Source organism: Mustela nivalis (genome assembly GCF_964662115.1).
Source record: "Mustela nivalis genome assembly, chromosome: 5".
Taxonomy (NCBI): domain Eukaryota; kingdom Metazoa; phylum Chordata; class Mammalia; order Carnivora; family Mustelidae; genus Mustela; species Mustela nivalis.
Window position 1 is genome coordinate 94,625,767 of NC_139024.1, and position 72,089 is coordinate 94,697,855.

Below are 72,089 nucleotides of genomic sequence, written 5' to 3' on the forward strand. Positions count from 1 at the left end.
GGCCCAAGAAGTGAACATGTTCTCTTTTAGCCCTGTGTGCGCACACATATGCACACACAAATATACACACATGCACCTGTTAAAAATACTCAAATTATTTAATGAAAATAAAGAACTTGACAGAGGAAGTGTATCCATATAGAGAAAGGATACCTTCAGCATTCTTTAGTACACATCTTCTTTCCACTCTTGGTTCCATATGGAGTGCAGAGTTCCTGTTGATGTCTCTTCAGAAAGTGTTCTATCATACACGTGTTGGACTCTCCTGGTTCTTCAACTAAACTTGACCTCCATAAAGCCATATTTACATTAGGAATAAGGGTGGGTGGTAGGATAGATGAGAGCATAAGGTATGCACAGGTGACTAAAATTATACCTCAGCTGCCAATTTCCTGTTGTGCGGAAAATCCATTGCAAGAATATGCCTCAATCTGCCCTTTTTCTCTGCGCCTCTCCCCATCTATTACTCAAACAAATACCTTTTTTTATGCCTTTAGCTCCTTTATATTCTCTTCCAGATCAAAATGCATGTGTGTCAATCCTGACATGGATTGTCACTACTTCTCCCACAGTTATTTGCAGTTTACTCTCAGACCTAACTGGAATTAAAGAAACAGTCTACTGTTAAAGGAATTTCTAGTACAAGCATGCAGGAAAGTATATTTTGGGGCAACATCTTTGGAATCATAGTAGTTATGGATAGCAACTTTGAACACAGTCAGAAGTTTTGAATGTGTAAAATGCCATCTTTTATCAAATAAATCATGGTAATCCGAATTAGCCACAACCTCGGGAAAAATACCTCACTGAAAAATTGTTACGCAAGTGAGGAGTGATTCATACTCACAAATTCGTAAAGTACACTTTAAAGAACTCTTAGCTGAGTTCTTAGCAAATGTAAGTCTAAAATTATCTCAAATGTCTTCTATAATAAGCATTTTGGAGGGCAAAAATGATACTTGAAATCCCAAGACCAAAAAAAGCCTTTCTATTCCAGGTTCTTTGCCTCATAATCAAAATAAATATTGTAGTCAAAAAGCCTGGGGTTTTTTAGGGGTGGGGTGGGGTGGGAAGAGCTGTCTTTCTGTTTGGGCAAGCCAAAATAAGGAGTGATTAACTCCTCTCACCTAAAAAGGCACGGAACACAGCTTGTCTTCACTTTTTGGCCTGTTGCAGACACCATCTCTCTGAAGCATTATATTTAAATGATGCTGCCAACATACTTATATATAACATCACATATCTGAAAGTTTTGCTTTCTCCCCCAAGCTATGGAATGATTCACTGGTGATGCCAGATTCCTTTGTGACACATATTTACTACAATGATCCTGGATGAATTGAATTCATTTAATCCATGAATGAATTGAAACTAAGGGGTCTATTGTGACCTAAACTGCATTTTTAGTGAGAAATCATTAAGGATTCCAAAACAAGAAATATCTCCCTAATCCCCACTGCCTTGGCCAATCCTAAGCAAAAAGGGAAATGCAAAATGTCTCCTGGCCTCCTATCTCATTGGCATTTGAAAAAGGTATTATCTATCACAAAGGCCTTAGTTATAGAAAAGGATGTGAGAAAAAAATCATATAGCTCAGATAAGAAGAAAAAAAAGAAATATATAATTGTGTGGCTGCTTCAATAATATACAAATTCATCTTCTACTAAATCAGTGAGCTACCTGGAGGAAATCAATTTTTTAGAAAGATTTCACGGTAAGATGTTAATAAATGATAAAATCCATATCCTATTTTCAACCTTATCATGAATTAAATGCTTTAAGCACATTGTCCTAATTTCCCTGAATAAGATCTGTTTCCACCCACCTCTTTTACATACTCACACTTCTGCCCACTTAACCTCTCTTATTGTTTTAGGCTCCTGGTGTTGTCTCCTCTTTGAAGCTTTCATTTCCCCCACAGGAGAACATTGGCGACTCCTTTTGTGTTGTCACAGCACTACGTGGAGACCTCCTTTACAACACATAGTCACAGTCTCCTTAGGAGCTCATCTGCTGCAAACTGGCTAACAGCCCCTTCAGAATAAGAAGCATGTAAAATGCATATATTAGTTTTATTTCCAAGGGCTAGACGTGAGGCTAGCATAAAATGTAACAATAATAATTACTATAGAAAGCATTTATTGGTCTTTGTCTGCTGCAGAGTTCAAAGCAGGTTTCATGCATTATCTCATTAAATCCTTAAGACAAACATTTGATGTGGGCTCTATCATCATCCCTTTTCGGAGACAGAAAATCGCAGCAGAATCTTTGCAGTCCTTGTAGGACTGACAACCTGAGACTACACAGTAAATGGCTCCCCCTGGAGTTCGGTAGTGAGCCCAAGCTACGCACAAATAGCAATGGTCTCTCAGTGTTTTTAGAATCAAATTTAAATGTTTAATTTAATATTAGGCTTTTACCAGATGAACCTGTAATTAAAAAATATATATATCTTTAGAGGCCTTGGATGCCTTAAACGGAAGAACATGGTAGAGGCAAAGAGGATCATCTGTCTAGTGTCCTTTTAAACTTACTGTCTAGATAACCATTTATTCTGACAGAAAATTGTCACTAAATTGCTCGGATGACCATATGGTCTAATAAAATGACAAAACTAAAGGAGACAAAAAGATAGACTCTTTGAAGCCAAGTAAAAACAGTCCAGAAAGCCTGAGAATGTCATCAGTGTTACTCTATTCTTCTTCTTCTTCTTTTTTTTTTTTTTAAAGATTTTATTTATTTACTTGACAGACAGAGATCACAAGTAGGCAGAGAGGCAGGCAGAGAGAGGAGGAAACAGGCTCCCTGCTGAGCCTGATTTGGGGGTTAATCCCTGGACCCTGGGATCATGACCTGAGCTGAAGGCAGAGGCTTAAACCCACTGAGCCCCACTCTGTTCTTTTACATCAACCTCCACCCCAAGCAAGCTCTATTCATTCACAGAAAGAATTAAACAGCAAAACTGTCTTTTTGCTATAGACGTATGTAATGCTTACTATCCCTATGCAGCATTGCTAAAACACAAGGAAATCTCATATGTTTAGAATCTAACAAATGGTAACCACCCAATAAAAGTACAAAATTACATAAATTCATAACATTTATCTTATATTTTCCCCATGACCTCAGAACCAAAAGGATATTAAAAGAATAACCCTGAAAGAAGTTATTGAATTCTGCATGGCTCTTTTTTAAGGGGATTTAGGGAAATTTGTGTTTTGTGTTGTGTGTAAAATACTCTTAATATCATGCCCTGATCTCATGTTAAGTGGTAAGAGGAGTTCAGTATAACAAGAGGTTTGAATGCAGAGGGAGGAAATAGGCCATGAAGAATTAGTAACTTAAAATGAGTTAATGTGAATTAACAGACAAATTTACTAAATAGAATAATAATCTCATATCCAAAGTCACATTCTAGCTTCACTGCTAATGAATGAATCATCTTAGCACAAATGCAGTACAGTTCATGGACAATTATCAGCATGTAGTTGTACTGATTACAAATCACAATCACAAAGGATGACATTAGGTACATCTGGGCAGACTATTAAAGAGATGTGCTTTTCTGAACAGTGTTTATGAAACCTATGGGTCTCTAAGATGGGCATCTTTTTAAATGTTTTTTCAAGGAAATAGAATAATCCTGAACTTAGGGAGACACCTACAGGTACAGCAGAAAAAAATAAAAGGAAGATCAGGGAAACAAAACAATAGTATTATGTTTATTCAGGAAAACCAAAATGATTTTTCTCTGAAAACTTTTTTGAATGCTGAGAACTTTTCATCATGTTAGTCACAAATTTTGTCTAATGGCCTAAAGGATGGTTCATAATTCTTTGGAATTGGAGTCAGGATTTGCCTATGGGTAGAAATAACATTAGCTGTTACCATCATCAGCATCATTTTTACTATGTCTTCCAGAGAGTAATAAGCATATTTACATATTCATCACTTTGATTTTTTTCCCCCTCATTTAAAATAAAAATATCTGTAAAAAAACATCTTCTACATTAGCAGTGCCTTAACATAAATAGTTTTATTAGATCTTTTTTTTTTTTTTTTTTTTGTAAAGGAAAAGTTTTTGAATAGTATGACGTGGATAGGAATTTAAAGATGCTAGTGGAGGGTGGCAGGGACCCATGGCATAACCTTGTCTGTGGGTAGATAAGCTAGAGCTATTTAACTACCTCCTCAGCTCTCGCCTCCATTGTATGAATCCTCACTCCCTGAAGTGGAAATCAGAGGAAGAAATCATCCCTGTTTCTTTTGTTGCTTTAACTCTTCTACTACTGAACAGCTTTTGTTCAGAAAGAATGTCTCTTCAAAGCTCTCCTTAACTTCCTATACTATGATCATATTAATATAACACTGACATTTTCATTAAGTTGCAGGGAAAGGATTTTGATGTCTTCATAGTACCCTACAGACATCATACTAGTGTGCTTCTAAAGCCAGAAAAACTCTAGTGCTGACAGAAGGATCACTGGAAAACAAATCCCATGATTTTCCTTTCCTCATTTTGAGATTATGCCGGTATAACCAGTCTCAAAATCATTGCACATCAAAAACAGCCCACAAAAGAATAACCAAAATAGGTGAAGAGATATAGCAGATTCTACACAGTGAATACCCAAGGATCAGGAGTGAGGTTTTTTTTTTTTTTTTTTTTAAGATAAAAGACAGATTCTGACAATTCAATCTACCCAAAATAAGATCTTACCTCTCCATGTTTGTCATTTTTGAGCAGTACCTGAGCAGATAAGCTTAGATACTGAGAATATCTCTAATACATTATTCGAATGGTCTTCTCTCAGACTCTTGCCCCATTAAAAGGCATCTTCCACACAGCTGTTGTGCTAAACACAAATCTTTTCAGATTATTTCCATAGTGAAAACCCTTTATGATTCTGTCTTTATCTTTAGGATGAAGTCCAAATTCCTTAACTTGCCTCTAAACATAATCTGGCTCCTGCCTGCCTTCCCAGTTTCCTGCCTTAACACTCATTCTTTTTCAACAACAGTAATACAATAACAACATTATTAACATTTATAAAATAAATGGTACATGTCAAGACTGTCTACTGTGGTGAAAATCATGTAACATAAAATTTACCTTACTTACCATTTTTAAGTGTGCAGTTCTGTGGCTCAAAGTTCATTCATACTGCTGTACAACTATTACTACCATCCATCTCCAGAACTTTTCATCCTCCCCAACTGAAATTCTATAACCATTCAGTTCCTTAATTTCCCATTCCCTCTCCTCAGACCATGGCAACCACCATTCTACTTTTCTGTCTCTTTGAATTTGACTATGCTAGGAATCTCATATAAATGAAATATTTTGTGACTGGCTGATTTCACTTAGCATATTGTCTTCAAGTTTTACCTATGTTGTTGCATGTATCAGAATTTCCTTCTTTTTAAAGGCTGATTAATATTCTAAGTATAAACCACATTTCACCTATCCATTCATCTATCAAAGGAAACTTGGGTTGCTTCTATCTCTTGACTATTGTGAATAAAGCTGCTATGAACATGGGTGCACAAATATCTATGTGAGATCCCACTTTCAGCTCTTTTGGATATATACCTAGGAGTGGAATTATTGGGCCATTTGGTAACTATTCAGTTTTTTTTAGGAATCGTATCATTTTCCCCAATGGTAGCAGCATTGTACATTTCTCCCAGCAACGTACAAGGGCTCTATGATAATTTTAAGTAATAGGTACCTATAATAGGTAGTCCACTTGACTGGCCATGGGATGTCTTGATTACATATTATTTTGGTGTGTGTATGTTCTGGTGTTTCTGGATGAGATTAGCATTTGAATCAGTGGATTTAGTAAATTGCCCGCTCTAGTGATGTGAGCATCACCCTATCTGTTGAGGGTCTCAGGGAAGTGAAAGGCAGAGGAGAGAGGAATCCACCCCTCCGATTTACACTACAGGCTCTTTTGATTCTCAGACTTTCAGAGTTGGATTGAGTTATACCACTAGCTTTTCCAGACATCATAGCCCTTCTACACTCCCAGCTTACATCATTATTCTGGAGAAAGCTATATTATTAACCTACACACTTTCATTTTAGGGACTATTCATAAACATTCAGTCTCCTGGGTCTTGGGATAAGCCCAGAAATAACAAAGGCATATGTTCATGCCCAGGAAGAAGGTAAAGTCAGATTTAAAGAAATATTCTACCATTTCATCCTTATCTGATTTAATATTCTTAATTGAAGTGATTGTAGTAGAATTTGGTTGAAGATTACAACCATAATATATTTCTCTACGTAAATACTCTTCCTTATTTTTTCCAAGATAGGTGTAATTATTTTGTTCTTTTATGGATTTTGTTTTTGGTGTTCAAGTCAATATAATACTAACTTGAAGAATGGGACTAGTTAGATTTTTTTTAGGTAAGATTTAATTTTTAAAATAGAAAGAAATAGTTTTATAAGAAATACTTCAAATAAATACCATGACTTTTTAAAATCATACCTTTGTCTAGAGTTTCTTTTTTTTTTTTTTTTTTAAAGATTTTATTTATTTGACAGAGAGAAATCACAAGTAGGCAGAGAGGCAGGCAGAGAGAGAGAGAGAGAGGAGGAAGCAGGCTCCCTGCTGAGCAGAGAGCCCGATGCGGGACTCGATCCCAGGACCCTGAGATCATGACCTGAGCCGAAGGCAGCGGCTTAACCACTGAGCCACCCAGGCGCCCAGTCTAGAGTTTCTGATGAAGTATTAAACATGTAGAGCTTTTAAGGGTATATATATATATTTTTTTTTAATTTTTAAAGTGAAACTGTATATACACAATTAGAACATCACAAAATTTTTATAAATCAGGTATTTTAATGTAAAGCTTTCAAGACAGCACAAATCAAGTGTTGAATTAAACTGAAGACATGGTTTTACTCTCTGATCATCATTGAAAGACTATTTTAGAAAAAAGCTAACACAAAAACAGGATATTACATAGATTGCTGCTTCTTTTCTAAACACTTCTCAATATCATCAAGCACTTGAACGGCAGCCTTTGGAATTCGAGTCCCAGGACCAAATACATTGGAAACTCCAACTTCAAACAGAAATTCATAATCCTGTTGAAAGAATTTGTTTAATTAATAGAAGAGACAATATTTTTAATTTCAAGGAAATGACACCAGGACAATGAAAGCTGTCCTTTCTTCTTTGTCGCCAATGCCCCCAGCTTTCTCAACTGGTATACCATTTGCATTTGGAGCTGAAAAATTCTTGCTTCCCCAGGACTGCTAATAATAACCCATCTATCACACATTTTCCAAATTACCCCAGTGTGTGACATGTAGTACAAAGCAGTATGACCCACTGACCAAGAACTTCTAAGACCAAAACGATGTAATTTTCTCTTGCCTAAATTTTCACTACTTGTGACTATTTGTGTTAAATTTAGTATCACATTATAGGCTTGAGTTTACTAGGCTATTTATGACCTCTAAGATGTTTTGTCTGTGGTTGGTGAATGGTGATACTTTGAGGGGAGGGGTGTTGTGTTAAATTTTTTAATTTGAATATAGTTGACACAAGGTTACATGGTTTCAGGTTACAACACAGTGCTTCAAGTTTATATATTATGCTGTGTGTATGCATTAAGTGTTGACTGCAACAATTATAAAGGATACTCATATTAATACACATGTGTGTCATTACAGAAAATAATCTTTAGTCTTTAAACTCATAGGGAAAAAGGTATGGAAGACATCAAGGATGTTTTGAGTAATTCAAATATCCAGAGGGTTAATACAACTTTTGTGAAATATATTTCTTAAAAATGTGAGCTTACTTAGATAACAGGCCTGTGTTTTTTCTCAACTCATATTTCAATTCTGATATTTTGTGAAGCCTAATTATTTTGGCTCTTAAATTTAACATCACATCTAAGAGCTTATATATTACAGACTCTAAAACTGCAATACAGATAAAAGTTTCCAAGACAGACAATAAAGAATAAACACCCTTTATATTCCCATATAGTAAACTGTATTTGCAAAAATAATAGGCAAGTATGTTAACAAAAGCAGTTTTGTGTTGACTATAACACCTTAAGTACTGTGTTGTTAGAAAGAATAAATAATATATAGTTTGCTTGCTAGATCTGCATGATTATCAACCTCACAATTTCATATATATATATATATATATATATATATATATATATATGTAGCATATATATATATATATTTGTAGCATCTATCAATTATTTACTTAGAACAATCTCATATACACTTCTATTTTTTTCCCATTCTCAATAAAAAAAGAAAACTTGATATAATTAAAAACTGGATTGGAGAGGGTGGTTGGCTTATGGACATTAGGGAGGGTATGTGCTATGGTGAGTGCTGTTAAGTGTGTAAGCCTGACGATTCAAAGACCTGTACCCCTGGGGCAAATATACATTATATGTTAATTAAAAAAAAACTGGATTGGAAGCAAACCAAATTTATATTTTAACTAATTATTTTAACTGATAGGTAAGATAATACGTGGAAGGTATCCTCCCACCCCATTAATAAATTAACTGACATCACTGATTGTTACCTAGCATTTATTTCTCCTTTTCTAAGATGATCCATATTTTTGTTCAAGAATCCAACTGTTCCCCAATCAGGGGAAATTCAAATTATTGAATTTCCAGAACAAGCTGATTCCATTTATTTCTGATTTAGGATATTTTTGGCTCTAAGAAAACTATGCCCCAATAAAATTAGCTTTAATGAAAAAGAGGTTTTACAAGACCATGTAACTGATACAACTCTGAGTTAAGACAACATCCACGGATGGAAACAAGAACTGAACAAGGTAGTTACTCTGAAACAACAAAAACAAGTGATGCTGACTGGTTATCAAAGGACTCACTTCACTACCATGACAAACAGTGGACACTGTCTGTGTCTAGGGGTTAATAGATGCAACATGTTCACCATTCTTCTCTAGTCTAGCTGTGAGATTTTATTACTTTTATCCTGTTCCTTTTCCATCATTCTTTACTGACTATGAATAAAGTAGATCTCTATCTAGGTTATTAGTTTGCAAGGAGGTAATTCCCTCACAGAAGCTTTGTAAATTGTTAAATCACACAAAGTGAATTACAATATAGCTTGAATAGAAAACAACACTGCCCACTTTTTAAGTAAGATTTACTTAGTAAAATCACCAGGAAATAATTTAGATCAACATCTAAACCAAATTTTTTCTTTAGTAAATGTATACAGTAAGTGGGAACTACATATAAACTAACATTACTCAGGATTCCCATCATAGTACTAGAAAAATACAGGAAATGAACAATACCTGTGGTGGTATCACCCCTCCACACATGACAAGAATATCTGGCCGTCCCAGGGAGTTGAGCTCTTTGATGAGCTCAGGAACTAGGGTTTTATGACCAGCAGCAAGTGTGCTCACACCCACAGCGTGCACATCTGCATCCACAGCCTGCTGGGCCACTTCACGGGGAGTCTAAGCAATCAGAAAGTGAAGAAACAAATCATTATATATTCCAAAGAGTATTTTAAAACTGTTATCTACTTAACTGGCATTCCATGGTTTTTCTCATTAAAAATCTTGAAGTGAGTAAAACTTCATTATTTCATCATTCTCAAATCATAAATCTCAACTCATCCTTGATAAAAAAGACACCATTACTGTCTTTGCTTCTAGCCCTAGAATTTATCGATTAGATTTAAGTTACACCAAATATAGCTCCCCCAAAAAACCTTTAGGATAAGGAATTATCCTTAGGCAAAATATATTATCTCTTCACATTACAGTTTTTGTAAAATACATCTGTTGTCTTATCAACATTTATTGAGTGGTTGAGCAGTACAAGACAACATATCATAGTATCTATGACGAATTAAAAGACTAAACATAAAATTCAATGTGAAAAGTGAATTTTAGGTTTTAAAATAAAATGGGTGGGAAAGAGCGATGTTAGTAAGACAGTACACTAGGAAGCTCAGGACCTCAGTCTCCCATGAAGACATTGAATTGACAGCAACATATGAATCAAAATAACATGAGACTCTAGAAACCAGTTAAGGGGCTAGCTACAAAACCCTGGCAAATACATAAACAAGAGAAGGGATGGTACCAAGAAGGCTGTTCTTCATTATTAACTGGATTTAACCAGTATGCTATACAGAATTATAAAGGATATTTTCAAGTATTCAATTATGAATTGAGTTACCCAAGATCATATTCATTTTCTGCAATGAGTGACATTTGCTTTGATAATTGTCATGTATTTAAATAACTTCATATAAAGGATATCTACAAGCTTCTCATTGTAAATATAATGCAAATTGAGAAATTTGGGGAGGATAAAGTTATCTCAGAAACTGCTGAACAATTATAAGCTCAAAAAAACTATTATCTGAAAATTTCCTAGTTCGGCAATACTTTAGGGCTCATTTCAGTGTGAAAACAAAAGATCCTACGCATCTTGGGAATGAAGCCAAGTTCAAGAAGATCTCTAAGTAAATCACACAGCATACTGCTAAAAAAAAATCAGTCTGTGAAAAATATAACTGATGAGATTAAAACATTTAAGAAAATGTGCATATTCTTGGTATTGATGCATTGACAAATTTAATTGACTTATGCCTGACTGGTCATTCATATCATCCTTGTTACCAAAATTCATTAGATTAAAATTCCATTTAAACAATTCAATTCCATGCTTTATGTTTACACACAAAAAATTGTATTTTATGTTATCAAATACTGAGCATTCTAAAACTTCAAATCTAATTTTTCCTAAATCAAGACACAGAACTGAAGGAAAGTACCTTCATCTACAGGTAAGTGTTTTTTTTTTTTTTTTAATGACAAAGTATTATGTTAACAAAGTTGGTGATATTAAAAGGTATACTATATTTTTATAGACGGCATGTAAAGGAGAAATAAACTTGCAGTTCATTGAAAAATTCTTTTAAGTGCCAAAGAATGACACCAATTGTTTTTAATTACTTTCATTTTATAAAAAAAATATTTCCTGAAAGCTAATTACTAAATATCAGGAATGTATTATATTTGGTCATTATTTAAAACAAACAAAGGGGCACCTGAGAGGCCCAGTCAGTTAAATGTTGGACTCTTGATTTCAGCTCAGATCATGATCTCAGGGTCCTGGGATCAAGGCCCGCATCAGGCTCCCCGCTTAGCAGGACATCTGCTTGGCTCTCTCTCCACCTGTCCCTCCCTCCTTTCTCTTTCTCCCGCTCTTGAAAACAAACAAACAAAAATCTAAAGTAAAAGCATAGTAGAATGTAAGTAAAAAACTAGAATGGGAAAGTATTCAACTCAAAGGATGAAAGCAATCTAAATATATGTATTTATTTAATCTAAAATATATTTGAGGTTCTTAACAAAACCTAGCTTAAATGTATTTATGAATTTACCTACCAACACAGTTCAAAGATGTTATCTCCAGAAGTTCAGGCTAGTGCTTCATAGTGAAAACTTCTTCTAGACTTTCTATAGTAATATTTAAAAATTCATCATTGAACACTACATCAAAAACTAATGATTTTTTTTTTTTTATGTTTGCTAACATAAATAAATAAATAAATAAATTCAAAAAGGGAAGATCTTACAGATTCTACAGAGTATGGGCCTCTTCAGAAAGGCTTACCTCTTTGCTGGTAAAAACGCAATGAATACTCTTCAGGCTTCACCTTAGTTGACCCATCCACAGTGTGGAGCAACAGTACTTCCTTTTCCCTGAAACTCTCCTTCTTCCTCAGTTTTTATCTCACTCCACACCCCATTCCCTTTCCCTCCTCTGCTACGTCCTCCCCTTTTCCCTTTTGGTGTTCAAGTTCTCATCTTGTGATATACATTTCTGATGGGAAGTTACACCAGTTTTCATGGTTTTAAGTACCATTTACACATTGTAAGTCTCAAAATCTTATTTATAATGGAGACCTCTCTTCTATGCTCCAGACATGCATATCCAACCTATATGGTCATCTTTATCTGAATGTTCCATAAGCTGGTTCTCTCCTGCCTGCCTCCTTATCTGTAAATAGCCCCTTCTTTAAATTTTCTTCACAATCCTAGCTAACTTCCACTAAGACCCTGATACTGCCTTGGTTAAGGCCTGCCTTGCTTCTCACTCCGATTTACTGAATATCTTAACTGGGCTCCTTGCATTTAGTCACGGCTCCTCTCAATCCACTTCAGAAAGTGATTTTCCTGGAAAGTGAGCTTTCTAAAGTATACATTTGATTGTCACTCTGCCTAAACACCTTTGGGATATGTTCTAACTTCTTAGAATGGCACATATAAAGCTATTCATCATAATCTACATACCATCCCATGCTCTGTATTCTAATTGCACTGAACTTCTTACAGTCACTTGAAGGCATCATGTCTTCATGACTCTGTACCACTGTACCTCTGTCCCTCTGCCCAAGCCAACCTTTCTTAGCATGCCCTTCCCTGCCTTGCTTTCCAGGCTTCCAGAAGGCACAGCTCAACCATAAGTTCCTAGAATATTTGGACAAGTTCCTTGTTCAAACCTTAATTACATTATTATTCTGCTGTGATTACTGGTAAGTAAATCTTTCTGTTAGGAGTCTGCAACCTCCCTGAAGACAAAAATTATATCTTACTCAACTGAAAACATAGCATTTGGTAGATGATCAAGAAGTATATAGTAGATAAAGCTTTTAATATGAAACTTATTACAATGTACTCAACCAAAGATATTTTGTAGGGAATGATTATTATACCACTCTATAGAGAATTTCAGTTTCATTTACTTCCAACAAATTATTACTCTGCTGGACTAAATATTCTGTGATTAAGTAAAATACTACTAGAGAGTAATAAGAAGAGAAAATCTAATTATGAACTGACCCTCTCACTCTAATGCTTGATTTCTCTTTCAAAACACTTCCCACCAATCCATTGTGGGTTATGTTTCCCTCAAATTATTAGTCAAATCTCAAAAGAATAAGATTTTTCAAAGTAACCTTCAGTCTCAGACACCTAACAATTTTAGTTACTAATTTTTACAAAGTCAAGTCTGAGATACAAGTACATTAACATAAATTACATTACTTTCCTATTTCTGTCATAATTAACTGGATTATATGCATTCAAAAATAAATCTGGGAATCTGCTGAACTCATTTTCTTCTTTAACAACTTAAAAAACATCATCATGGTCTATCATCTTATCATTATTTTTTCTAAATATAAGTGATTTATGACATTCTTTTGAAATTCTCCCAGCAATTTTCAGTACCTGAAAAAGAGGACCTATGTCCACATCAAAACCAAGATCAGCAAATCCTGTAGCGATAACTTTTGCTCCTCTGTCATGTCCATCTTGTCCCATTTTAGCCACAAGAAGACGAGGTCTGCGACCTTCACGATCCTTGAATTTATTTACCCTAAGAACATTTCAAAATACAGCAGTTATTAAAAGTAATAATAAAATAAATTTATATATTGTTAATTGTCCAAAGATAAGATATAAGAACTATAATTTATTCACAGCAAATCCTTCAAGTTTATTTAAAAATTTTTTTTGAATCTGTTTACTCATATTTTGTGAAGATCTCTATTTTAAATTGAGAATTCCATTAAAGCTTGGGTATGCTTAACACATTTCCCTTAGAGGAAAATCTGCAAGATGGCACAACCAATAAGCCCGTAACACCTGAGAACATCACAGTGAAGCAAGATGAGGAAACGACAACTTTTCACCTTCGTAAGCCAGTCTCCAGAGTATAATATGCATAAATATTTAAATATAACCTAAAAGGTAGCTTTCAGAGATTTTTATACAAATGTGAATCACTGGTTGCTTTGAACTGTCTGTATCTCACCTACTCATCACAAGTGTGAACTTCTCCAAGTTGACTGCAATGTGGTACTTTCAAATGACATATAGTCAAAATATCTGTCTGCTTAAATCAATAAATTCATACCCCATATGAAAAAGTACTACATTTGTTTTTATTAAAAGAAAAAAAGTTTCATTTTGATGACTTTCACCTTAGATGTTTTGATATTTATCTCATAACTAGTAATACAAAAAGAGGGAAATTACAAAGGTTGAGAAAAAAATTAGGAAGCTACATTTACACCTTGAAACTATGACCAATTTCTATTAATTTATATTTCCTAATCATGTTTGACAGTACTATTTACTGTCAGTTCAGAGAGTTTGATTTTAATTTATGCATAGATGGCAACCAAATACTTATTTTCAAATAGGAAATTATTTTATAATAATTTAAACAATTAAACAGTTTGAATAAACTTAGGAAAATATGAAAGTATACTATAATAAGGAGACTGAAATATAACCACCAGGGGATATGAAGCAGTATCAATGCTAGTTAAAAAAAACATTTGATTTAAACGAGAAACTCCTAATGGGAACTATGATGAAAATTTAAAATATTATATTAGTAAAACTACAGACTAATAGGAAAGTCAGTTCAAATATTTTCCAAATGGTATGTGACAAAAATAGGTCCAAATTTGATTCATAAGGATTATGTTAACAGAAAAGACATTCTGGTGAAAGAAATCTCACATATTACCTCTTGACAGCATATGATATCTCTTTACTTTCTCCAAATTCCTGGCGATAGGCTCCACTCACCATACGATCATTAGCTTTATGTTCACCAAACACCTTTTTCATAGCATCTGTGATTTCTCCAACTGTACATCTAAAATATTAAAATAATAAAATAGAGGTTTTATTAACATCATCATTTGAGATAAAAATATTTACTTAAGCCCCCATGTTGCATCCCCACTTCCTCATATCAGGGAGATCATATGATAGTTGTCTTTCTCTGCTTGACTTATTTCACTAAGCATGATACGCTCTAGTTCCATCCATGTTGTCGCAAATGGCAAGATTTCATTTCTTTTGACGGCTGCATAGTATTCCATTGTGTATATATACCACATCTTCTTGATCCATTCATCTGTTGATGGACATCTAGGTTCTTTCCATAGTTTGGCTATTGGGGGGAGGGGGTTTGGGAGAAGGGGTTGGGATTATGGACATTGGGGAGGGTATGTGCTTTGGTGAGTGCTGTGAAGTGTGTAAACCTGGTGATTCACAGACCTGTACCCCTGGGGATAAAAATATATGTTTATAAAAAATAAAAAAATTTAAAAAAAAAACCTGAAAAAAAAATATTTACTTAAATATTCAATATAATTAGACATACATTATTACCTAAGTAAAATATATGCTACCAAAAATCTTACAGTATTCATCTTTCTCTGACCGACTTATTTTACTTGGAGTATTTTTTTACTGCATTGATGAAAGCATCTTTCCTCAGAATACTAATGAAAAATGATTCAGGATGCCTTTATACACAATACTCTTTTTAACATTTGTTAACTAAAAAATAACGGAATGACTTAAAAAACTATAAGTAGATAAGCATGAATAATTTATCACCTAACAATACAAATAGGCAGAGGGAGCAAGATTCCCACTGATACTTTTTTCTTTCTTTTTTCTTTGAGAGAGAGCGAGCGAGCAAGCAAGCAAGGCCTAGGGCAGGGGGAGAGAGAGAATCTTTTTTTTTTTTTTTAAAGATTTATTTATTTATTTGACACACAGAAATCACAAGATCACAAGGAGGCAGAGAGGCAGGCAGAGAGAGGAGGAAGCAGGCTCCCCACTGAATAGAGAGCCCGATGTGGGGCTCGATCCCAGGACCCTGGGATCATGACCTGAGCCAAAGGCAGAGGCTTTAACCCACTGAGCCACCCAGGTGCCCCGGGAGAGAGAGAATCTTAAGCAGGCTCCACATCCAGTGTGGAGCCCAATGCAGAGTCTAATCTCACAACCCTGATATCATGGCCTGAATTGAAATCAAGAGTCAGATGCTTAACTGCCCAGAGGCCCCCTCCTGCTGATACATTTTGATAGAAAGTAAGTTTTTTAGCATATTCCATCCATTGTTTACTAATTCATTCAACAATTACTGAGTGCCTAATATGGGAAAAGCATGGTAAGTGCTAGACATATGATGATAAATAAGACTTGGAGGGGGAGATACTGCTCTTACAGAGCTCATCATCTAGTCAGGGGACACAAACAATACACATGCACACAAATGAATGAATAAGAATTTCATGTGATAATAAGCACTATGAACACACTGGAACAGGTGAAATGGGATCTCTGGGAAAGCTAAAGATACTGAAGACATGAATATTTAACTTTAGAACTAAGACCTAAATGATGAGAAGGAGAAACTCAAGGGAGCATAAGGGGGAAAACCGTTTGAAAAAGAAAGTACTAAATGCAGAGGTTCTGAGAGTTAGAAAAACATGCTCTTTGTTCTAAAACTAGAACAAGGACACTGGGGACACAGCCTAATGAAGGAAGTAGAATAAGGTGAGGCCAAGGAAATATGCCAGATTCGTATCTTACACAATCTTGGAGGCCATGGTAAGATTAGGTTTTAATTTAAAAGGCATGAAAGACCATTAGAGGACTGTAAGCAGGGAAGTTTTTTTTTTTTATTTCTTATAAGAAATAAAAACTGTAAAACAAATAAACAAATCCAACCCACATACTATTTATTCTACCCCTTAAGCACTTAAAACAACATATTAAAAAGAAAAGGTTATTGTATTAAGCAATAAATAAAAAAAGCAAAAATAATTCACTTAGTGACATTATGTATTGGGAGAAAATTTTCTGTGGCTTATTTGCTTTTCTGCATGTCCTATGAGACAAAGCACTGATTGCCCTTTATTTTTGACTGTCTATTCAAAGTTAACTACACAGTGAATAGCTTTGGAAGACAGAGAAGCCTTGTCAACCTCTGAACAAAGAGTAGGTTTGTTTACTGTCAAAAATAAAAATGTTTCCCTATATTTGAAAGTACATTAAACTTCTCAATCTACAAATAAGTGACATGGGTTCATTACAATAGCTTAAAATGTCCCAAGCCATAGGGAAATTAAAGTATTAATATACTTTATTAATACACTAATATAATATATAATGTAATAATAATATAAATATTAATAATAAATAAATATAAAATATATTTAAATATATAATATATAAGTACATAAATATATAAAAATAAACATATAAATACATACAATATATTTAAATATATACAATATAAAATAATAAATATAAAATAATATAATATAATAATAATATGCTAATAAAGTTTTAACATACTCTCCACCCACCCTAGTGGGAGTGGTGAAGGAGGCTTAATGAGTTTTTCCTCTGAAGGGCTTCAGAGAGTTTTTCTGTAATTTCTTACTGCAAATCTTGAAAGGCTGGCTCATCTTTTCTCAACTATAATTCTTCTGACCCTTTCCCAAACCTTGTTAGAAAGATGTAATAACCAGTGTAAACAGAAATTTCAGCCAGCTGCATGGATACATTAATGAACTCTAATATAGGACCTATTCAATGATTTTTAATACATCTTTAAGAGCTCCACATGCCTACAGGACAGTGGCACTTAGAGTATCACGAATAGCACTCTATCTGCTCAAACCCTGGTGATATCCAAATACTGTACATGAATAAAATGTCTTCGGGAACCCCACTGTTTGGCTAGCCGGCTGCCTGGCTGCACTATGTCCTGCACCACACTGTGGAGCATGGGTTCCTAGGGCTCTCAGCATGCCACCTTTCACCTAGAGAGGGAAAGGGGAGAGCTTAAGCATGTTTCCTGCTCAGAAAGGTTTCATGATGCCCTAGGTGAAGAACATATGTAGGTCATTTATAATTCATTACCATATAGCTGCTAAAATAACAGACCTCCAGCTTTTCTCTGGAGATGGGAAATGAGCACATGTACCTGAACAGTTCTCACTACCTTATTTTGCTAGTAACAGAATTTGACAAAAATCAATCACTTTTGCTGTTTTGTTCATATATTTGCAGAAATACTTAGATCTACATTAGGTAGTTACTAGTGACCTGAGGGTATTTTCCCTTGTAAGATGGACTTTCTCAAAACAAGATGACTTCATACTTGATATATTTTAAAAGTTAATGTTTCATTTTTAAATTTTAAGGAGAGTTAAGCCTCTTAATGTTTACATGCTTAAAAAAAGACATGAATATTGTAAGTACGCTGATATTTAAGAAAAATAAAAACTAGCTTCGAGTTTCCAATATACTCATTTAGGCTCACATGATTTATACGATCAACCTTTCATTTAAGCACACTTTGAGTAGCAGGTCAACTTCTGGTATTTGGCAATCTCCAAACTTAAACACCCTCACCTTGCACGAGTTGCTTCCACTGCAAGAGCCAGAATATTCCCATCTCCACTGGCAGCACATTCAGTCAGTGCAGCAAGGCACCGTTCAGCCAAATCTTGATCCCTGCTGGATTTGACCTTAATAAAAAGGTCAAGAAAAGGGACAATGTTCATGAATAGAGAATAAAAGAGAGATCAGGAAATCAGACACTGATACTACATCACACAGAAATTGTTCCATAATCCTAAACGCAAAAACAAAAGGAAAAAAAAGGAGAGAATAGTATGTATCCTAGGACTGATACTCATTCAATGCATTCATTCACTCATTCAATAAACATTTAAGGATTTCCTAAAATAATACTGAATTCTGCATAATCCTGATAAATCAGAAACAAGTAGGGCAATAAAAAATAATAGTGGTGACTCTACTTAGGCTCTACTTATGTAACAAGACATCAAAAACAAGTAGATGTTTTACATGCATAATTTCAAAGACACACTACAGAGTAAGAGTCACAAGGAAGAAAAAATGATAATAATAGATTACAACTTAGAGAATACTTCAGTTATATGTTGTTTTCCTTTGTTAATTAACAAATATATTGGTAATAATATGTATGTATATGGTTTTTCTTTACTTAAAAATAACCCAAAGAGGAACGCCTAGGTGGCTCAGTCAGTTAAGCATCGGACTCTTGATCTCAGCTCAGATCTTAATCTCTGGGTTGTGAGTTTAAGTCCCAAGTTGGGCTTAAAAAATAAAAATTAAAATAATCCAAAAAGAGAGAAAAAAAAGACAAGAGACAGTGAGAAATACTGCAGGAGACAAAAAGACAATGAAAAGCATGGTAAAAAACTTTTCCTCTCAGGTCTTGCTCTACCTTACTCTACCAACAACCTGCCTAAACAAAGTTATCTAAAATCCAATTTCTTACAAGATTACACCATTTATAAAAGAGTCTAAAATATGATACTGCTCAAGATGCTACTAAAATTATATAATATGTATAAGCAGAAGTGGACCAGAAATCTTATACTAAGGGCAAGGAAAAAACCCAACTCCATTATCACTATTGAATTTCTCTCTTGCCTGAAATAAAGTTTAACATCATTTATGGCAAAATGAACTCTCAAGCAGTGAGGTGCAGAGTTAATAAAAGCCTAAAGTATAAGAGAGGACAAAAGGAGTTTTCCAAATATAATAAAGGTTGAGATTTTTGTGATGACTGAAAATAACATGCTACACCCTAAAAAGGACATTGTAAAAAGCATGACAAAAAATGAGAGAGGAGTCCTTATCTCCTCATTAAGGGTGAAATGGAAATAATTTCATTAAACATCTGCCATTAAAAAAAGAAAAGAAAGGTGATGGTTGTGCATTCAGTCTAACCAAACAAACTCTTAGACTCCTAAAGAACATCTAAACTGAGGGAAAAAAAAAGTCAGATCTTAAACTACCACAGGGAAAGTAAACCAATGAAAACCATTAAAGATCGCTAAATAATGTCAAATTCCTTACCTTAGAAATAACAGTAATTATAAAAGCCAAAGATTAAGAGACCACAGTAGCTTCTCACAATAGAAATATATATTACGACTATAAGAATATGTTTCATCTTAGCATTTCATATACTTTGATTCATCTTGGCAAGAAATCAGAAATAAAATTAATACTCTAGTTTCAATCAAAATAAATGTTTCATTTATAAACTGTATCTTACTAAAGCACCATTAAAATATATTTGAGTTAAAAAAAAAAAAAAACAGAAAAAAAATGATACTTTCATAGTAGTATCAGAAACCATGGTCTGGTGGAAACAAATTACAGTGAAAAGTCCTGGGTTCAGATACTCGGAACTTAATTTTGTTTTTAACAGTGAGTGAGTATCATAATCATTTAAGCCTTTGTTTTAATCTGTAAATAATGGCAGGTATTATTATTAGAGTGATTTTTAATAACAATATGTAAGTTTCACAGATGCAGTTGTCATGATTTAAAACATGAATGTTTGGTGTCAACAGACAGATTTGAGTCTTGGCTGTTCAATTATTTACTCCTAGTAAGTTTCTTAATCTCCCTTATCTTTAATTTCCTTAACTTCAAAATGTTGGGATATAATACACACCTCATGTGGTTGTTACAAGGATTAAGCAAGACAATGTAAGTGCTTACACAGTGCCCAGAAGACAGAAAGCACTCAAAAAATGATAGCTATTATTACCTTCTTGAGTTTTTCAATCTGTTTGTTACGCACTGAAGTATTATCAATCGCCAGAACTTCCACAGATTCTTCTTTTTCCAATTGGTACTTATTTACTCCAACAATTATTTCAGAACCTATTAATTTTCCAGAGGAAAATAACATATAGATTCTATTCATAAATAATTGCCTAATAGTAATGCTCTGATCATCACATACTTTTCTTATAAGCTTAATATTTTTAAGTAGTATTCTTAAATCTTTTTAAAATTTTATTCATTTATTTAAAAGAGAGAGTGAGTGAGAGAAGAGAATGAGCAGAGGGAAAGGGGAAAGCAGACTCTCCTGCTGAGCAGGGAGCCCTATGTGGGGCTCAATCCCAGGACCCTGGGATCATAACCTGAGCCAAAGACAGTCACTTCACTGATTGAGCCACCCAGAAGAGTCAGTATTCTTAAATCTTAATGAAACTTCAATATACATCAGTAAAGCAAATCCCAATAAAACGGGGGTGAAAGGGGAAAGAACAGATAAGTAACAGAATCTCTGTAAGGAAGGACTTTTATTATGCTCCTACATTATATGCTTCCCCCAGAGCTTCTGATAAACCCTCTTTTAACATTACAAAATTAAAATAATAATAGCAGCTACATCAAGATTTTTAAGGAAGAGGATTAACATTCAATAGCATTTCAAAGTTTTCTTGAATTCTTTTACAGCCAATCACTTTTAACAAAAAGTACTTTTAAAATTTGTAAGTAATAAACCAGAATTAAAAAGATATTTCCTTAACACAGTAAAAAATATATTTAGCCTCAAACTATCAGATTATTACTGTATCTAAAGACATCCTGCCACCCACCCCGTCCTCATATTTCCTTTGTAGAACTCACCACAATTTATAATTATCTTGTTTATTTGTTTACCTGTTCTTTTTCTCTCTTACTAGAAATGTAAGCTCTGAGGGTGGAGAGAGCATATTTGACCTATTCACAGGTGTAAGCACAGTGCCTCAAATGCTAAATACTAAAAGTGTTGACTGACTGAATGAGTAAATAAATACTACAATGCAAAGCACAATGACCAATAATAATACCATCTTTAAAATGCTGTAGATACCCACCTACACACGTCTATATACACAATGGGCATACCTCCACACATACTCTACATATGCTTACCTGTGTGCACCCACGCATGCAAAAATAAAACAGGGAGAGAGATGGATGGATGGATAGAAAGACAGACTCAGATGAGTCTCAGATGAGAAACATTCTACCCAAGTTTCATTTTTCCATTATCTTTGTTTTATAACTCACATGTGTTTTCTTCAAATAGAAATTAATATTTCTTTTTAAACATTGGATTTCACACATAAACATTTTCATTTTATCTTACCAGAATCTATTCTCGCTTGCCTTCGGGCAGCACATTCTTCAATTCGAAGTTTAGGTATTCCTTCTGCTACAGCTTTGGCCATTCCACCCATCTCTTCAATTTCATCAATGAGCTAATAAGAAAAATAGATTAATAAAACTGGAAAAGAATATAAAGATATTTTTATAAACTATACAAATTAGTTATGTCACATAAATACTAATATTAATAAAGTAATAAGCTATTTTAGTGGCAAGTTTAATGCTTTGTAAGAAAAGAATCAAGTAGACTTCAAGAGCATTAATTAGAAATCCTACAACAGTTAGGGGTGCCTGGCTGGCTCAGTCGAGGAGAGCAGGCACCTCTTGATCTCAGGTTTGTGAGTTTAAGCCCCATGTTGGGTGTAGAGTTTTCTTAAATGAATAAATAAAAACTAAAAAAAAAAAAAAAAAAAAAAAAAAAAGAAAAGAAAAAGAAATTCTACAGAGTTAACAATACACTATTATGTATTTAAAAGTTGCTAAGAAAGATCTTTTTTTTTAAGACTTTATTTACTTATTTGACAGAGAGAGATCACAAGTAGGCAGAGAGGCAGGCAGAGAGAGAGGGGGAAGCAGGCTCCCTGCCAAGCAGACAGCCTGATGTGGGGCTCGATCCTAGGACCCCAGGATCATGACCTGAACTGAAGGCAGAGGCTTTAACCCATTGAGCCACCCAGGCGCCCCAAGAAAGCAGATCTTAAGAAGTCTTATCACAAGGAGAAAAAATTCGTAATAGGCATGGATACTAACTAAACTTATTCTGGTAATCATTTCACAATTCATACATATATCAAATCATCATGTTGTGTATCTTAACCTAACACAATGTTATATGTCAGTTATATCTCAATTAAAAAAAGAAATTATGTACTTAAAGCTACTTGAAAAGAAAACAGAAAAACTAAGATGTAGATTCTGGAAAACCTCACTCAAGTCTTGGGAGAAAACTAAAAATAACAGCAATTCTCTCATCTTTATTTTTAGTCACATAAGTAAATAGATTCTTGGTCACATAAATAAGTATTCTTTAAAAAGTATATTTCAAAATGCAGTTTTATTTTTTATTTGAGCAGCAGAATAATGATGTAACTCCATCTTATTGATACCAGGGAAGATCTAAACTTTTAATTACAGCCTCATATATACATATATATGTATTTATGAGATGGTGGGAAAATGAATGGTGGAAGGGTATGTGACTTTGCAGAAAGGAACAAAGTTAATTTTTTTTTTTTTTCTGAAGAAGTCAAGAAATAAGAATTCATGTTGGATATAAAAGAGGCCAAACGTAAGATAGGAGGCTAAAAAGATGGGGGATTACTTTAGAATTTGCAACTACCCCTCTCCCATTCAGTCAAGAGACCCAAAGTTTAGTGCTTGAAGAATATGGACCAAAGTTTACTTCTGCAGAAATGCAATGGGCTATATCAAACACCAAGTACAGAAAGAGGCATGGGTAAGATGTCTTGTTGAAATAAAAACCTGCATTCTGAATAATAACACTAAAGACAAAGGCACACAGAGAAAATAGACAATATAGGATATAGAAGGAAACTTCAAAAAAGTAATTAATATCCTCAGAAATAATCAGATTCTGTATTAATGAAACAAGTAGTATAATATACAAGGAAGAAAACACAAAAACAAAAATGAGCTTTTGAAAATTACAAATATGATCTATGAATTTTAAAGTAAATAGAAATTTAAAGTTGATGACTCCTAGAAAACAAAACAGAATCTCATGGATAAGTTATAGAGCAGAGAGGAACACCAGGGTACCTAAGGAAGTCCTTACCCAACAACTATGAGTTCTAGAAAGAGAAACCACAGAAAACTGGCAGGGGGGAAATTATCAAAAAAGTAATACAAGACAATTTCTTAGGGCTAAGATAACATGAAAAATGGGGGAGATAAAAATTGCCCACCGAAGGTCTCGTGAAATGCAGGAAAAAATAAACACACCAAAGTCTAGCAACTCAAAAATAAAGAGATCCTGCAACTGTTAGAAAGTTCCTGAGAGTGAAAATAGCATCAGATTTCTAAACAGAAATAGTGGAAGCTAGAATAAAAAGCAAGGATAAAAAGCAAATCAATGTTTACACACTCACAAATGAAAATAATTTCAAAGTCAGACTATCCATCAAATACCAGAGTAGAATGAAGACATTTTTGAACACCCAAAGTTTCATATAAGTCATCTCCCACGTACCACTTTTAGAGGAGGTTCCTATGCGGTATGCTTCAAGACAACAAGGGATAAATCAATAGAGGTAGACAAAGGATTCGAGCTGCAGATTCAACATAGCAGACATAAAAAGAATTCCCAGGATAATGGCAAAGGAAAGTCAAAAGGCCACAACAGTCAGCACGTCTAAAGAAAAATCAGCTGAAATCAAATGAGAGTACTGGAGGACTTCAGAAAGATATCTACTATTGAGATATAATTTTATTGGTAGTAGTATCAGACAAGAGAAAGCAGAGGTAAGAATCAGCTAAAATACTAAGCTACCATACTACAAAGCAATAGATAATGCCTAAAATTGATGGATAGACCTAGCATACATGTTTAATTCTAAAATATGGAGATAAACAAAAAAGATGTATTCAAGGAAGTGGGAAAAAAGCAAGTAGAAGATAAAGGACTGCTTTTTTATATTAATAGCCTTTTAACACTCAGTCTTTTTAACTCTTTGAAAAAAATATTTAATACAAATACAAGTATATTTTTAAATTATGTTTCTATTTGTATACTATTAAAGTTGAATCTTAAATTTCTTCTCATTTTATAAATCTTGATATAAATCTATAAATTATTTGATTTATAAATCAAAATATCTATAAATCTTAATAAATCTGTGAATCTTAAAACCCAAGTTTTAAAGAAGAGAAACTGACCTTCAAGGCAGCCTCATAAACATCATTTGTGAGAGATTCCATCATATAGGAACCTCCCCAAGGATCAGCCACTTTGGGAATCCCAGATTCTTCTTGAATAATGATCTGTGTATTCCTGGCAATTCGAGCGCTTTTCACAGTTGGCAAACCCAAGGCTTCATCAAAAGAATTTGTGTGCAAAGACTGAGTACCTCCAAACACTGCTGCCATTGCTTCTACTGTAGTACGAATAATGTTATTGTAAGGATCCTAAAACATTCAGTGAAAAGCAAAAAGTCAAAACACGGCAACAGTTGATAAAAGATGCTACTATGGTTAAGCAGTGGCTCTTGCACACTTATTTTGCCATGTCTACATTAGGCTTCAGAATATCCAATAAATTTAGACAAATTAGTAAACAAGCCAGATTTAACAAGCACTCAACAAATGATTTATTAATAAGTGATCAGTGAAGAAGATGAACAATGTACTATGAGATAAAAAAATCTGGAATTCATTCTCTTCCTGATTGTGATTTGGGCAAATCATTGGATCTTCTGAACTTTAGCTTCCTTAGCTATAAAAATGAGAAGGTTAAGCCAACAACTATTTCTGCCAACCTGAAACTGTATTTCTCCACTTATAAGTACCTAAAGTCATATTTAATGTGGATATATTAGTTTTTATTCACTTTTAAGTATATAAAAGCAATGTTAACTTTAAAGTTATGAATTATTTTTAATGTATCAAAATAATACATAAAAAAAGACATGGAAAAAGATTATCACACAATCTTTTAATAGAATGATTTTAAATTACTCAAATGATTAGAGTCCTTAAATGGGTCTGTTTGCATGCACACTTAAAACATGTAACTAAAATAAATAATATATATATGCACAAAATTTTAATCAGGCAATTTTATATTAAGAATTTTAACTCTTAAAATAATTTAAGATAATATTAACTAAACTTGGGTTTTTACTTCCTCCTCATCATCACATTCTTTTTTTTTTCTTTCACTTTTAAAAAGGTAAAACAGCACTATAGTAAGCCAATTTATATGATTTCCATAGTTAACCACTGGAGGGAGCCAGTTTTATTTATTATAATACGTGTTAAAACACATAAATGTGCATTATGCTTCAGAATAATTATTCAACCATGAATAGATGGGTTCTTAAATCTACTTCTTGACTGTGCTATGTTGCTTGTAAGACAATATATGAATTTGCTAAACCTCTACACTTTAAATTATATATATACCTGCTCAGTAAGTGACCATCCTGATGTCTGACAATGAGCTCTCAGAAGAAGGGATTTAGAATTTTTAGGCTGAAACATTTTCTCTATTAAGTGAGCCCAGAGTTTTCTCCCAGCTCTCATTTTTGCTATTTCCATATAAAAGTTCATCCCAATTCCCCAGAAGAAAGACAACCTAAAATAGTAATGTTGAGTCCATTACTTGATTATATTTGGCAATGTAAAATGGAAAATAAAACTAATTGTATCACACACTGGATTTTAATTTTAAACAATTTAATTTAAACTAAAATCAAAGCATATACACTTAAGTAACTTTAAACCTAACAGATAAAAGTACAGTTTAAGGCACACAGAAGAAAGAGCTCTGATTATTTGCTTCAGGTGGGAATTATTCACTTTACAATTGGTTTTTCATTTTTTTGTTTGTTTGTTTGTTTGTTTTGTTCTTAGGAAAGAAGTTCCTCTTGTGCCCTCAAATAAAGAATGAATCACTATCCAAAAATAAAATACTTCAAGAATACCCAGTACATAAGTCAGGGGTCACCTATGAAGGGAATAAAACCACCAACTAATAATTTTAGTTAATAAACCACTAACAAATAATTTTCTTTGGATGGCAAGAAAGTTTTCCTGTTTTTTTTTTTATATAGGCATATATTTCTCCAACTGCCCTTAAACTAATTCTTTTTATTTTATATCCTGCAGCTGAGTTACACATTTAGTTTAGTTTACTTGCCTGTGCCTAGAGGCACAAAAGCTGTGTTTCTTTATATAAGAAGCGGTGAGCCTTAAAGTAAAGAAACAAAAGACTAATAAAAATTTGTGGTATGCCCTTGGACGCTCTTAACATTGTTGTTCTCAAATATTTGTCTCAGGATATTTTTTCATTCTTAAAAATTACTAAAGACCCCAAGTAATCTTTATTTGGATATTATCTATCAATATTTACATATTAATTCATTTAGAAACAACCAACATATGACATGTTAACATATGTAACATTTTTATGAAAAATAATTATACTTTGCTAAAATAAAAAAATATATAATAAAACAGTTACTATTTTACATTTTTGCAAAACTAATATGTGGCTTCAGGGAAGACAGGTGGAATCTATATCTGCTTCTATATTTAATCTGCTACAACATCACATATCATGTAGTATCTGGGAAACAGTACTATAGACTTTTGAAAGAATGGAGGTGCAAAAGGCAGATAAAGTCTTAATACAATCATGAGAACAATTTAACCTGAAAGACCCCAGGAAGGGTAGTGACCCTGAAGAGTCCTTGGACCACACTCTGAGAAATGCTGTCATATTATGTATATAGCAGCCTCTGGTATAAAGAAGTATTCACCAATCTATAAACAATCTGAGGACAGAAGTCATGTTTTTCATAAGTTTGGTTTTTTTTTCCTCCAACATATAAACTGGTTCTCAGCCTAGAGTAAAACTTAGCAATTAATTGCTTAGCTGACCAATTTTTGATCACCAAATTTAAGTACTTCATAAACTTCAGTTAAGCTTTTCCATACTTCTTTTTTAAGACTTATTTATTTGAGAGAGGGAGAGAGCACGTGTAGAAGGGGTTGAGGGAAAGGGAGAATCTCAAGCTGATTCCACACTGAGCACAGAGCCCCACACGGGGCTGGATCTTAGGACCCCGAGATTATAACCTGAGCTGAAACTAAGAGTTAGATGCTCAACTGACTATACCACCCAGGCACCCCAAGCTTTTCTGTATTCTTCATACAACTTCATTAACAAGCTATTTTGAAACAGAAATGTTTTAAATAGCACTGTGCATTCCAAAACATTTATATTATGTAAGTGCAACAGAAAAAAAATGAAATTAGTGACTTAATTTTTAAAATGGAAAATTAAAAGAATAAAAGCTAATATGCCTGAAATAAGATGTTTATAATTTTAATTGTCAAAATATGTCAGGTAATTGTGTTTTCTGAACAGCTGGAAACAAGATTCCTCTAACTTACCAAGAAGTAGTAAAATTTAATTCTGATTTTTAATCATCAACAGTAATGGCTTATTCTCTCATTATTACTCCAATAAAACGTTAAGAGGATCGAGGTATGACATTTATAAATACAGATTTATTTTATCATTAAATTTACTGTACACTCATAAATTGGTCCTAAAAATTGTCTTATTATTAAGATAATCTCTGAGTCAATTTACTCACCTTGGTGCAAATTCATCAATTGTCAGACCAGCTTGGAGTCCAGTTCTACAATATTCCAACCCATCAGCTATAGTATAGGCCAGTTCCAGAATAGCATCAGCCCCTGCCTCCTGCATATGGTATCCACTAATTGAAATTGAATTAAATTTTGGCATGTGCTACATAAAATATTAAAAAAAAACAGTGAATAAAAATTTTAAAAAGTTCTATTAAACCCATTTTCTAAAAGACCATTATTTTAAAATGATGTTTAACTTAGATATACAAAGTAGTCTTTAATGTTAACTGAAAATATTTAATGCTTACTTTGTTACATTTAATTCACTCCTCAATTTAAGTAGTGATTCAATGAACCATCATAAAAATTGCACCCATTTTAAAAGCGAAAATGAACTTTTGGGACTTCAAGATCAAAAGCTTCTGCACAGCAAAGAAATATTAACAAAACAAAGAGGCAACCCACGGAATGGGAGAAGATATTTGCCAATGACAGTACAGACAAAGCATTGATATCCAGGATCCATAAAGAACTTCTCAAATTCAAAACACACAAAACAGACAATCATATCAAAAAATGGGCAGAAGATATGAGCAGACACTTCTCCAATGAAGACATACAAATGGCTATCAGATACATGAAAAAATGTTCATCATCACTAGCCTGCAGGGAAATTCAAATTAAAACCACAGTTAGAATGGCCAAAATTAGCAAGACAGGAAACAACATGTGTTGGAGAGGATGTGGAGAAAGGGGAACCCTCTTCACTGTTGGTGAGAATGCAAGTTGGTGCAGCCTCTTTGGAGAACAGTGTGGAGATTCCACAAGAAATTAAAAATAGAGCTTCCCTATGACTCTGCAACTGCACTACTGGGTATTTACCCCAAAAATACAGATGTAGTGAAAAGAAGGGCCATCTGTACCCCAATGTTTATAGCAGCAATGGCCACGGTTACCAAACTGTGGAAAGAACCAAGATGCCCTTCAACGGATGAATGGATAAGGAAGATATGGTCCATATACACTATGGAGTATTATGCCTCCATCAGAAAGGATGAATACCCAACTTTTGTAGCAACATGGACAGGACTGGAAGAGATTATGCTGAGCGAAATAAGTCAAGCAGAGAGAGTCAAGTATCATATGGTTTCACTTATTTATGGAGCATAACAAATAACATGGAGGACATAGGGAGATGGATAGGAGAAGGGAGTTGAGGGAAATTGGAAGGGGAGGTGAACCATGAGAGACTATGGACTCTGAAAAACAATCTGAGGGTTTTGAAGCCAGGGGGTGGGAGGTTGGGGAAGCCAGGTGGAGGGTATTAAGGAGGGCACGTATCGCATGGAGCACTGGGTGTGGTACAAAAACAATAAATACTGTTATGCTGAAAAGAAATAAAAACAACAACAACAAAAACGTAAAATGTCACAGACTGCATAAAAATTTTGTATTTTCTAATAAACATAAATATCTGAACGCCCAAAAAAAAAAAAAAACCCACTTCACCTGTTTTATTTTTCTAGTGAAAAAGAATCTGCACTAACCATTCCTTAGAGTCAAAGTTTAAATTCTGAAATTAGTTAGCTGAGGTTAGGAATGCAACCTTTAGTCTGAGAACTGAGTAAAACATCTTTAATTCCAAACCAATGACTCCTCACAAGGTCCTAAGATCTCCTAACTTTGGGCTAATCTGATGAAGATATATAAATTTAAGTTTTATTTCCTTACTTGAATGAAGTCACTGAAGATGAATAAGTACATGGTGGGGGGGGGGGGAGAAAATGATTCAATCCTTAGTACTATAGTTCTAAGGATTAGTACTAAGTACTATATATTGAAACAAAGCAGGATAAAATACATGGCTTAACAATTTGATTTACTGTGACATTTTAAAAAATTTATTTAAATTCAATTAACATATAATGTATTTGTTTCAGAGGTAGAGGTCAGTGATTCATCGGTCTTACATAATACCCAGTGCTCATTACATCACCAGCCTTCCTTAATGTCCATCCCCCAGTCACACCAGCCTCCTAACCCTCTCCTCTCCAGCAACCCTCAGTTTGTTTCCTATGCTTAAGAGTCTCTCACGGTTTGTCTCCCTCTCTGATTTCGTCATTTTATGTTTTCCTCTCTTCTCCTATGATCCTCTGCTTTGTTTCTTAAATTCTACATACCAGTAAGATCATATAACTGTCTTGCTCTGACTGACTTATTTTGCTTAAAATAAAAAATAAATTTATGACTTTTAATGCTAAGCCTATCCTGGACAGTTTTTTTCTACCAAAATCACTAAGCGAATGGTATTTCAGGGGGCACCTGGCTGGCTCAGTAGATGGCACATAAGACTCTTGATCTTGGGGTTGTGAGTTTGAGCCCCACATTGGGTACAGGATTACTTAGAAAAACAAAATAAAAGAATGAAAAAAAGAAGATGGTATTTTCACCATTCTCCTAAAACTTTTTATTAGGTAGGGTACATATCACACATATTACTATTTTTTTATTTTTATAAATTATTAGCCTTCCCAAGAGCTGGCCAAACATCAAATAATAAAAACTAGTTCACCGAAATCCATATGGTATAAAGAACATGGGCTCTAGAGTCAGAATGATCAAAGTCTAGCTGTGTCACGTAGCTAACCACATTTAGGCAAGTTTCTCACCTTTGTTATTTCTTGGTTTCCTAAAGTATAAAATAGAAGTAATAATTATGCCTTCCTCATGGAGTTTTGTAGGATTTAATGAAATGATTCACCTAAACCACTTAGCATTATGCCAGCATGTAATAAGTGTTACTTGTTGCTAATATATGTTATAGATCTATAATTTATATTTTGAATATTTTATTTATAATTAACCAAAAGCACCTAAAAAATGTTCCACAGCAAAAACAATAAGGGGATTGAAATCCATGGAACTGAGAGACTACTTGAGTAGATGCAATTTATAAATAAGAAGCAATAAAACAAACAGGTGCTTCTCTATAGAGAGGAGTCCAGCAAAATGTCTTTAAAAATAATAGAAATACTGGAATATTGGAATATTATTCAGCCTTAAAAAGGAGGTTAATTCTGACACATACTATAACATGGATAAACCCTGAGGACACTATGCTAAATGAAATAAGCCAGTCACAAAAATACAAATATTGTATGATTCCACTTAATATTAGAGAGCTAGAGTAGTCAAATTCACAGAGCTAGGAAGTGGAAAAGATAGTTTCTAGGAGCTGAAGGGAGAGGAGGTGGGGGAGTTATTATTTAACAGGTACAGAGTTTCAGTTTAATTCTGGAGATGGATGGTGGTGATGGCTACACAACAGTATGACTGTATTTAATGCCACTGACCTATACACTTCAAAACAGTGAAGATGGTAGATTTTATGTTATGTGTATTTTGATACAATTAAATTTAAAAAAAATATAAAGGTTGACAGTTCACAAAGTATGTCAGTATAACATTATTAGATCAGTATATGAAACCAGCACTTTTATAACTTATGTGAAGGATTATATAAGGCAATTTTGAGCTTAAAAATGACATTAGGAGCTTTCAAAAGGTGAAATGCCAAAGTACGTAACAGCACAAACTGTATAAATTGCTACTAGTTACTCAATTCTCCACTCTCCTCCCGTAACATCTGAACCATAAATGCAGAGTGCCACTGTACAAGGACTGTACTTACAATCTTCTCTCAATACTATGGGTGTCCACTGAAATACAACTGGGATTAGGGTTTCTTCCTTCTGGAAATTTACCTTAAATCAGAGGAGCTGGGTCCTTCTGCCACCCCAAACAAACACATCCAGCCCACCCACTTCCTCAACCCTAAGCTGGCATACTAACAACAAGGAGAGCTTGAGCCTTTGCCGTGAAATAATATAGTCTAACGTCAAGGTAAGTTAAGAAAAGGAGAGCATTGCCAGCAAGAAGCAAAATGTAAGTGATGGGGGAAAATACATAGTAATTACTCAGAGGGATATCCCCATGGAGGAATTGCTATTAACATAGGAACACTTTAAGATCCTTCTTTTCCCACCTAATTCAGGGGTGAAATACCAGGGACCTCACTATAGATGGCAGATACAAGTGATATCTTACTAAGCTGATATTTTGATCCCCTACTTTCTGGCACCAATGCATACTTCATAACTGAGTATGAATTCTGGAAAGAAATAAAAAAGTGTAAATTATGAGTCCTCTTTCATTCTAACAATTATCAGAAGATAAAAATTTTAATAAAGAAAATACAGTAAATGTCTAATACCCAGATTCCTATAGATAACAACAAGAGTATAAAATGAGTACATTAAAAGGAAAAAAATACAAACTGACAACACACATACATATAAAACCTTCATACTAAAGTTTATACTAAAACTATGATTCAGACTCACATATCAAATTCAAATTAGGTTATGATATTTTATCAAAAATTCCTACATCGAAAGAAGTAAAGCAAAACCCATAAGAAGCAGAAAATACCTGTGCTGTATATTGGAAGATGTCAGCAATAATTCTCATGGATGGTTCTGGAGGAAAAATGTAAGTATTTCTCACCATAAACTCCTTTAGTATATCATTCTGAATGGTACCAGTAAGTTTCTCTTTAGGTACACCTTGTTCTTCTCCAGTTACTATAAAAGTTGCAAGAACTGGAATAACTGCTCCATTCATGGTCATGGAAACTGACATTTTTTCTAAAGGAATTCCATCAAAAAGAATTTTGGTATCTTCCACGGTGTCAATAGCAACTCCAGCCATTCCAACATCACCACGAACTCGAGGGTTGTCTGAATCATATCCACGATGTGTTGCCAGATCAAAGGCAACTGATAACCCCTGCTGACCAGCTAAATACATAAAGAAAAACAATTAGGATTAAGGAGTGTGACATCAAAGCAAACTGATTTACATTAACACTACTAAAGTGTTGATTCATCTCATTATTGTATACTTTTTAACAGACATTTTTATACTCATACACATCAAAACAAATTAATGAAAGGTACTTCATTTCCTAAGCTATTTCCCATGTGGTAAAATGCACAAATTTAGTTACAGAACAGAAAATATAAACCATCTCACTTTTTCTCAGGTCTGAGGACTTTTTTAACTTAGCATTTTTTTTGAATAACTGAAGGTTTGTACCTCTTAATTACCTTCATCTACTTTGCCCTTATCTTAACAAATTCAGTTAGAAATATTTTTTAAGATTCTTGAAAAGATTTGACTGTTTACAAATACTTAACATAATTTGGTATGCTTATTTATTTTCATTTTTGTATTTAATATGGTAATAACAAGATGTCTTGGCTCTTCAAATATTTTGGGAAACAGAATTAGGAACACCATGCCAAAAACTAAAATAGTCTAGACTAAATATAAGATCAATACTCCATGTGCAATATAAATTTGTAAATCCTCAAATTTAGCATTCAAACAACATGATTTTAATACAGACCAGATAGAAGAAATAGTAGTTAAATATAATTTTCTGAGACAAGTATGCCAGACTGCACTAAATATATTTGTACATTATCATTTATTACTTTATTTGGGCATCTTTTAAGCCATTTCCCCCTTCAATTCCTATATTAACAATGTTAATTAAAAGCTTCTTAAAGAAAAAACCAAGGTCTGTTTTTATCATACAATTTCACCTAATTCCTTTTACATAATATACATTTTTAAAAGATCTATTTATTATTTATTTATTTAGTTGAGTAGGGGAGATGCTGCTAGTTTATACACTGATCTGACATTAGAGGTATATATTCCTGATACCCAGCACAGTGTTACACTAAGTGAGGCGGAGTCTTTTTTAAGTAGACTCCGTGCTGAGCGCAAAATCCACCTGACACAGGGTTTGCTCTCAAGACCCTGAGATCATGAACTGAGACAAAACCAAGACTCGGATGCTCAACTGACTGTGCCACCCAGATGTCCCCATAACCTGCATGTTAATTGTTGGCATTTAAGAATTTAACAACTTAATCTGGCTCACCCATCCTTTTGACCACAGAAGTTGAAAAAGATTCATCTTTTTCCAAAGTACAGTCTTGACTACAAAATTAATGAAGTGACTATCTTTAAACAGATTAAAGTCTCCCTTAAAAAGAAATGATTATAAAATACTATGTGTTGCATTAAAATCTCACCCTTAATATTGTCTTTATAGAACTTATTGCTTTCTTCCACAGTACTAAAACCAGCATACTGGCGGATGGTCCAGGGCCTAAAGGTGTACATGGTGGGATATGGTCCACGTGTGAATGGCTTCACTCCTGGAAGTTCTTCAGGAAAGTCTTTGGTATCCCTGCTAGAATATAAAGGCTTTATGGAGATCCCTTCTGGAGTGTGCCATGTTAAGTCTTCTGGGTTTTTGCCTTTCAACTGCTTTTTAGCCAGGGCAGCCCATTCTGGATGAAGGGGTTGTCGCTGATGCAGAAGTCGCCACCACATAACCCTGGATCCTGGTGACTCTTTGAGCTGCTTCAGGTGATGTGGTGAAAGTAAAAGAAGCCGAGTCTTAGCCCTCAACATGATGGAGCATGAAAAACACTCAAAAGGAACAAGAACTGGCCTAGAAAAAGAAGCAGAGTATACATATATTTACGAAAGGCAAAATGGAACTACTGCTGAGAAGGGAAGAAAGGCGGTATTTTAGTATTATTTCATCCCTTCTCCTTTTCTGGTTTCTATACCTGATGTTTTAGAACTTTGGCCCCTCTTCCCCACAACCATTATCATTGTTCTAGTCTTCTTCCTCAATACTTTCTTGGCTGGTTTTACTGGATAGTCTTAGGCCCTCTAATCCATTCCACACACTGACACCAATGCAAATATGACCATACCACACTTCACACTTCACATTTTAAAGGTTCTGCAGTATGTACAGGATAAAATACAGCCTCCTAATTTTTACATTGAAAATATTTGTACACCTGTTTTATGACAGGCATTGTGTTGGGTGCTGGAGAAAAAAGTGATGAACAAGACAAACAGGCATTCAAGACCTCTAGGACCTGATCTCTGTGTACCTTTCAGACTCATAACTGCTTTTGTTCTCTATACATTTTGTTCTAGAAATACTGTATAACCTACAGTTCCCTGCATATATCAAAGTTCTGTGACTTGCTCTTTCATCTACCTAGAATGTTTTTCTTTGGCTAATGTGGCTAAGGCATCATCTCCAATACACAGGGTTGTCCATGTGCCCGGCACTGCTGTATGAACTGTACACAGAATAGCAATTTTAATCCTCACACCACTACCAAGACCAGTACTAATATTATCCCCATTTTACAGATGAGGAAACTAAGACGCAGAAGAGTCAGCATTCAAGAGTCCTTGAATTTAAATAATATACTCACAGCTTCTCCCTGAATTCACAAAAAGGGCTAAATGGGTTCTTCAGTAATCTATACCCCAGCACTGTTTCTCTGTTTACACATCTGTCATCTCCCACACTACAATACATTAGAACATTGTTCTTTTATGTTTATATGAAATATATTTAAGATGCATTTTATATTTATACAAATATATGTATAAATTTTATATAAATATGTATTTTTTTTTCTGCTAGTTTATATACTGATCTGACATTAGAAGTGTATATTCCTGATCACTAGCACAGCGTTACACTAAGTGACTAGGTCTGATTTCATAATTTTACAGATATAGAAATTAAGATCCAGAGAAATAAAGGAATAAAGAAACTTAAACAAAATTCCATTCTTCATCTGAATTACTAAATACATGTCAGAGTCATACAGCCTCAACATATAGAGTCTAGGATTTTAAAAGATTTTGAGATGCAAATTCTATCAATATATTCATCATGCCATATAATGTATAAAGTTATAAGTAAAGTGAGCTTAAAATTGTATCTTCCTTACCATATCCTACCTATCAATTTAATGAAACTTAAAGAAACTTAAGAATACCCAACATTTGTTAGGGGATTATGAAACAAAAGACATAAACCATTGATGGGAATATTAACTGCCATTACTACTTTGGAAAGCAAATTGGTATTATGTACAAAAAGTGTCAGAATGGATTATGCCCTTCCACTGAGGAACAACACTCCTGAGAAAGTTACTGTGTAAAAATAAATGTTTCCTATAGTTTTACTTGTAATAAAGAAAATTTAGAAACATCTTCAATGTCTAACAATGTAGGAGTAAGTGAATAGTCTATACAAGTGATAGAATTTTCATGTAGCTATTAAAATATATTTAGGAAATAGACAAAACTAATCTTTAATGGCAGAAGTCAGAAGAGTGGTTACTTATGGTGGCTAGTACAGAAAGGGAGTGAGAGGTGCTTTGGGGTGATAGTCTTCATCCAAATGGTAATTATAAAGATGTACTAAGTTTGTGGAAATTCATCAAAATGTACAATTGTGATATGTACACTTCTCTATAAATATATTATACCTAAGTCAAATTTAAAATATGTTCTGCATAGTTTAAAAAGGAGATAGGCTCAAAAAAGTATTCGGTAAAAGAATCAGGATAAAATACCGTAAATGCAGTATGTTCAACTGGGTAAAAAGTACACAGAACAAACTCTAAACAGAAATACAACAAGACAATTGCCATTACTCTTTTAAAGCTACTGTGATTTTTATTCTATCATAACCATGGGGTCCTTGTCATCCATCTTCTTGCAAGCATAAACTACATGTACTAGCTTAAAAAGTAGGTGAAAAAAATAATACATGATTGAACCATTACAGTGGTTTTGTTAGATTCGTAGACAGGACATACTACACTCATCTCCACAAAATACTGGTTCCCCAAATCTGGACAAATGATAGGAAAGCACCCTCTATTAGGTGACTTCCGGAAAATCACATGGCAAATTGGTAAAGGCCGAAAATAGCATTTTAGGTAAGAACACAACTACTGTTGGTAGCAACAGGACTTCTGAATTTTCTCGGAAGACCCATGAAAGTGCTTCAAGTATCCAAAGAAGCAAAATGTAAAAAAATACAGTTACCGACGATTAGAATGTGTTAAAGAATAATGGTGAAGCTCACGCCCACAGTCCCCCCAAATATGGGTAAAATATCTACAGTTCTGAATCAAATAACTTTCCAAATAATGTGGTTTCACATTAATACTGCAGGGAAGGTTAGCCACCTCCAATGTTCAGGCAGTGTGGGTTGGACATGACATCATCTTGAGCTCTTTCAAGATAAAACAGAACAAGTTAGTAATTTAGTTTTATGTCAGTTTAGACCTGTCTTTCCTATTTTCACCTCTCACTCTTCACCTCTACCTGTATACAGAAAGTCACCTTCAGTCCTGCCACCTCTTACCAAAAAAACCCTCACAGTAACAAGAGCCGCAGCCTAGAGCGGAGGCGGCTGCGGAGCCAGAGCACCCCTGTGTAATCTTGCAAGCCAGCCCACTCTGCCTAGAGGAACCTCGGGGTGTTGGGGTGACCAGGGAGGATGGCGACATGGCCTTTAGGCGAGTCTTCTTTCCAGCAGTACTTCCCAATTCCCATACACCTCGCTAAAAGTGAGGGGTCCGTGGAGAATCTAAACCCAAGGAGAAGGCAGAGGAGGGGTGGGTGCCGTCACGGTGGGAAGCTAAATAAGGAAGTTGGGAAGAGAAAAAGGACAGGCTCAGAGGACAGGGTAAGTGGGGAGAGAGGAGCCAGAAGAATGGAGCGAACTGAAGGACTGACGTATCCCGAGGTGCACAGTCTTACTCACTGGCCGACCTGTCTTGGCCGTCGGCTGTGGGAGAAGGCGGCTGGACTTCGAAGACCCTAACCCCGCGAGGCAGAGGTCCACACAGCCCAGCTCCCCACTGAGCTTGCGCAGAAACCAGCGCAGGAGTCAAGGGGCGTAGGCCGACACCGCCCTCCCCGCAGCCAATCTCATCGCGCTCCCATGGGCGCGCTTCTGATGACGTTAGGGCTGTACCGAGATGCCCGCCTCTCCCCACAGCTGCTTCCGGTTTCTACCCGCCCACTTCTGGTCTCCTTCGCTTTCAAAGCATTGGGCGGGAATTGCTCTGACAGTAGCTCCCTGGAGGATGGAAGAGGCGTCTTCGGTGAGTAGTGAAAGCTTTTAAACTGCTGGTGTGTCCAGCTTGCGGCATGGGTTTTGTGGCCAACGCGGTTGTGGCCGACTCCCCGGCTTGTCTCTCAGAAGGGTGAGATGATTTTCCAGATCTGCCCTTCGGGACCAAGGATTGAAGTATTTGATTTTCGCGAGGAGGCAGTGAAGTCCCGCACCTGGTTCCTGGGGTCTTCCCTCCTTTCCCCAGATCATCCTCATCCCGGTTCTTTTTTCCTTAATCTCCCCCGGCGGCCCGTAGGGAGGCCAAGTGCGGCCTTAGAGGTTAGTGTCACGGGCATTGACGTGATTGCGGTCGGCAGCGTCGCTAGCCCGAGGCAGGTAAACATCGCGTTATTTGTGTTTTGCCAAACTTGGTGCTTGCTCCTTGTGCTTACACTGAGGCCTCGGTTGAGCGACGTGGTTTCCATTTATTTCAGTAAACCGATAAGAAAATTAAGAGAATTTAGGATGCCTCCCTTTTCCCTACAGACTCCGGAGTAAATTCTTTGCTGTAGTATATAGTCTGGCTTCAAACTACCATTCCCGTCTTGTTTCTGTCGGTTACTCCCATACACGTTCAAGTCTCATACACGTTCAAGTCTCGTTGAATTTTCCCTGTGCCCGAACAGAACAGTTTCTTTTCAACTGTTCTGCCATCAGGCTCTTGCTACTTTCTCTTAAATACTTCATTCTTGGTCCTTCTGGCTAAATATTTAAAAATGTAATTCCGTGTTACTCCCCCCCCCCCCCGAGTACCATATATCATTACCCCCCCACACACACACACGTACAAATCAATTTGAGATAGTCATTCACTCATCTTTTATAACTTCTGTCACAAGATATATAACTTTATATAGTAATTGTTTTCATATCTGTCTCTACCCACTGTCACCGGGTTGTGGTTTCCCGTGGATCTAAAGCAGGGCAAAATGTCTATCCCTTTTACATTTGCATTAAAATTTCTATTTTGGTTCCTTTACAACTGGCCAGGTAGTGATAGAAAATTTTGACTCCTATTTATTGAATTCTTACCTTGTTCTAAGTGTTGTTCTAGGCACTTTATGTATTCTGTACAAAATTTTAGCTTCACAAAAGCCTTTAATGTTGGTGCTTTTAACTTTAACCCTTTTTACCAGTGGGGAAATTGAACAGATTTACTTGCCTAAGGTAGTACATCAGAGCCAGAATTTGGAATCAAGCCATTTATCCTTGGCCCTGACTTGCTCTTGGCAGTGGTTCTCAATCTGAGGTGCTTTAAGATCAGGAGACATTTAATAATGTTTGGGTTGTCACACCTTGGGGAAGGGAGGGTACTGGCAACTAGAGAACAGAAGTGCTGTAGAACACCTTACAGTTGATGGGACAGCCCCCACAACAAACAGTTATCCCATCCAAAATGTTGATAGTATCAAGCTTTAGAAAAGTTTTGTGCTATGGTTTATTGCCTCAAGTAGGTATGAATGAAAATGCTGCATTTTGTATTGCCGGTAGTAAAGGACCAACCTTTTTTTTTTTAATTTTTAATCAGCCACAACTGATTCTTTTGTACAATTCAACCAAAAATAATTGCTAATCAAACCCATAGAGTATATAACACCAAGAATGAAGCCTTATTTTAAGTTATAGACTTTGGGCGGTAGGCTATGTCAGTGGAACTTCATGAATTATGTACCACTGTGGTGTGGGAGGTTGGTAGTGGAGAAAGCTGGGATAATGAGGGGGTTCAGGGGATAGATGAGAAGTCTATATACTTGCTGCTTAATTTTGATGTGAATGTAAAACATTAAAAAAAAAAGTGGTGAGTTGTTTGTTTTGCTTTGTTTTAATGAATTCCTGGGGGTTGGGGCACCTGGGTGGCTCAGTTGGTTAAGCGACTGCTTGGGCTGCGGTCATGATCCTGGAGTCCCGGATGGAGTCCGGCATTGGGCTCCCAGCTCCACTGGAATGCTGCTTCTCCCTCTGATATTCTCTCCTCTCATTCTCTCTCTCACTATCTCTTTCTCAAATAAATAAATACAATCTTAAAAAAAAATTTACTGGGAAAATGACATTTAAAAAGAAAAAAAACAAACCCAATTATTTTATAATAAGATGCAACATACATAAAATTGTTGCCAAATTACGATAAAAATTTCTAAATGAATACTGTCAGTTTCTATGTTTAAAAGGACAATAGTAGTTTGTGAGTCATATTTAGAGTAGCACTAAATTACAGGTTATTGAATAAAGAGTATCAAGAAAAACTGATTAATAGAACCAAACTATAAATAAGTGCCAGGTGAGAGTTAGACACCAGAAGCACCCACAGACTTTTAGAGTAGAGTGGAGTGGTTAGGAGGCATGGAGAGTGGGCCACTCATGCTCTGAGAGGGTGGGCAGAGACAGGAAAGGAGAGCAGTTCAGGTAGAGGGCATACTGTATGCATTACTCAACGTGTGTTTGGAGAATCATCAAATCTAGCTAGAGAGAGAGTCTCATAAGGAGTAGTGGGAGAGAAGTATGGAACACCAGGCAGAGCTAGATTGTTAAGAACTGTAAATGGCATGGTAAAGAGTTGGATGCTGTATGGTAGGTATTGGGAAAGGATTTTTATTATTTTTTTAATTTAAAAAAAAAGTCATTTATTTTGTTCCAGAATTTGGAATCAGAAACAACTGTGGTTGTTTGGTAGGGCTGACTCTTGTCTTTTCCATGCAAGGTCAGCTGCCGCAGACTGGCTCAGGTATATGTACCAGGCTGGCAAGTTGGTACTAGCTATTGGCTGGGAGTTCAGCTGGAGCTCTTGCTGGGGCTTTCAGTTCCTCTCCATATTGGCCTTCGTCATAGCATGGTAGGTGGGGTCCAAGAGCAAATACTCCAAACATGAGCGTGTTGCAGCTGCTGGTCTCTTCATGTTTAGGCCAGTAAACTGGTCCAGAATCATTTTCACCATATTCTACTGCTCAAACAGCTACAGAGTCTGCCAAGATTTAAGATAAAAGGACATAGTCTCCATCTCTCAATAACAGGAATAAAAAGGAATTTGCAGCATTTTTAATCTACCAAATGGAGTTAGGACTAAATTTCAGCCCTCACTTGCTCCTTCACCTTCTTCATTGAATAACCTGTACAGCTATATGTATGGTAGCCCTTCAAGAGCTGTTATGTGGATTGGTTTTTAAGTCAGGGAAGAATAAGGGCATGGATGCCACGTTGAAAGAATTAGGCATTTTGGGAATATAACACAGGCTGGGTGTAAAGTACCACATTGTTCAAGACCGAGGTAAAGTGTAATTTACCAGGGCTTTTTGTAACTGATCTTACATGTAGTCCCCAAGTATAGTTGGTGATCTTTCAATTAATTATTTACCACTATTTTTGTTAATGTTACTTAAAAAAAAAAGCTTGAAACTTTATCTTTCAAAATTTGAAGAAATAGATTTATCCAAAGTATCTCCTTTATTGTTTCTCAATCTGCATATATAAATTATTAATCTAATTATCTCTGAACTTTTAGAAAAGGAATGGTGACTGGTATGTATCTAGTTGTATATGCCTAGAAAACGTGTGTGTGTGTGTGTGTGTGTGTGTGTGTGTGTAAAATGTATATACTACATATATGTATGTGTGTGTATACAGGCATACCTCATTTTATCACACTTAACAGATACTTTGATTCTTATAAATTGAAGGTTTGTGGCAATTCTACATCAGCAAGTCTTTTGACTCCATGTTTCCAACAGCATTTGCTGACTTCTGTCTGTTACATTTCAGGAATTCTTGCAAGATTTTAGAATCTTCCATTATTATTATATTTGTTATAGTGATCTGTGATCAGTGACTGACTTTCTGAAAGCTCAGATGATAGTTAGCATTTTTCAGCTTTATGTATATTTTTTAGACATAATACTATTGTACACTTAGTAGACTACTGTATAATGTAAACATAACTTTTACATGCAAATCAAACCAAAAATTTCATTTGACTCACTTTATTGCAATATTCGCTTTATTGTTGTCATCTAGAACAGAACCTGCAATATCTCTGAGGTATGCCTGTACATATGCACACGTGTGCATGCACACACATGCACACACACACACACACACCCCTCCATGTATACTGTACCTAACTTCTAAGCTTTCTATTCCTTAAGGTCTAATGCAAGAATAAACTATTCTGTTCCTTTTAACAATAATGAATTTGGTGATAAAGGACTATTAGATATGGAAAAGGAGTCATTTTAAATGTTGTCATTGACAACATTCACACTTCTGTGCCTGTTTTGTAATTTGTGGAAGGACAGAATAATCAGTATAATTTTTCTGTGCTTTTTAAAAATGCAATGGCAGAGTTTTAGCTTAAAATCTTATGAGTGACTTTTCCACTTGAATATCCATAGCATAGATTCGTAGTGTGGATCCTTAAGATTATCTCCTTTCATCTTTGGCATAAGTCGAATGAGAAATCTATTAGGCTTAAAATAAAAAGACCTGAGTATTAATCTTCAAGTTAATATTATATGTGACCAGAGTAAAACAATTCAATATTTTATATTTCCATTTTTTTTATCGAAACATGGAAATAATGTTATTGTATGGGGTAGTATAAAGTAAGAGATGCAAAAGAACTTACACATGATTTTTTTAAAGCCATAAAAATAGAAGAAATTTCTAGGAATGAAACTGAATTAGATACACTTACTTTAATAATAAGCAATGATACTTGTTTTAAAATATGTTTAAATGTTCTAAAAACAATGCTTCCCCAAAACTTTCATTATGATTTTTTTAAAGAATATTTGGAACATTTATAGGTAGTTCTTTTTTTTCTTCTTTTTTTCTTTTTTTTCATCAGAGAGAGAGGGAGCACAAGCAGAGGAAATAGCAGGCAGAGAGAGAAGAAGGCTCCCCACTGAGCAAGGAGGGCCTGAAGTGGCACTAGATACCAGGAACCAATGATCACGACCTGAGCTGAAGACAGCCACTTAACTGGCTGAGCCACCCAGGCGTCTCTATACATAGTTCTTTTTAACAAAATATTCGGCAAGCTTAAACTTATTTTTGTGTCCTTTTTATCTTCACAGATTTTTTGAAGCACTATTAAAATTGTTCTGTTTAGATCAAGATGTCTAGCAAAACAAGTTCTTCCAAGAAAAGGTCTCAACAGTTAAAAAGAAACCCAAAAAGAAAAATTAATGATGAGGAAGTGGAGTTACCAGGGAAAAAGGTAATGAAAATACCGAGTTTATCTTTCAGAACTTTTTGATTAAAAATGTCATTTGAGGGGCGCCTGGGTGGCTCAGTGGGTTAAGCCGCTGCCTTCGGCTCAGGTCATGATCTCAGGGTCCTGGGATCGAGTCCCGCATCGGGCTCTCTGCTCAGCAGGGAGCCTGCTTCCTTCTCTCTCTCTCTCTCTGCCTGCCTCTCAGTGTACTTGTAATTTCTCTCTGTCAAATAAATAAATAAAATCTTTAAAAAATAAAAATAAAAATAAAAACAATAAAAATGTCATTTGAGGAATATGTGAAGACTAAAGGTCAGTTTGAGTACAAATTATAATAATTCATATCATTATGTGGGAGCTATTGCAACATAATTTATAAAAATTCTTAGATGAAAATTGTTTATTTCAATTTCTAAAGATACTGATTATAGAATTCTTTGTTGAGGAGAGGGTCATGGGACATTGCTAAGGTGTTTGAATGTGAAGACTAGGAGTAAAGTGTGTATACTTTACTTGAAATCTGTCAATTGGTGGAAGAGGTTTTTATTAACAGAAAAATTACCTTGGGAGGAATGAGCTGCTTTCTGCCATAATTTTGCCTCTCTCACAAAAGAATATTTAAAATGTAAAAAATTTTGTTGTGATTTATCCTATATTAGGCACTGCCTGTGTTTTTTGCAGGTAAAGTATATAACACTATTTCATAGGCAAAATGACTGAAGATTTCTTTAACATATTCTTAGACACAGGGCACCTACATGTCTCGTTCAATTAAGCATTCCACTCTTGATTTTGGCTCAGGTCATGGTTTCCTGGGTAGTGGGATCAAGACCTGAGTAGGGCTCTGCACTCAGCAGGGAGTCTGCTAGAACGATTCTCTATCTCTGCTCCTACCCCCAATTGTGAGCTCTCTTACTCTATCTAAAATAAATAAAAATAAATCTTAAAAAGAAAATTATTGGAATTCTCTTGTGCTTTATTACCATTGTCCAGAAATTGTTTTAGTATATCCTCTGTCTGTGAAATCACACCCTTTCTTTGTAAAAGTGGCAATATACTTTTTCTGTCTAGCCAGAAGATATATGAATACTCTTCAACATACATGAAAAATATATTGCAAAAGCAGTATCTTTTTATCTGATGTTTAATTATGTGTGCATGTTCTTTTCTCTAGGTTAGAAACACAGCAAAGAATAAAAATCCAAAGCATCTGCTTACTGAAGGTATTTATTTTCCATATCTTATTTAATTTGTCTGTCTCAAGCTGTCTATATTCATGAAAAAATTCTCAGCTTCTTGTTTATGAGCTGTACAAAAGCAAAAGATAGTAGGGGCTCCTGGGTGGCATAGTCAGTTGAGTGTCTGACTCTTCAGTTTGGCTCAGGTTGTGATCTCAGGGTCATGAGATCAGAGCCCCATGTGGACTCTGCTCTCAGTGAGGAGTGTACGAGTGTGCTTGGGACTTTCTCCCTGTCCCTCCCCACCCCACCCCACCCCACATGTGTTCTCTTTGTCTCAAATAAATAAATAAATATTTTTTTTTAAAAAATCAAAAGATAGTAATAAAGCTATATTCTCATTTTTGCAAGAATAAGTAATACTGGTTAGACAGTAATTTTGGTCAGCTGCAATTTTACTTAACCGCCTCAAGCAAAATATTGAGTAAGGTTCTAAATTGATAAGAACTAGAGAAAATCAAAGTGTCCCACAATCTGAATTATTACTGATCTATGATATATAGACACACCTACTGATTTCTCTTTAAAACAGATATACTTCTGTCCTACCACTATTGCATAGATTAGTTTGGGGCTACTGTCTACTTTTGTTTGTAGTAAATTAATTTGGAGTGGTCATCTTTCCTTAGGCATCACTTTATTGAGGAATTCCCTCTCTCTCCTCAGCAACACCAAGCTAGGAAGCTATACTTCCATAGTTCACAGTGTACTTTTTCTTTTGTAATGCTTTGAATACCTGTAATGATAATTATTTAGTTTCCCTTCTCTCCAAAACTAATCGTAGTATGAGCCAATAGTGTATCTCCTTTGTTTATCCCTTAAAAGTAGAACAATACCAATAACCAAGTAGACACTGAATATTTTGTTCCAGTTGCCATTCAGCATTTGGTAGAAATAGCTTTCTAGTCTTCTTAGTGAAGCTCTTTAATTTAGGTCATTTCTGGGAATCAGACTTTTATATTGAATCCTAATAATTGTAGCCTGCTTCTTCATTTAGAATTGCCTTGAGTTTGTATATGCAGTATCAGTTAGTAGTATTTTAGTTAACATAATATTAGACAGCATATCATGCTCAACACCTGGCATATTATGTCTATGCAATAAAAAGGAAATTCAGCAGTTTGTGCAGTTTCATAATATTTTGGTTCTCATACTTCTATTAGCTTTTTAAAATAAATTTATACTTGAATCAATTTTTAAGTAGAAACATAAAACTTCAAGATTGACCTAGTCTCTTCTTTTACCAGTAACAAGACAAACAGAGCATACTGATCTAAAACAGGTTCGGATAACATCCGACAAGAGAAAAACCTGGCAGCCTCTTTCAGAGAGTAGTAGAGAACATTTGCAAACTATGATGGATTCAGTAATAATGTAAGTATGAAAGGTTTCCATTTCCCCCTTGATCTCTACTTATATGTTTCCCATAGAAACATATTTCCTTAGAAACATTTCTTTTTAAATGTCATTTATTTTATGGTGATAAGATGTTTTTCTGAAGAATATAATGTCTTTTTGATGCTGTTAGCCTTATGCAGGAAGTCATTGTTAATTTCAGAAGCTTAGGATTCCATCAGTAAAAGAAAAGTGAAGTCTGTGTTGCATGACCTGCTACCTGTAAACTTTAAACTTGTTCTGTCACTAGGGCTACTTTAAGAAGTTGAGTTCCAGTTGACACTTAATATGTAAGCTACCATAGTGGGGATCAAAGAAAGTAAGACAGGATTCTGCCATCAAGAAGCTGAACTCATCTAAATTAATTATAATTATAGAATGTAATAAGAACTTTGATTGTACCTTTGCTTAAAATTGTATTTCAATAAATAAATGTGTGAAACAAAATAAATAAAATAGTAGCAAGCTATTTTCATTACATAAAATTATAATCCTGATATCAAAACCTGAAAAAAATAGATTATATGTACAAATACATACCCTGAAAACTATTAAACTCCTTTCACTAATAATATAGATGTAGAATTACTAAACTAGAAATAGAATCCAAATGTATATCTAAAGAATAATTAACACTAAACAAATAAAATTTAGTTTAGGAACCCAAAGATTACTTTAGGAAAGCTATCAAAACAGCATAACAGATTAAACTAGGAAAACATAATGTGATATTTTAATATTTGTTCTAAACCATTTGCTGGATTCAATATTAATTCCTTATTTAAGAATAAAACTAAACAAAACAAAAAAACTCTTTAAAGAACAAGAATGTAAGGATGCTTCCTTAACATGACAAAGATTGTCTATCTGGAGCCTACAGCAAGTATTCTACATAATGACAAAATCCTAGAGGCTTTCTCAGTAAAATCAGGAATAAAACTTGGGGAGGAAAGTGTATTTGATATAAAATAAAAAGTGGTTAATTCTGCTTGGCTAGCAAGGAGGGGCACTTGAAAGAATGCAGGGGGAAAAGTAAACACATTATATTCACTGTGTTTCAAACTAGTATTCATTCATTTTTTTTTCTTTTCTAGAGCAATTTTGAGTAATAATGTTAGAGAAAATGAACGAGTTCAGTATCATCTTAACTATCTGAAGAAAAGGTAATGTTATGCAATAGTTTTTTTATAAAATATAAAAATATACTTTTAAAATAAAATTAGTGAAAGTCTGATCTGTTCTATGTTACCAGAACAGACATTTGTGGGATATAAATTTTTTCTTTCATGTTGGGTTTTTTGTTTTTGTTTTTGTTGTTGTTTTAAGAAGGTGAATGACTTGGAAATATATACTCTAAACTGCTGCTGCACGCAGTTATGAAATAAGTTAAGAGAATTTATTAAAAAAATGAGTCTGAAAATCACAAATACCTACTTCTACAATTCATTTTTTTGTATTGGGATTTGAAAAGATATTATGTCAACTTTAACTCCATCTTCATTTTTAGCAATATGAAGTTAATGGTTTACCATTCTTATCTGAGATTTACTCCATTACTATTTTTTCACTTCAGATATTATATTAGTTTATTTTCATAAGCAGCAAGTGTAATTTTCCAGGGTATTACTTATCTTCATCTTGTGGCAATTCACAAATGGAAGTTTCTTTTCAAGTGCTTTTAAAGTCACACTGCTGCCAAAGATATCAGTGACTACTATTTGCATAACTTTTCCCTCTTTTTTTTTCTTTTCTTTTCTTTTCTTTTTTTTCTTTTCTTTTCTTTTCTTTTCTTTTCTTTTCTTTTCTTTTCTTTTCTTTTTTCTTCTCTTCTCTTCTCTTTCCTTTTCTTCTCTTTTCTTTTTCTTCTTTTCTCTTTTCTTTTTAAGATTTTTATTTATTTACTGGAGAGAGAGAGACAGAGAGAATGAGTGGGGAAAGAGGCAGTGGGAGAGGGATAAGCAAGCTCCCCACTGAGTGGATCCCAGGACCCTGAGATCATGACCCAAGCCAAAAGCAAAGCTGCTTAACTGACTGAGCCACCCAGGCACCCAACTTTTTCTTTTAATATCTTAGTTTCAGGTTTGCCTGAAAATAGTAGACTAGTTTCTAGTCTAGTCTAGTTTACTAGTTTCTAGTCTAGTCTAGACTAATTTCTAGTCTAGTAAACTAGAGCTAGTAGACTTCTTGGGAAGTCTGAGCAAAAATTCTCCTTACTTTAAGTATAATTTCAACAGTAACAAAACAGAAAGGGTGGATGGGAAGGGGAGTTTGTATAGAGATTGAAGAGATTGAAGAAGGACTGCTAGAAGCGGACCTGCAACCTGCTTATGGGAATGATAGTCTAATATTAAAAGGGAAGGAGTGTACTAAAAACCCAGTGTATAAGCTAATACATAATAAAAGTGTAGCTATTTATTGCCTTTTAATAGAGAACAAATAAGTCATATTTGGTGTGTAAATGAGAATATTTTAGTACAATTAGATTTGCAGGATTCTTAAAAAATCTTATTAAAATAGAAGTGTAACATGAATACACCCTACTATGTCAACAACACCTAATCATCTTTCATAACATTTTTCTATAGAGCAGACTTTCTTAAAATCTGTTTCTCTAAAAACCGTAGTGTCTAACCCATTCAGTTTGACTAGCAGCCCTGTTTTGTTTGTCTGATCATGAGTCTGCCCAATAGAAAAATGTTATGAATGATGATTAGGTGTAGTTGATGTATTCATGTAACACTTTTATTTTAATAAGATTTTTTAAGATTTCTGCAAATATAACCTCTGTTTACAACATGTAGAATAGTGAGTGACCCTTTCACAGAATTAACTTGATAAACTTGTAGAAGAAATTGTTCATAAATGGATCATTATTTTAGTTTAGAAATCAAGAACTTATGCCTCTTAGGAATGGTTATAGACACACATTTTTATTATTATTATTATTATTACTTTGTAAAGATTTATTTTAGGGGGAGAGAGGTGAAGAGTAAGTGAGGACATGGGCAGAGGGAGAGAAACCCAAGCAGACTCCATGCTGAGTGCAGAGTCATATGTAGGGGCTTGATCCCAGGACCCTGAGATTATGACCTAAACGGATATCCAGAGCTGGGCGCTTCAGAGACTGAGCCACCCAGGTGCCCTACAGCTTTTTATTCTTAAATGTGATGCCCTTCCTAATGATTGGATAACTGAGGTTTGTCCCAACAGTTTGATGAAAATTCTGATTGGTGCAGCTTTATATTACCTGCTTCTTTCTTTTTTCTTTACAAAAAATAATATTTTGAGTAAGATCCTAGAAAGATGAGTTTTGTTTTCCACTATTTATACCTGCAAATCTTAAATAATAGGGTTTTTGAGAACTCCAGAATGTTGCTATTAAGAAGAAGCAACCAAATTTAGATTTTCCTCCTTAATCTCTTCCTCCTGGAATCTAAGAATTCAAGCTTTTAGGAAAGCTGTATTGCTTTCTGCTACCAGTGAGGGTAGTGATAGGTTAGTTTCCATTGGCAATCTAACCTACCCAGTTTGAAGGAAGATTTTATAACCTTGCTATATTTTGTTAACTTTTTTGTTTTTAATTTGGTTTTTTAAATTTTCTTTTTATTTTTTCTTCTATTCTTTCCTTTATTTACATATTTAGAGAGGATTCCTTAACTTTAATACTGCACAGTATTCATGTTGATTGTCCTTTTTTTTTAAGTTTGACTAATATGCAGTTTTCTTTTTTTAAAAAATTACATATAATGTATTATTTTTTTCAGGAGTACAGGAATGTGATTCATCAGTCTTACACAATACACAGCCCTCACCAAAACACATACCCTCCCCATCCCCCAGCCACCCTATCCCCCCCACCTCCCTCCCCTCCTAACCCTCTGTTTGTTTCCTAAGATTAAGTCTCTTATGATTTGCCTCCCTCTCTGGTTTCATCTTGTTTCATTTTCTCCTCTCTATGCCAGCTATCCTCTGCCTTGTTTCCTAAATTCTGCATATCAGTGAGACCATATGATAGTCTTTTTCTGATTGACTTACTTTGCTTAGCATAATGCCCTCTAGTTCCATCCATGTCTTTGCAAATGGCAAGATTTCAATTTTTTGATGACTGCATGATATTCCATTGTGTTATCCATTCATCTGTCAGTGGACATCTGGACTTTTTCCCTAGTTTGGCTATTGTGGACATTGCTGCTATAAACATTGGTGTGCAGGTACCCCTTCGGATCACTGTATTTGTATCTTTGGGGTAAATATCCAGTAGTGTAATTGCTGGGTCATAGACATGTTGATTATACTTCTAAACAAAGCACTTTAATCTTAACATTTTATTTGCCTTAAACTCTGTAGGACTCACTTATCTTTTAAAATCATTGTTAGAGTAACTAATACAGAGTTCTTTTCATTGGTCGTATTATCTAAGACAACTGAAATATAGAGTTCAGTGTCATAATTATGACTTACAGAGTAGTGTTTTATCTCTTAACCAGCTATTCACAATCAGTGATAGAATTATGTGCTATACTATATACTAGTCTAGGAAATATATTCAGAAGATACAAGGAATGTTTTATTTTAAAATATATTTAAATGAGGGTGCCTGGGTGGCTCAGTTGGTTAAGCAACTGCTTTTGGTTCAGGTCATGATCCTGGAGTCCCCGGATCGAGTCCCACATTGGACTCCCTGCTCAGCACAGAGTCTGCTTCTCCCGCTGACCTCTCTCATGTTTTCTCTCTCTCTCTCTCTCAAATAAATAAATAAATAAATTTAAAATATGTTTAAATGAAATTATATAAATATATATAATAAAATTGATTAGTGTGTAAAACAGAAATTTCTCCTTTCATGAAACAACTTAAGTGCTACATGATTTGAAGTAAATCTTAATAACTCAAAAGGCTAAAAGATAATGTGTCACGGCTTTTTAATGGGTGAGTCACTGCTAATGTTAGCTACTGTTAATAAAGGAATATGATAGTCCTTGAGAATATGAGGACAGAAAAAAGATAGCAGCAAACACAATTCAAAACACAACAAAACAAAATAAAAATAGTACTTAAAAAAGTAAATGTAATTTTTTTTTATTATTCCTAAGATTGCTACAACTATGTGAAACCCTTAAAGTCCCTCCCAAAAAGCTGAAAGATTTAACTAACGTATCAAATCTACTGAAAATGGAAAGAGCACGGCACAGAGCTAATGAAGAAGGTCTGGCATTATTGCAGGTATGAAATTTGAACAGGGAGTCCATAATTAGAGAGTTAGGAGAAAGAGGAAGAGAATAAGAACTTTTTTAACTATCATGATAGTCTCTGAATAATAAATACTAGATCTTAGAACAGGGTTTTCATTAAATTCTTCTTTTATACTAATTGTTATTATTGTATGGCTAACATGTAACTAGGGCTTTCTGTGTTCTAGGCACTGCTCTAGGCACTTGTAGTTATATCCCTTAATTCTCAAAACAACTTCAAGATGTGTGTGCTATATGATCTCATTATACAAATGTGAAAAAGAGACCTATTTTTAGCTGAACCTTAGACAAACTGCTTAAAGTTAATGATGCACATCTTAGTCCAACTGCCAATTCTGATTCTCAATCATTATCTTGCAGAAGATAATGGGAGATAACATGAGGTATTATGACGAACTTCAGGCTTTTAGTTAGTGGATACTTGAACAGTTAAGAGAAACAAACGTACAGGGCTTATCAAGTACTTATTAAGACTAAAGTTGATTAGACCATATATCCCTTATATCCCATATATCCCATTTCAAAGTAGTTTGTAGATGATGGCCCTTGGGTCTTTGTTAGCAATTTAGAAAATGCAGGATTGATAGTTATGCAAGGAATGCATCCCCCAGGGATTTCTAATAATTCAAAAATCACAATTTATTCCAGTTTTTCCATATGATTGAGAATAACATTGGATGCATTAGACTCTGAGCAACAAATTTACATATATTATAAATTAATAATATATATTATAACTTATGTGTATTATAAATTAATAAATTGCATATATTATAAATAGAAACTCACTTTCTTCTTAGTGTGAGGTTATGTTGAATTTTTTTCCTGTTACTACTTTTCAAGAGGATATTTGCAGCACTGATACTAGTTCCACCATGTAATAAACAGTTGGATATCATTGACTTAGTTTTTTTTTTATTTCAACTTTATTGGGCTAAAATTATAATTTGAAGTATACATTGTAGTGATTTGATATATGTACACATTGTGAAGGACTCCCTCATCTGGTAAATTAACACATCCTTCACCTCACATTATTTATTTTTTATTTTGTGTGTGTTAAGAACACTTAAGTTCTCTCTCATCAAATTTTTAAGTATACAGTACAGTATTATCAGTTATGATCACCTTGTTTTTCACATTAGATCATCACACCTCCTTCATCTTATAGCTGAAAATTTATACCTTTTACTAACCTCTCCTTATTTTCTCCACTCCCAGCCCCTGGTAATCATGTTCTTACTCTTTTTTACATTTTAAATATTCTTTTGTGAGAGAGGCAAAATTATGGCAGAAAGCAGCTCATTCCTCCCAAGGTAATTTTTCTGTTAATAAAAACCTCTTCCACCAATTGACAGATTTCAAGTAAAGTATACACACTTTACTCCTAGTCTTCACATTCAAACACCTTAGCAATGTCCCATGACCCTCTCCTCAACAAAGAATTCTATAATCAGTATCTTTAGAAATTGAAATAAACAATTTTCATCTAAGAATTTTTATAAATTATGTTGCAATAGCTCCCACATAATGATATGAATTATTATAATTTGTACTCAAACTGACCTTTAGTCTTCACATATTCCTCAAATGACATTTTTATTGTTTTTATTTTTATTTTTATTTTTTAAAGATTTTATTTATTTATTTGACAGAGAGAAATTACAAGTACACTGAGAGGCAGGCAGAGAGAGAGAGAGAGGAGGAAGCAGGCTCCCTGCTGAGCAGAGAGCCCGATGCGGGACTCGATCCCAGGACCCTGAGATCATGACCTGAGCCGAAGGCAGCGGCTTAACCCACTGAGCCACCCAGGCGCCCCTCAAATGACATTTTTAATGCCTCCTCCTCTCTCTCTGCCTGTCTCTGCCTGCTTGTCATCTCTGTCTGTCAAATAAATAAAATCTTAAAAAAAAAAAAAAAAAGAACAGAGCCATAGGATTTCACAACCAGAGTTAGCATAAGAACATATAAAAATAAGGACAAAAATAGCAATCCACAGATAACAAAAGCATGCTAAAAGCGTGTGTTCACAAAACAGATGAACACTAACCTAATTCTTAAGCAAACTGAAAGAAATTCAGAAAAACAATAGAGGGTATGGAAAAAATCATAAATCGGCATTAGACATACTAAAAACTGAAGCCACAGAATTTAGGGAAAAATTACAAGTAAAGAAAAAGCTTTTCAGATTCTACATTAGAAGAATTAAAGCAAATGTAACAAATAAATGCTTAAATAATAGTAAAGGAGAAAATTTTAAGAATCAAAAAGAAACATTTTTTTTTGAAGTTGAGAAAAACTGACAAAGTAAAAGCTCAGCATAGAAGATATGGCATAGGAATAGTAGGGCTACCAAAAGAAGATAACCAAAGCAATGGACCAATATAAATATTTTTTTAACCACAATGGAAATTTTTAGTCCTTATTATATTAACTTTTCTTTATTCATTGTTGTTATTCATTCCCTCTATAGTGGGTTGAATGGTGTCCCCAAAAATGATATGCCCAAGTCCTAGCCCTGGAACCTATAATGTGTCCTTATTTGGAAAGAGAGTCTTCCCAGATATAATTAAAGATCTCAAGATGAGATCATCCTGGATTATCTTGGGTAGGTCCTAAATACAAAGACTCAAGTCCTTAAAGAGACAAAAGTGTCCTTAATAAGAGGAGACATGGAAGAAAAGGCTGTGTGAAAAATGCAGAGATTGGAGCAAGCAGCTACAAGGAAGTCTGGGAGAGGCTGGAAGAGGCAAGAGAGGATTCTCCCTCAGAGATTTCAGGGGGAGCACTATCCTGCCCACACCTTGCTTTGGACAACTGCTCTCCAGAGCTGTGAGAGAATAAATTTCTGATTTCAGACACCAAGTGCGTGGCAGTTTTTTGGGCAGGCACAGTAAACTAATACATGTGGTAACACACATTGGTACTGGACAGGACTCTCTAAAATCCAAAAACCAAATCACAGAAAGTTCAGGACCGAGGAACAGGTTAAACCTGACCCACAAATTCTGCAAAGCAAACTATCTAGTTTCCTGTACAAATCAATAGGAAAGAACAACAACAACAACAAAAAATGGACTGGAAAACTATACATGAAAGGAGACTTTATATGCACTTCCTAGAATTAGAATGGCCAAAATCTAGAACGTGGACAACAACAAAGGCAGATGAGGATGTGGAGCAATAGGAATTCTCATAGCTGGTGGGAAATGCTAAATGACACAACCAGTTTAGAGTACAGTTTGGCAGTCTCTTACAAAATGAAACCTCTTACACATGATACAGCCATTATACGCCTTGGTATATTGTCATGAATGTTGGTATATTATACATGGATGTTTGAATATTGCACATGGATATTTGTGGCGGCTGTATTCATAATTGCCAAAAATTGGAATACCAAGATGTCCTTCATTAGGTGAATGGATAAATAAATGTGGGATATCAGACAATGGAATATTATTCACCACTAAAAAGAAATAAGCTATTGGTCCTAAAGAGACGTGGAGGAACCTTAAGTGCATATTATAAATCACAAGTGAAAGAAGCAAAACTGAAAAGCCTCCATCCATACTGTATGACTGCCACTATGTGATGAGTTAGAAAACGCAGAACCGGAGAATAAAAAGATGAGTGGTTGCCAGGGGTGTGTTGAGGCTTAGAGATGGATAGGCACAGCACAGCAGATTTTTAGGCCATCTGTCCTTGGGCTCTGCTGTATTCACACAGGTCTACCAGGATCTCTGACTGTAGCAGTTTTGCTAAATTATGCAGGAAATATTCTTGTACATGGGTTGTATCTCCTTCCATGGAAATTAAATCTCCATGTAATGAATTAGTATGTTGGTAAATTAGGTTCTCGGAAGTTTGTTTTGCAAAAGGAAAATAATTTACCAGTTTCTTCTAAAAATTTTTCAGTATATCTGGTATTTAAGAAATATGTATATTAATACCTATTTGGGTTTTATTTAATACTGTATTTAATTTAAAACATTAACTTTCTGATCTCTTACTCAGGAAGAAATAGATAAAATAGTCGAAACCATAGAGTCAACAACTGGGAATATTCAGAGCCTAAAGAACAAAATTCAGGTTCTGACAAGTGAAGTGGAAGAAGAGGAGGAGAAAGTAAAACAGGTAATTGTTTAATGATGCATATCTTGAGTCTGGATAAGTTTTTTAATGCTTATCTCTCAGTAAGACAACTTTTGAATGTAAGAAGAGAGGAATCAGCCTTTTGAAATGATCTGTAGCTTTCTTTTTCTACTTCAGATGTTTCAAATAGGTAGTGGGATACTCTGTCTTCCAGAACTTTCTCAGAAGAGTCTCAGAGCACCCACACTTCAGGTAAATGCTAATTTGCCATATCAGCTATATCATCAGTTGTGAATTGCATATATAAAACTATAATATCCTTTTCCTTTTTCTAAAGACAAATGAAATCTATGATACGTTTGTAGGCACATTATTTTTCTGACTTGACAGAATAGTTTGAACATCTTATTTTGTGAGCATCTTTCATGTGGATCTCTCATTCTTATCAATAACTGTATAACATTGCATTTTACCATACTATAATTTGTGAATTACTGGTGGAAATAAATGATTTTGCAGTTACAAATAATACTCAGTATTGCTTGTATATGTATCTTTAGATATTTGTGTGGTTGTAACTGCAAGGTAAATTTCTGGAAGTAAATTCCAATAGTTGAGTTTGTTTATGCTTCTAATAATGGCCTATAACTCTTCATGAAATAATGTTGTGTTATTTGTAGCAGACTATATACTGGGCTCTGTTTTCACAGGTTCCCGGTAGCTATTATGGTATAAATGTTTATGGTGGTAGAAATTCTACAAGTTTCTCAAAAATAACTTAAAATAGTCCTATCTGTAATCCATTTAGAGTGAAAGGAAAGGGAATAGACAGAGGTAAAACAGAATAATACAAATTTGAAAGAATAGGAATATGGTGTTATATGTCAATTATATCTCAGTTTTTTAAAAATTTTAAACTAATTGTGCTATTATACCCACAGAAAGAAATTTTGACATCAATTCCAAACCATGAAGCTCTTCTGAGAGATGTAGATATTCTCCATAACTCATCCCAGATGAAAAATATGTTAACTTTCATTGAAGAAGCCTATAAGAGACTGGATGCCCTTTAAGAGTTTTTTAGTCTGTTCTGTATTAATTTAAAGTTTATGAGTTTGTAAAACTTAGCCTATGATGATACCTCTGAAGCTGAGGCTTCTTTGGGATTTATTTTCACCATACACTTAAAATTAGCCTCTGTATATCTATTAGCATCTAATGTAGTTCTAAACACTGTTTTTAATTGTTGTCAAATCTAGCAACTCACATTTCTGTTGCTGTTTATCCAGTGGTTTTCCTGAGCTGCTCTCTAATGATTTACAAAGGCTGAATGGAGTTCTTTTATTGATTAGTGCCGAGGAACTGTGATACTATAATGCAATATATGGAAAGTGTGTAGAGTGCCTAGCACATAAAAACACAATTGTTTGCAATCATTATTATTTAGTTCATAACTTGTATTTTCTGTCTGGTCATCTGGAGCTTGAGAAATCCCCAAATGCTTTTATTCTTTTACATGACCCTCTAGACCTTTTGTGACATAATTAAGATTTCCTAGGTGTCTTTACCTTTGGGAGTAGCATGAACATTTTATTTCTTTGGTTGGATTATTGACTAGATGATGAATATTTTCCACTGTCATCAAAGCATACTTTCATTTAAAAGGAACCTAAACACATTTATTCCCTTAAAAGAAAAACCAAACAAAAAACCCCTTTCTGCAAACCTTTTCTCATTGTAATAATAATGTTAGGAATTAGTTGGACAGTTAGGTGGTCTGGACCAGGGTCCCCAACAAGAAAACATGGAAATAGGACAGCTAAGACAAAACAGTACAAACATCCTATTTTGCACTAGCATTTTGTTTTGCAGCCTTTGTAGAAATGACTTTTGCAAGATGTTTTAAAATGAAACAAAGCATCTGTCACTATCACGAACTGGGGCAGTTAAGACATAAGTCCCCATATGTTACCCAAAAAGGCCATCATCACATAAACATTAACCTAATAGGTAGACAGATGCGTTGCTACTGTGGTTGCTTAAAATATTTCTCCAAAAGTGCTCATAAAAACCCCTAGACTTAGAAACTCCAATGCAACCCTCTTGGGTCCCCTCCCTCTTTGGGAGTTTTGTACTATCGCTCAATAAACTCTGCTTTGCTGGTTACCAGTCTTCGTCTGGTCTACCTCTTCATTCTTCATAGTGGCATGGCCAAGAACCTTGGGCATTAAAGGAAAAGATATTCCGAAATATTTTCTTGGGAGTTCATCCAGGATCTCCACCAGCATAAAGGACATCTAACTGTGTATAGCAGAAAGCATCTCTCTCTCCATTTTGTTAAAACAGTGGACACCCATCAGCCACATAAGAGTGGATTAGCATGCCTGCCATTCTCAAATCTCTGGTGACAGGCTCTCTGGGCTCCTTTCTGATTGATCCCCCAACATAAGTTGGGAATATCAGTAAAGTGAGGACTCAGAACTCATTTCAGGCCAGATCACTGGATGTGGGGGACCTAGAGAAAACTGAGCAGTAATTGAGGAGTCCCGACCGAGATTATCCTTTGGTGGACACCCAAAGGCTCTCTGAGGGACCTGGCTCCTTACATGCCTATCCAAGCATTGAGAGAAAAAACCCTTTACTGCTCTTTTCTCGGACATCCAATGGTTCAGGAGGCCTTCAAGGGATCACACACACAGTTCCCTGTCATGATGAGGAACAGCCTTCCTCCTCTGCCATGTGCCCTGTGGTGGCATCTCTGACTCATACTCCTTACCCCGGCTCCCGGGTCAGATGGAAGGGTGTATTACTATACTGACCAGAAGGGCTGGCAACCAAGGCTTCCTCAGGGTCTAGGCCCATGCTGTGCATCAGGAAGCACCCCCCACCCGCACTGCTTTAATCCCTATATTAGATCACTGGCATCATCTGCTCTGTGCATAGATGGAGAAGAAATGTGGGTGCTCTTTCTGCACAAATGATGGATAGAATCCAACCCCCATAAGCCTAGGCCTGAAGGAGTACTCACACATGGTGGCAGGGGCCATTTTACTACACTTGACAAATTGTTAATTCCCCTATCTATACTTTAAGATAGACATCCCCCCCCCTATTGGCTTCATCACCTATAGGAAGGAATGGCAAAACAGGGCTGGTAAACTAATGTCTACCCAGGCAGCTTCCATCTCCCCAAGTTCCCTCATCATACCCCTCCAAAAGGTGGCCTTTACTAACCTCTTCTTGTGGCTATGCCAGACAGGACAATTCTGTTATGCCATCATGCCAACTTTCAACGAGCCAAAAGAAGTCTAGCATTTCCATCAACTACTCAGGGAGACTTAATAGGTCATGACTGGTACCCCTCAAGTCCCATGGATAGGAAACGAGGGGACAAAAAAGAAAAAAAAGATTAGGGCAAGGGTCACTCTCTACAGGTAGGGTCAAGCCTGGGTAAGCACAACTACTCCCGGCCCCTCGCAGAATTGATAGGGTCCTTGGTCATCAGTCACATAAATGGGCCAGGCCATCAGGTCAGGAAAGGTCTTCCTGATCTATTATAAGGAACTGACTTAAGGGATGCCTTTTCCTCTCTTCCTGTAGATGGTCAACTGTAATTCCCTGCCCAACACCAGTACTCCTTTAAGATGCATCCTGAATATCTGGAAACATTTTGACCTGCAAACCTTGAAGAAAAGGCAGCTTACTTTGTTTTGTTCCAAGGCATGACCACAATACAAATTGGAGGAGGGGACATGGTCACTTGTGGGAGGTATCAATTATAATACAATTTTACAATTAGACTTGTTTTGCAAACGTGAGGGAAAACGGACAGAACAACCCTATGTACAACGTTTCTGGCCCTTAAAGGAAAATAAGGGCCTGTGCCAGCAGTATAGGATTGATTCCAGCTTCCTGGCTGCTCTCTCCTGCGGCCGGCCACTAGAGGGGGACAAAGGACTACCACACCCACACTGAGGGTACATAGGCAAATGGCCTCAAGGTGGTTATTGGGGTCTTAGGTCAGTTCCCTCTATCTGGAACCTGTACTGGTGCTTGGGGGCTCTATACCTTCCAAGAACATGTACCTGGAGAAGGACCAAGGGAAGGAGATGCTGCTATGGCTAGGGTATAGGAGCTCTTTTCATTGCAAGACTTGAGACAAAGGGGAACCTTGGAAAATTTTCCAACAACCCAGACAAATATATTGAAGCCTTCCAAAATCTCACATGTTTGAATTAACATGGAAGGATGTAGAGCTCTCATTAAATCAAACCCTCTCCAAGGCAGAGAAATGTGGGTTTCTGGCCACCAGTGAAAAATAGGGAGACAAACAGCAACTTCATTACCAGGGCATTACCATTGGTGGCTTCCAGTTCCCAAATGGAGCCCACGCTGTCCCTCCCCAGTATCCCAATTGGAACCTAATGATCCCCTCAAAAACTGGTACCAAGCTCACTTCCAGGCTGGCATCCTTGAGGGATTAAGAAGATCAAAGGTTAATTAAGCCTCTGAATTATGCCAAGTTGCCTATCATCACCCAAATTCAAGAGGAAAACCCAACAGCCTTCTTAGGTTGAGAGAGGCTCTCATTAAATACGGCTATCTCCCCCAGTTCTCCCGAGGCAGAGATCATTCTCAAAGACAAATCTCTGAACCAGTCAGCCCCAGATAACTCAATAAAAGTTGGTTGTTAGATAAGAGGGGACCCTAAAAGGGCACTTATGCGCTGCTAACCAGATCTTTTACAACGAGGCCCAAAAGGAGAGTAAGAAACAAGAAAAGTGACTAAGAAAGAAGTCCAAGACCCTAGTTCCAGCCTTATATACGTTTACCAACTTGGCCCCTCAAGACTCTGCTACTGAATGCCACTGAAGTGGCTGCCCACGACACTGAAAGTGAGAATGCTCTCAAAAGCAAAAATTAAAGCCCTGCAACCCATGTCCTACATGTAGAGGAGGACACTGGGAATCTGAATGCCCTTGGGGATCTCAATCTGCAAGGGCTCAGACAACCAGCACTCCCACCAGGGACTGGTGGGGCCCAGGGTCCTTCACGGTGACTCCCCAACAATAGATTACCAATGGAAACCCAGAGCCTCAGGTAGTTCTGGAGATAGAAAGCCAGTCAATTTCCTTCTTGATACTACTTTTACTCCAGGCCAACTGTCTAACAACAGCATTGTTGTTAAGGGTGTCACTGGACAGCCCATAACCAGATTTTTTTTTAGCCCGTTGGGATGCATTTGGGGAAATCCAATTTTCTCACTCACCTTCTTAATAATGCCTGAGCGCCCCACACATACATAGTATCTCTACAGAGATATTATGTCCAGTCTGGAAACTCTCATACTGATACCCACTGGACAGGCTATCAATTGCTTACCCTTAATAGAGGCTGATATATAGATATAGATATATAGATATAGGTACTGAAATACATAGATGCCATTTATTAATTTTTATTAACATGTAATGTATTATTAGCCCCAGGGGTACAGGTCTGTGAATCACCAGGTTTATACCTTTCACAGCACTCTCCATAGCACATACCCTCCCCAATGTCCATAACCCAAACATCCTCTCCCTACCCCCATCTCCCAGCAAATCTGTTTGATTTATGAGATTAAGAGTCTCTTATGGCTTGTCTCCCTCCTGATCCCCTCTTGTTTCATTTTTTCCTTCCCTACTGCCCAAGCCCCCCATATTGCCTATCAAATTCTTCTATCAGGAAGATCATATAATAATTGTTTTTCTCTGATTGACTTATTTCACTCAGCATAATACACTCTAGTTCCATCCATGTCACTGCAAATGGCAAGATTTCATTTCTTTTGATGGCTGCATAGTATTACAATTACATAGTATTAATATATATATATATATATATATATATGAAGAATATATATATATATATATATGAAGAATATATATATATTCTTTATCCATTTATCTGTTGATGGACATCTAGGTTCTTTCCATAGTTTGGCTGTTGTGGACATTGCTACTACAAACATTCGGGTGCAATAGTGCAATTGCTGGGTCATAGGGTAGCTCTATTTTCAACATTTTAAGGAGCCTTAATGCTGTTTTCCAGAATTGTTGCAGCAGCTTCCATTCCCACCAATAATGTAGGAGGGTTCCCCTTTCTCTGCATCCTCACCAGCATCTGACTTGTTAAATTTTAGCTATTGTGACTGATGTGAGGTGGTATCTCATTGTGGTTTTGATTTGTATTTCCCTGATGCCAATGGATGTTGAACAATTTTTCATGTGTCTGTAGCCATCTGGATGTCTTCTTTGCAGAAATGTCTGTTCATGTCTTCTGCCCATTTCTTGATTGGATTATTTGTTCTTTGGGTGTTGAGTTTGATAAGTTCTTCATAGATTTTGGAAACTGGCCCTTTATCAATATGTTGCTTGCAAATATCTTCTCCCATTCTGTCAGTTGTCTTTTGGTTTTGTTGGCTAATTCCTTTGCTGTGCAAAAGATTTTGATCTTGATGAAGTTCCAGTAGTTCATTTTTGCCCTTGCTTCCCTTGCCTTTGCTGATGTTTCCAGGAAGAAATTGCTGTGGCTGAGGTCAAAGAGGTTGCTGCTTTTGTTTTCATCAAGGATTTTGATAAATTTCTTTCTCACATTGGTACTTCATCCATTTTAAGTGTATTTTTGTGTGTGGTGTAAGGAAATGGTCCAGTTTCATTTTTCTGCAGGTGGCTGTCCAATTTTCCCAATACCGTTTGTTGAAGAGACAAATGTAGGACATTCTTTCTTGCTTTGTCAAAGATCAGTTGACCATAGAGCTGACGGACTATTTCTGGGCTTTCTATTCTGTTCCATTGATCTGTGTGTCTGTTTTTGTGCCAGTACCATACTGTCTTGAAGATGACAACTTTGTAATAGAGCTTGAAGTCTGGAATTGTGATGTCACCAACTTTGGCTTTCTTTTTCAACCTTTCTCTGGCTATCCGAGGTCTTTTCTGGTTCCATATAAATTTTAGGATTATTTGTTTCATTTGAAAAAAATGAATGGTATTTTGATAAGGATTGCATTAAAGGTGTAGATTGCTTTAGGTAGCATAGATATTTGTTCTTCCAATCCATGAGTATGTTCTTTGTGTCCTCCTCAATTTCTTTCATGAGTTTTATGAGTATAGATTCTTTGCCTCTTTTGTTAGGTTTATTCCGAGGTACCTTATGGTTTTGGGTGCAATTGTATATGGGATTGACTCCTTAATCTCTCTTTCTTCTGTCTTGTTGTTGGTGTAGAGAAATGCAACTGATTTCTGTGCATTTATTTTATATCTTGACACTTTACTGAATTCCTGTACAAGTTCTAGCAAATTTGGAGTGGAGTCTTTTGGGTTTCCCCATATAAAGTATTATATCATCTGCAAAGAATGATATTTTGACTTCTTCTTTGCCGATTTGGATGCCTTTAATTTCTTTTCATTGTCTGATTGCTGAGGCTAGGACTTCTAGTACTATGTTGAAAAGCAGTGATGATAATGGACATCCCTACCATGTTCCTGACCTTAATGAAAAAGCTCTCCGTTTTTCTCCATTGAGAATGATATTCGCTGTGTGTTTTTCATAGATGACTTTGATGATATTGAGGTATGTACCCTCTATCCCTACACTTTGAAGAGTTTTGATCAAGAAAGGATGCTGTACTTTTGTCAAATGCTTTTTCAGTGTCTATTGAGACTATCATATGGTTCTTGTTCTTTCTTTTATTAATGTATTATATCACATTGATTGATTTACAGATGTTGAACCAACCTTGCAACCCTGGAATAAATCCCACTTGGTCGTGGTGAATAATCCTTTTAATACACCGTTGGATCCTATTGGCAGGTACTTTGGTGAAAATTTTCACATCTGTTTTTATTAAGAATATTGGTCTGTTATTCCCTTCTTTGTTGGTGTCTTTATCTGGTTTTGGAATCAAGGTAATGCTGGCTTCATTAAATGAGTTTGGAAGATTTCCTTCCATTTCTATTTTTTAGAACAGTTTCAGGAGAATAGGAATTAATTCTTCTTTAAATGCTTGGTAGAATTCCCCTGGGAAGTCATCTCGCCCGGTGCTCTTATTTGTTGGGAGATTTTTGATGATTGCTTCAATCTCCTTACTGGTTATGGGTCTGTTCAGGTTTCTTCCTGGTTCAGTTGTCGTGCTTTATTTATCTCTAGGAATGTATTCATTTCTTCCAGATTGTAAAATTTGCTGGCGTATAGTTGCTCATAATATGTTCTTATACTTGTTTGTATTTCTTTGGTGTTGGTTGTGATCTCTCCTCTTTCATTCATGATTTTATTTATTTGGGTCCTTTCTCTTTTCTTTTTGATAAGTCTGGCCAGGGGTTTATCAATCTTGTTAATTCTTTCAAAGAACCACCTCCTAGTTTTGTTGATTTATTCTTTTATTCTTTTATTTTTTATTTTTAATTTTTTTTTTGGTTTCTATTTCATTGATTTCTGTTCTGATCTTTATGATTTCTCTTCTCCTGCTGGGTTTAGGCTTTCTTTGTTGTTCTTTCTCCAGCTCCTTTAGGTGTAGGGTTAGGTTGTGTATTTGAGACCTTCCTTGTTTTTTAAGAAAGGCTTGTATTGCTGTATATTTTCCTCTCAGGACTGTCTTTGTTGTGTCCCACAGACTTTGAACCATTATATTTTCATTATCATTTGTTTCCATGATTTTTTTCAATTCTTCTTTAATTTTCTGGCTGACCCATTCATTCTTTAGAAGGATGCTCTTTAGCCTCCATGTATTTGGGTTCTTTCCAAATTTCCTCTTGTGATTGAGTTCTAGCTTCGAGCATTGTGATCTAAAAATATGCAGGAAATTATCCCAATCTTTTGGTACCAGTTGAGATCTGTTTTGTGACCCCGGATGTGATCTATCCCGGTGAATGTCCCATGTGCACTAGAGAAGAATATATATTTTTTTGCTTTGGGATGAAATGTTTGGAATATATCTGTGATGTCCATCTGGTCCAGTGCGTCACTTAAGGCCTTTATTTCCTTGTTGATCTTTTGCTTGGATGATCTGTCCATTTCAGTGGGGGAGGGGGTAAGTCCCCTACTATTATTGTATTATTGTCAATGTGTTTCTTTGATTTTGTTATTAATTGGTTTATATAGTTGACTGCTCCCATGTTAGGGGCATAGATATTTAAAATTGTTAGATCTTCTTGTTGCACAGACCCTTTGAGTATGATAGAGTGTCCTCCCTCAACTTTTATTATAGTCTTTGGCTTAAAATCCAATTCATCTCATATAAAGATTGTCACCTCAGCTTTCTTTTGATGTCCATTAGCATGGTAAATTGTATTCCACTCCCTTACTTTAAATTTGGAGATGTCTTTGGGTCTAAAATGAGTTTCTTGTAGACAGCATATTGATGGGGTTTGGTTTTTTTTTTTTTAATCCATTCTGATACCCTGTGTCTTTTGATTGGGGCATTTAGCCCATTTACATTCAGGGTAGCTATTGAGAGATATGAATTCAGTGTCATTATATTGCCTGTGAGGTGATTGTTAGTGTATATTGTCTCTGTTCCTTTCTGGTCTACTACTTTTAGGCTCTCTATTTGTTTAGAGGACCCCTTTCAATATGTCCTGTAGGGCTGGTTTGGTGTTTACAGATTCTTTTAGTTTTTGTTTGTCCTGGAAGCTTTTAATCTCTCCTTCTATTTTCAGTGATAGCCTAACAGGATATAGTATTCTTGGCTGCATGTTTTTCTCATTTAGTGCTCTGAGTATATCAGGCCAGTTCTTTCTGGCCTGCCAGGTCTCTGTGGATAAGTCTGCTGCCAATCTAATATTTTTTACCATTGTATGTTAGACTTCTTGTCCTGAGCTGCTTTCAGCTCTTTGTCACTAAGACTAAGATCTAATAGTTTTACTATTAGATCATGGGGTGTGGACCTATTCTTAGTGATTTTGATGGGGGTTCTCTGTGCCTCCTGGATTTTGATGCTTGTTCCCTTTGCCGTATTAGGGAAATTCTCTACAATAATTCTCTCCAATATACCTTCTTCTCCCCTCTCTCTTTCTTCTTCTTCTGGAATACCAATTATTCTAATGTTGTGTCATCTTATGGTGTCACTTATCTCTTGAATTCTCCCCTTGTGGTCCAGTAGTTGTTTGTCTCTCTTTTGTTCAGCTTCTTTATTCTCCATCATTTGGTCTTCTATATCACTAATTCTTTCTTCTGCCTCATTTATCCTAGCAGTAAGAGCCTCCATTTTTAATTGCACCTCATAAATAGCTTTAATGATTTCAGCTTGGTTAGATTTTAGTTCTTTTCTTTCTCCAGAGAGAGCTTTTATTTCTCCAGACAGGGTTTCTCTAATATCTTCCGTGCCTTTATCGAGCCCAGCTAGCACCTTGAGAATAGTCATTCTGAACTCTAGATCCGACACATCACCAATGTTCATATTGATTAGGTCCCTAGCCTTTGGTACTGCTTCTTGTTCTTTTTTTTTTTTGTGGTGAGTTTCTAAGCCTTTTTTTTTTTTAAAATCTAGATAAGAGTATATGAACAAGAGAGTAAAATACTAAAAGGGTGGCAAAGACCCTAGAAAAATGTGCATTAACCAAATCAGAAGAGATACCAAATTGTGGGAGAAGAAAGGGGGTAAAAAGAAGTTAAAAAAATTTTAATTAATATATATATAAATATATATAAACATATATTATATATATTATATTGTATTGTTTTATATATATATATATATATTTACACATACATATATTAGACTGGTGAATAGAACAGAGCAACCCACTTGATTTGGGGTGTATTTTGGTCTCTTAGAAGAAACTACCTCCAAAATTTTATAGAAAGAAAATATGTAGATAGATAGATATAGGTAGATAGATAGATATACAAAAATAAGGGTAAACGCGATGAAGGGATGGAATATGACTTTAAAGATAAAAATTGTAAAAAGAATTATAAAAAGGGAGTTGTTAAGATAAGTTGGTTGGGAAAAGAAAGAAAAAGAAAATGGAGAGAATTTGCTCAGGCTGAAGACTGGAATGAAGCCCTGTGCTAGATTTGAGGTATGTTTTGGTCTATTAGAAGAAGTTGTATCCCAAAAATTTTTAGAAGAAAAAATCCTGTATGTATACAAAATATAAAGTTAGATATAATGAAGAATAAAATATCACTATAATAATGAAGATTTTAAAAGATTTTTTAAAAGAAATGTGTTGTAAGATAAACTAGTTAAAAGATGTTAAAACAGGATTCAAAGTTAAAAAAGTTAGAGTAAGAAAATAATTTTTTAATTTAATTAACTTTGCAAGACTAAAGAATCATAGGGAGAAAGCAATGAATTCCATGCTTTGCTTTCCCCCCCTTTGGAATTCTGCTTTTCTTGATCAGTGAGCTTGGTCTTGGCTGGATGTTCTTGCTGATCTTCTGGGGGAGTGGCCTGTTTGCCCGAGGCTAATTGCTCTGCCCTTGCCAGGGGCCAGGCTAAGTAATCAGCTCAGGTTTGTTCTCAGGACCTTTTTTTCCCTGAAGGCTTTCCATAGAGCTCTGGAGGATGGGAATGAAAACAGCGGCCTCCCAATTTCCAGTCCAGAGAAGCAGAGAACTCGGAGCCGCACTCCTCGGTGCACCCTTGGAGAAAAGACCTCAAACACTCCTGTCTCCCTGGTCTCTGGCCATGTTCTGAGCTCACCCGACTTGCCACTGAGCATTTCTGTCTCTGGCACACAGTACCATTTGGAGTCTCCAAACCCAGCAGATTCCTGCTGCTCTGCTCTTCCAGGGGGATTTGCCCAGATCTGCCACTTGTGGAGTCTCTGCTCAAAGAGCAAGTGGACTGACGGTGCCATGGATCACAATATAAGGTAACTCCCGAGCTGAGAGCTCACTCCTTGGCTCTGTCTCTGTAGCCACCTTCCCCACTCTAATACCTGTGAGCTCTGCTACACTCAGACATCCCTGATCCTTCAGTGACCCCACGGGACCTGAGACCATGATGTCCCCACGAGGGCTCCACCCCTGCTTAGCCTCTAGAGTGATGTCCTAAGTGGAGCAGACATTTTAAAGTTCCAATTTTGTGCTTTGTCGCTTCCTGGGAGCCGCCCTCCCCTCACAGTCTACCTTCCCCTCACTTCTGCGCATGTCCTACCTTTCAGAAAGTGGTTGATTTTCTGTTTCTAGAATTGCTGCTCTTCTTCTCTTCGATCTCCTGTTGGATTTGTAGGTGTTCGGAATGGTTTGATAACTATCTAACTGATCTTCTGCTACCTGATGTCATCTCAGCCTGCTATTCCTCCACCATCTTGACTCCTCCTGTAGAGGCTGATATTTATCCTCAGGTCTGGGCAACTCAGGGAGAAGTGGGCTTGGTCTAAATTGCAGTGTCTGGCCACATACACCTTAAAGACCTCATAACTTTCCCTGTTGGAAACAATACCCTCTAAAACCAGAAGCAAGGGATGGCCTAATAAAAATCATAAATAATCTAAAGCAGCAGGGGCTCTTAAAACAATGCAACAGCCATGTAACACCCCAATTTTGGGGGTAAAGAAACCTAATGAGGGGCACTGGGTGGCTCAGTTGGTTGAGGGTCTGCTTTAGGTTTGGGTCATGATCCCAGAGTCCTGGGATGCAGTCCTGCATCGGGGTCCCCCCTCAGTGGGAAGTCTGCTTCTCCCTCTGTCCCTCCCCAACTCATGCGCACATGCGCACTCTCTCTCTCTTAAGTAAATAAAATCTTTAAAAAAAAAAGAAAGAAAGAGAGAGAGAGAAAGATAGAAAGGAAGAGTGAGAGAGAAACCTAGTGGGGAATGGAGATGAATATAAGACATTGGCATTATTAATGAGGCTGTGGATACAGTTCATACTGTGCTTATAAACCTTCATGCCCTACTGGCTCAAATCCCCTTAAACAGCTGTAGACTTAAAAGATGCCTTCTATTGCATTACACTTCATTCAAATTCTCATTTCCTGTTTGCATTCAAGGAGCCCGCTAATCCGACCACCCAACTAACATAGACAGTTTTACCCCAGGGGTTCCAAGATAGTCCCCATTTATTTGGACAAGCTCTGTCCCAAGATCTCTCAGATTTTTCAGCGGAAAACTGCATCCTACTATATAGTATGTAGATAATCTCCCCTTATGTGTCTCCTTTGAGCAAAGCATTCAAACTGGCACCCCAAAACTTCTCACTTCCTGGATAGAAAAAGATATAAGGTTTATCAGTGCAAGGTCCAATTATGTAAGACATTTGTCAAGTATGTGGGCATGGTCCTCACAGAGGAGACAAGGAGACTGGTAGAAGATAGGGTTTATTACCTATCTTCTATTACTTCCTACCATCCCCCTAATATTAAAACAAGTAAAGGGGTGTGGGGGCGTAACTGGATGCTGCCACTTGTGGATACCAGGGTATGGAGAAATAACACATGCTGTTTATCAGTTGTTGAAGGACACTCAGACAGCCGGTTCCCACCTATTAATGTGAACTCAAGTCATAAAAAGCTTTTAAAAGCCTCAGAGGGGCCTTGCTCAGTGCCACAGCTTTAAGTCTTCTTTCTGAGAGGGCTATCAACACATATGTGACAAAAAGAAAAGGAATGGCATTGGGTGTCCTAATCCAGGCAATGGTGGCAGCCACCAGATGCTACCAAATTAACTTTGGAACAGGATCTTACCATACACAACCCCCATAATATTCAAGGTCTCCTGTCAACCAATGGCAGTCACTGGCTCAGACAGCTTCCTCCTGTGGTACCAGCCACACCTGGAGGGTCCAATCATGCAAATAAAAACCTACCACCTCCTATCAAGAACACTTAGACCTCTGGGAATGGAACCCTGACTGCTGTTTTTCAACAGCACCCTGGTCCAGCAAGAAACAGTTAGATGGGTCATCGCTCCCTTTCCCTGACGGCAGTTAGGGTCACTTCTTCAGATGGAGGCATGTTAGGAGTTAGTTGGACAGTTAGGTAGTCTGGGCCAGGGTCCCCAGCAATAAAACATGGAATCAGGGCAGCTAAAACAAAACAGTGCTAACATCCTATTTTGCACCTTTGACAAAACTACACTAGCATTTTATTTTGCAGCCTTTTCAAGAAATAACTTCTGTAAAATGTCCTAAAATGAAATAATTAACTACAAAACAGTTGTCACTATCACAAACTAAGGCACTTAAGGCATAAATCCTCACATCAGCCCCAAAAGACCATCAGCACATAATGACCAAAGCCCTGATGTAGTACACCTGAGGACACCCTGGTTGCTTAACATATTTCTGGGAAAGAGCTCTTAAAACCCACTGGGCTTAGAAACTCCAAGGTGAGTCCCCTTGAAGGTCCCCTCCCTCTCTGGGAGTTTTGTACTATCGCTCAATAAACTCTGCTTTGCTGCCCACCATTCTTCGTCTGGTCTGCCTCTTCTTTCTTCAAAGCGGCATGCCCAAGAACATGGGCATTAAAGGAGAAGAAATTCTGAAATGATAGTAAGTATATACATGTGAATAAATCACCACTTAAATATATTAAAAACCTTTTCTAGTCACTAGAGTATTTTTTCTGATTTGCTTTTATTCTTGTAAAATAAAATATCTGCAATTTCTAATTATTTTCTTTCTAGCCTAGAGTATCTTGTCAGTTAGGGTAGAAGGTACCACAATTCTGTTGATACCCTCCAGGCAGAAATGGCCAACACCTCAGCTTTAGCTAAACAAATTCAGTGTAATGCTCATCACAGTGAGGGAGACCACATTTTCATGTGGAATCCTGAGGAGCTTAGTAAAAGAGTCAAAAACAATATCCTCTTAGGAAATAATAGTTGGGGAGAACATTAGTGGGTTTTAGAGGTAAAGTCTTCAAGAAAGGAGACCTGTAGTACAGCATTTGAAGAAAATATGTTTGTGTCCTTTGGACCCGCTATATGCCAGGCAAAGCCACTAAAAGAGAATACAAAATCTCCATAAAACCCCTCACTTGAAAACTTAGAACTTCTTGTTTTTAGAGTGATGAATAGAGCCCCAACTCACTGATTTTTTATCATTAATCATGATGTTTATTATGGCTTTCATTGGGGAGGGAGAAGTTAGATCAAAGTCTGCTGTTTCTCTCGGAACATCCTCTCAACAGTGACTACTTAGCTGGGATTCTAACTCACCACTTTTGCTGAGTGATATTTTTGACCATGCACAGACTGGTCAAATAACCCTCTTACAGCTTTTAAAGGTATGTGATCTGATTTTGATGGATCTACGGTATCTTCTGGTAGATAGCAGGCAATCCAAAACGTACATGATATTTGATTTAAAGGCTATATTTGGGTGTGCCCTTTGTGAAGAATTTAAGAGTTAATTACAGACCCAAATACAGTTAAAATTTAACTGCACGCGATCCCAGTCATTCAGATGGCGGTCCTCCTTTGTAGTATCTTTACATACCTAAGCTCTCACACGCACAAGTCATGACAACAGTACGTCTCCTCTCCACAACACTTGTCACAGGCTTTCAAGTATAAAACACACATATTTTGGGATGGAAGACATACAATATAAATACACAGTGTCAGAGAAGGAAGGTAAATTGTGATTTGGGAGACAAATGGGTATCCTGTACAGATATGTAGCAGAGCTTCGTACACTGTCAGTTGTTTAAAATTCTCATTTTTTAGGAACCCTTCCATTTTCCCCAACTTTAAGTTGGGCATATGTTTAACAAACAGGTTTTTGCTTAAATATTAGACACCTGAACTGGAACCTGAAATTAAGGGATATATCTTCCTTTATTTGGTTGGATAGAATTTCCTGATATTCTCAACCCAAACTAAATTAGGTGCGCCTGTCTAACTTAGTACGTAAGTCATTCAGGTTGGCTTCATTTCCAAACACAAGTCTTCTAAATCCTCTCATGTTTCATTCATTGTCAACAAACACTCAGCTTTGAGGAGAGGAGAGGAAAGAAGGAAAGCAAGAGTATAGAAAAGTTCAGATTTCCCATTTGGACTTTATCATGTATAAAGTAACTAAGCCATTTTTTTGTATTCCCACTAGCGTTTCTTAAGAGTTGCTGCCACTGAATGTATTTCGCTACCATATAAAAGCAGAGATCTTATATTTTATTTATTTATAAGAACGGTCTTTCAGGCCAGAGTTACGCTTTCATTGATTAATGTTAATAACATATTTTAAGTGCTTGTTATGTGCTGATAAACTTTTCAGTGCCACAAAGAATCTTCAGCTCTTAAAACTAGAATGACTATAATTAATTGCATTCCTTGAAAAAGATTTCACTTAGTGAGTCTGTTGTTGGTAACAGTTCAGCCAGAGGAATTACAAATCTTTACCTTCCAATTCTAGAACACATGCGATTTCATGAAATGCAGACAGTGTCTGCCGTCTGCTTGGTGCCTAGCGGAGAGTCTGCTTCAAGATTCTTTCCTTATACTGCCCCTCCTCTCACTCGCCCTCTCTCTCTCTCTCAAATAAATACATTTTTAAAAATTTATCAATATACACAGATAAAAAAAGACAGTCTGCCTTTCATATCCAGTAATTGTCATCTAATACAATTTCTCT

At 35.8% G+C, this 72,089-nt stretch overlaps 3 protein-coding genes across 6 annotated transcripts in view; 2 read left to right on the forward strand and 1 right to left on the reverse strand.

Annotated features, from left to right (window-relative positions):
- Positions 1–6,834: 6,834 nt before the first annotated feature.
- On the reverse strand, positions 6,835–38,150 carry MMUT (methylmalonyl-CoA mutase). Of its 2 annotated transcripts, none has more exons than XM_082729735.1 (13): positions 37,995–38,150; positions 34,412–34,836; positions 32,736–33,103; positions 28,247–28,404; positions 26,046–26,217; positions 24,801–25,049; positions 21,886–21,997; positions 20,509–20,624; positions 18,306–18,421; positions 14,605–14,736; positions 13,296–13,443; positions 9,333–9,500; positions 6,835–7,102 (listed from the first exon to the last, which is right to left on the reverse strand). In XM_082729735.1, exons 2-13 carry the CDS (start codon positions 34,794–34,796, stop codon positions 6,974–6,976), a joined length of 2,253 nt encoding a protein of 750 aa, XP_082585861.1. In that variant the 5' UTR covers positions 34,797–34,836; positions 37,995–38,150; the 3' UTR covers positions 6,835–6,973. The 2 variants fall into 2 exon arrangements, with proteins under 2 accessions (XP_082585861.1, XP_082585860.1); XM_082729734.1 differs by having other exon boundaries at positions 37,987–38,123.
- Positions 38,151–38,195: 45 nt separating this feature from the next.
- Positions 38,196–57,697, forward strand: LOC309864340 (centromere protein Q-like). Of its 2 annotated transcripts, none has more exons than XM_082729745.1 (9): positions 38,196–38,329; positions 43,407–43,549; positions 44,721–44,769; positions 46,067–46,158; positions 47,274–47,342; positions 51,273–51,402; positions 55,449–55,568; positions 55,704–55,778; positions 56,468–57,167. In XM_082729745.1, the coding sequence occupies exons 2-9, from the start codon at positions 43,518–43,520 to the stop codon at positions 56,597–56,599; spliced, it is 699 nt and encodes a 232-aa protein (XP_082585871.1). In that variant the 5' UTR covers positions 38,196–38,329; positions 43,407–43,517; the 3' UTR covers positions 56,600–57,167. The 2 variants fall into 2 exon arrangements, with proteins under 2 accessions (XP_082585871.1, XP_082585870.1); XM_082729744.1 differs by having other exon boundaries at positions 38,203–38,329; positions 46,032–46,158; positions 56,468–57,697.
- A 9,286-nt stretch (positions 57,698–66,983) lies between these two features.
- LOC309864339 (glycine N-acyltransferase-like protein 3) overlaps positions 66,984–72,089 on the forward strand; it is a 24,721-nt gene continuing 19,615 nt past the window's right edge. The window contains exon 1 of one of the 2 annotated variants that reach the window (XM_082729743.1): positions 66,984–67,387. The gene's annotated coding sequence lies outside the window, so the exon portion shown is untranslated. The remainder of the gene's footprint in view (positions 67,388–72,089) is intronic. The other variant, XM_082729741.1, reaches the window with a different exon arrangement.

Excerpts from the sequence above, each read along its gene's own strand:
- MMUT (XM_082729735.1), bottom strand. The coding sequence starts at position 34,796 with ATGTTGAGGGCTAAGACTCGGCTTCTTTTACTTTCACCACATCACCTG. Across the intron at positions 26,218-28,246 it reads ATTGATGAATTTGCACCAAG|GTTGTCTTTCTTCTGGGGAA; the intron begins GTGAGTAAATTG and ends TTACTATTTTAG. Across the intron at positions 9,501-13,295 it reads ACATAGGTCCTCTTTTTCAG|ACTCCCCGTGAAGTGGCCCA; the intron begins GTACTGAAAATT and ends CTGATTGCTTAG.
- LOC309864340 (XM_082729744.1), top strand. The coding sequence starts at position 43,448 with ATGTCTAGCAAAACAAGTTCTTCCAAGAAAAGGTCTCAACAGTTAAAA. Across the intron at positions 44,770-46,031 it reads AAAGCATCTGCTTACTGAAG|TAACAAGACAAACAGAGCAT; the intron begins GTATTTATTTTC and ends TTCTTTTACCAG. Across the intron at positions 55,569-55,703 it reads AGGAGGAGAAAGTAAAACAG|ATGTTTCAAATAGGTAGTGG; the intron begins GTAATTGTTTAA and ends TTTCTACTTCAG.